Source organism: Arachis ipaensis, chromosome B3 (assembly GCF_059453495.1).
Source record: "Arachis ipaensis isolate K30076 ecotype BB chromosome B3, ASM5945349v1, whole genome shotgun sequence".
Classification (NCBI taxonomy): Eukaryota; Viridiplantae; Streptophyta; class Magnoliopsida; order Fabales; family Fabaceae; genus Arachis; species Arachis ipaensis.
The window spans coordinates 147,737,554-147,808,462 of NC_142438.1; the positions used below are offsets into that span (position 1 = coordinate 147,737,554).

A 70,909-nucleotide genomic window follows, 5' to 3' on the forward strand; every position below is an offset into this window, starting at 1 on the left:
ATATAATATACTTATAGTTTATAAGGATTTCAATATTTTAGGATAAAAATGTGTGAGAATAAGATAGTGAAATAACTTAATACTGTTATACATGACATAATACTGTTATACATGACGGTATATATCACATGGCTAACTGTATAAAATTGAAGGCTATTGCTATTTGGAATATATGTTCAATTTTAAAATTTTGATATTTTTTCTTAATTAGGACAACCATGGTTAAAAGTTAAACTTTAAAACATTCAAAAGAATGCCATTTCCATTATTAGAAAAGTAAAACGATAAATACAACTCGAATAATGTTGTTATGATTTCACATTTTTCCGAGTAAGGAGTAAAACACAAGTAAGTTAATTTTTTTAATAATTATTATTTAAACAAAAAATAACATGTTAGTATTTAGTAGTATTATGTCTTTAAATAAAAAATCAAATAATTTCTAAAAACTAAATTATCATTTGAAAACATATTAATATTTATGAATAAATTTTATTTAACTATTATAAAAAAATTTGATTTTTCTTTGATATTTATTTGATTGTAAAAAATAAATTTTTATCATTAATTATTTTATTAAATATATAATACAACAATTTGTGTACACATTGCATTTTTTTTAATAAGTTGTTGTCTTTAAAAACTAATATAAATACATCACAAATTTTAAAAATTAATCAAAATTAGATTAACATAATTTTGATCATAACTGGGTGAGGTTCACCTTTTTTTTTCACTCCCAAAAATAAAAAATATTTTAATATTTAATATCATTTAATTTGTTTCTTAAATAAACTTTAAATTTATTTGAAAAAAAAGTGATATAACCAAATTAATATTAAAAAAATACAAACTAGACACTTGGTCTGAATAAATTTTTGTTATTTTAGAAATTTTAAAAAATTAAGATACATTAGTCCGAACATAAAAAAAAACTAGTGTATCTTATAATAATATTCTATTGACTCTCCATACTTTCTCTTTTTTAATTAAATATTTTATAATAAATTTATGATTTTGTTAGGAAAATAGTTATTTTAGACAATAATTAGCTAACAAAATGATAAGTAAACAGAGATTAAAGATTTGAGTTGTGATTATAAAAAAAAGAGAAAATTATTAACTGATTATTGGATGAAAAATATTAGTTTCTATTTTTTTAATTTATTAGGAACTTATTTTTCAACGTATATATTAAAAATTTTGTTAAAAAGAACGAAAGAATTAATCTATCTCAGAAGAAAAATTATCTAAATTTTTATAATAATAAAAATTTATTAAAAATAAAAGTATTCTACCTAAAAATTATAAATTTCAACATTTATTTAAAAAAAATAAAGACGGGGACAAATTTTTCTTTTAAGCAGAAAAAGAAAGACGCGTGATATTTAATTGAAAATTCTACAGTAGACGCAGCTGGTCAGCACTGACCACCTCCGATGTTTCTCGGCAGGAACCGCTACAAATATACAAATAGTCAAATACCATATCCATCCTAAAATTAACAAATAACCCAAATATAAAAAGAGAAAAAGAAAAACTTATTTTCCGAAGATCTGTCGGAGCTGCAGGAGAGAAATGAATTGAATTGAATGGAAAACAAAGCATGAGAGGTTAATATTATCCATTCGTCCTCTTTCCTTTTCCATCCTCACCTTCTGCCTGTTCTGGTACGGTTATTTGGATTCTGTTTGTTGTTGATGTTGCTACTGCTGCCGTAGTTTTTCCTTTATTTATTTATCTAAAAATCCAGCTACGTGTTTGAAAATGAATTGATCTCTGATTCGTATGGTTGTGATTGTGATTATTAGGATTTTGATCGTGACTCGTGAGCACAGCAGCTTAGCGCATAAGAGAAACTGATGAGAGATTGTTGGATGAGGAAACGGGCGTAATACAGAATCGTATTGTTTGATGGGCAACACATGCCGTGGATCTTTGAGAGGAAAATATTTTCAGGGCTTCAGCCAGCCCGAAGACCCCTCCAGGCGCAGCAATCCTTCTGACCCCTCCGACTCAGAGCACCTCCCCAAGCAGAATCCCAATTCAGCAGACAACAACAACAACAGCAACAACAACAACAACATCAACATCAACAACAACAAGAGAAATCTACCCTTCAAGAAGGACACCATCATGCGCAGAGGCCCCGACAACCAAGCTTATTATGTCCTGGGTCATAAGACTCACAACATTCGTGATCTCTACACTCTTGGCCGCAAACTGGGTCAGGGCCAATTTGGCACCACTTATTTATGCACCGAGAATTCCACCAACATCGAATACGCATGTAAATCCATCTCCAAGAGGAAGTTGATTTCCAAGGAGGACGTGGAAGACGTTAGGAGAGAAATTCAAATAATGCACCATTTAGCTGGTCACAAGAACATCGTCACCATCAAGGGTGCTTATGAGGATCCTCTCTACGTCCATATTGTCATGGAGCTTTGTTCTGGGGGTGAGTTGTTTGATCGCATCATCCAAAGGGGCCACTACACCGAGAGGAAGGCTGCTGAGTTGACCAAAATCATTGTTGGAGTTGTTGAGACTTGCCATTCCCTCGGGGTTATGCATAGAGATCTTAAGCCTGAAAACTTCTTGTTGGTTAATAAGGATGATGATTTCTCTCTTAAAGCAATTGACTTTGGCCTCTCTGTTTTCTTCAAACCAGGTAACAACCAGTCCTTTCTGTGCCTTTCACTTTATAATATCATCATACTGAAACGTTTTTCCATCTTTATGTATCCTTCTTATGTTTCTACTTATCTTTTTGCAACATTACTTTTGTTTTATTGCAAAGATTTGTACCTTAGGCAGGCACATTTAATATATCATAAATGCTTGTTTCTTTTCATGCTGCTGAGTGCTGACTATCCTCAAGTGTGCCCTGATGTATTTAAATACCAATTTGTTATTTACTCTTTTCTCCAACTTACCTTGCTCATAATTATTAGTAGGTTACTGACTGGGGAACACCATAACATAACATACCCTTCAATCTTAATGCCTCAGGTCAAGTATTCACTGACGTGGTTGGCAGTCCGTACTATGTTGCTCCTGAGGTTCTCCTCAAGCATTATGGCCCCGAAGCAGATGTGTGGACAGCGGGCGTCATTCTATACATACTACTTAGTGGAGTGCCGCCGTTTTGGGCAGGTATTTGGTGCTTCTGAGTGGTGACACCTTTGTTTATTTTATTTTTTATCTCCTCTCCCTCAGTTTATGATCTGTGACACCACTGAGTTTCTTCTTTTGGAATTCAGAAACCCAGCAGGGTATATTTGATGCTGTTTTGAAGGGGCATATAGATTTCGACTCTGATCCATGGCCTTTAATTTCTGATAGTGCTAAAGATCTGATTAGAAAGATGCTGTGTTCTCGGCCTTCAGAACGGTTGACAGCTCATGAAGTGTTATGTATGTTCACGTATTGTTCTGCTAAAGTACTATAAATTATAGACAAGGTTCACCATGATACGCATACAATAGATATTGTTTCTTTTTAGTAGATGCTCGGTGAGTGTTATTTCTTAGTAGATAAAGTGGAGGCTAAGCACAAAAAATTGGTTTTTCCCCATTATTCATACTTCCAAAATTGTTTCCAAACCTTATTTGTGTTATTTTAGAGTTACCTATGAAGAACTACACCTTTTTAAAATATTTGATACTTGGAAGTTTTTTGTTTCTTTGAAACCAAACTTCAATTTTACACGAGCCTAATATTTTTGTCAGGTATATAAAACAAAGGAGAGGAATAAATTTGCAAATAATGAGAATATAATGGCTTTTATTGTTTCCATGCACTTATCTACATGATTAAAACTGGCTGTTGATTTGCTTTTTAATACTTTTAGAATAAAATATATGATATTTAAGTTTAAAAAGTTATTATAAAAAATAGATATCTGGTTAGATTTTGTAGATATAAATAGATTTGAATCGTAAAAACATTATTATGGAGAAGATAAAGCGAAGGACATTTTTGAAAAAGAAAAATTGGATTTGAAACCTCCCAATCCCCTTAATGTAATAGATAATAGATGATTTGATATAACATGTAGATGAGATGATGTTAATGTTACTTGTTTAGGTCATCCATGGATATGTGAAAATGGAGTTGCCCCTGACAGAGCATTGGACCCTGCTGTTCTTTCCCGCCTTAAACAGTTCTCTGCAATGAACAAACTAAAGAAGATGGCTTTGCGGGTAAGTGAAGCTAATGGATGCTTGAGTATTTGCTTAGTTATGAATGTATGCTTGTATTTCCTTGTGAAGTAGATAGAAAAGCACATTCTGGTATATAATGTAATTTTGGTTCTTCGCTCATGTAGTCAACAAAAATTTTATGCACTTCTTCAATAATGAACCTCACGTTATACTTCTCTACTCACTCTTCTTTTTCTATGGTCTTTCATCTGTTATCATTTTGTTTTATTAAAGCTACATAATTTCACTTATCATTTTAAATACTCCTCTTTCAGTTTTTATATCTTGGTTCTGAGATACAAAGTTGTCTTTGAGCATTACATGCTGCGTCACTAATGAAGTAATGATTAATGAGCAAAATCCAAAAGGAACTAGAATTTTTGGCGCAACTGAATACATTTTTTTATCAGAAGATAAGTATTTTGGATAAACTGTTACAATTGCTTGTTATGCTGTCTTCATAGGTAATTGCTGAAAGTTTGTCCGAAGAGGAGATTGCTGGTTTGAGAGAGATGTTTCAAGCTATGGATACTGATAACAGTGGTGCAATTACTTTTGATGAGCTTAAAGCTGGTCTAAGAAGATATGGGTCAACCCTTAAGGATACAGAAATACGTGATCTTATGGAGGCGGTAGGGCATAGTTCTATGAAAATTATCCCTCTGTATTTTGTGTACCTACCCCCTTCTTTATTTTCTCCCTTTTGTTCACATTGTGTTCCATCCAGCTGAAACATTTGTTATTTCAGGCTGATGTGGACAATAGTGGGACTATAGATTATGGAGAGTTTATCGCTGCAACAATTCATCTCAACAAGCTAGAGCGCGAGGAACATCTCATTGCAGCATTTCGATATTTTGACAAGGATGGGAGTGGCTATATTACAGTTGACGAACTTCAACAAGCTTGTATAGAACATAACATGACTGATGTTTTTCTTGAAGATATTATTAGGGAAGTTGATCAAGATAATGTAAGTCATTTTGACTTGTAGTATATACTGGCTTAGGGAATCGTTGGCTTTTTACTCTTCATTCTTGACCAATCCTTGTTTTTTATTTTTGAAATCTATTTTGGATGTTCTGCGGAGTAAAGATGCTTGCTTGTTATAATCAATACAAATATCTTTTTATGCTACATTTCTGGACTTTCATATGAGAATTTAGTATATCAAAAAGAAGAATGTTATCTGAAGTCTTAATACAATATTTTAGTTTAGATTCCTAAGTTTTGATGAAGCAATACAAGTTTGTATTATATTACATCTAAAAATTTTTTGGTAATTAAATAAATATTACATTTCAATTTCTTACACTTGCAAAAGTAGTTGATTCATTACTTCTTTCATGCGTTTAATACATTTGAAGTATCATACCTGAATTCTGTGGATTTGGCAAGCATGATTCTTTTTTGCATCTAATTATTTAATTTTTAAGTTGCTTCACTCTCTTTTGGGGCAATATTTAATGGCTTTGTCTGCCCGCCCTCCTTTTCACTTTTTAGGATGGAAGGATTGATTATGGTGAATTTGCTGCCATGATGCAAGGCAATGCTGGAATTGGAAGGAGGACTATGCGCAACAGCCTGAATTTAAGCATGAGAGATGCACCAGGTGTCTGATTCTCATCGGTGCAGGTACTTTTGGCTTTGATTAAAGCAGAACTTAGTCTCCAAGCTTATATGCCTTCCTTTATATACTTCTTCATATGTCTTTTAATAATCAACAAACTTCTGTATTTGTGAATCAATGCCTTAGATGGATAACATAGTTCCCCTCATTGTTTGCTACATCCCATTGCTCTGATTTCTCAGTGGTAATTTGGCACTTGATGTTTTAAATTAATATTCATACATTGTTGTCATTATGAGTGCATTTTACGATTGATGTGTTTAAATATCTTGATAAGTGTTAATGATGTTATCAATATAAATGGAAATAACAACTTCAGATTTGCAGCAAAGAAAGAAAATCAGGGGGAGGTACAAGATAGGATTTGAAATTTACTATATTATGGGTTAAATTATTTATAAAATAGTGTTAGAATTGGTAATCAGAGATGATAGAAGCATGTTGAGAAAACAAAATATTATTCCCAGATCGATGTAAACAGAACACAAGTAGGAACCCCTAATTCAAGAGAAGGTCTCCGATTGTCCTAATTCATCTTAACAAAAGATAAAAGAGTCCCTTCTCTCTACCCTTCTCCTTCTGATTAAGACTAACAAACTAAGTGGTTTAACCTTAACAGATTTAACCAGAGAGTGAAACATTAATAATTGTTCAGTCTCTGGAAGGTGGTTCACATAAAATTGGTGATGTCAAGCAGAAGTTCGGCATAAACTTAGGGTGTATATGAGTCAAGTTGCTAATAAACCTTTTTGCAATTTGTTATATGGTAGAAACAAGTATATAAAAGGGCTTATATCTTAATGACCAAACTTTGGGTGCGTGTGACTCACTTATCCTCCGATTTTGTTAAATATAGGCAATTGGTTCTGCACCTTGTGGAAAGTTCCAAAATCAGTTTCTCTTCAGAACAATGTATTAGAGCATGTCTTGATGGAGAAGCAATTTGAACAAGAGACTATGTCGCACTTTAGTTTGTATGCTGACAGTTAGCCCAAATAAGTGTTAGCTTTGTATTGCTGATAGAAATGAGTAATACAGGATAATGTTTTAGGAGAAAATAGAAATTCTTTCATGCTTCTGGTACACATTTGATGTGAGCTCCAAGAGAAACCACCACTACGTACTTTTATTTATAATAGTTGGAAATCACATAAAAAAAAAAAGTCAAGAATGACTGCTTATAGTTGTTCCTACTAGAACATGCATTAAATGGTTCTTGTATTTTAGAGAGATGATGTGAATATTCTTCAATATTTTAGAGGGAAGTTTTTAGTTATAGTAACACTGGGAACTCCCTCCATAAATTTATGGATATGAACAAAGTACCAAAGTGACGTTGCTTGTGATTTCACTCACATGTTCCATGCTTGTGCCTCATGTATTATTATTACATGCAATTTTGACAGGTTGTACAGCAAAATCCAGAAAGAGAAAAATAGAGCATGAATCTTTTATAAAGAAAAAGATTTGTTGCTATCCTGCACAGGGATCCACTCGCATGCAAGAAGAATGGGGGATCATAGATGCTGTCCCATGAACACTCCTCAATTGTTTGCATTTATGTGCTGTATGAATGATTGCAAAAGTTATTTTGATCTTTGTAAACTCCAGTTTCAACGTAACAGCTGTTTCAAGTTAGTCGTTATTTTTCTGTACTTTCATGTAGGGGAATTCTGTTAATAGTCGAAGTAGAAGGATTTGAAAGGTTTTGATTTTACGGATGTAGAGTTTTACACGAGTGAAGTTGATGGTTTGGGCGAACTATGAAGCCTATTTGGATGTGTTGACTGTTGAAGTGAAAGTAGACACATAATATATCTCAGCTGGCTTGTTTTACAATTAAATTTATGCTTTTATTAATAATAGTTAATTTTCCATACGTAATTTTGAAATAGTCATCTAATCTATATTACGAACTACTGTACGGTGTTAAACTGGACTTAAAAATTTATAATTTTTTATAAAAATTTGTATGGAGTAATGTGTATGCTACTATGGTCTACGCGACTAAGCAACGAGACAACGAGTAATGAGGAGAAACATCAATTTACTAGAAATAATACAAATCTGTGATGCAATGGGATGAGTTTATTTAAATTTAAATTTGACTCATTTAATTTATGAACTTAATTTCAGGTTCAAGTTTGGCTTATCAGTTCACGAGTTTAGCTTATCGAACTATTAACAAATCAAATTCGAGCTAGTTTATGAGCTGATTTGACTCACTTCCAGTCCTAGCGGTAGCACTGGAGGAGCTTGGAGGCGAGTATGTGAGATGCTACTGATGAAAGGGAAGGGGATTAGGGTTCAGGAGTTCACCGTTTTCGTTTTTTATTATTAATAAACAAAACGACGATGTTTGATGAAAAAATCTGAAAACAGTCTCAATTCGGTTTGACTGGGCAATTCTCGATAGGTTCGGCGGTCTAATAATAATTTTTAGAAAGGGCGGTTATAGTTTTTGACCGAATTAAAATCCTTACTGATTCACAGTTCGATCAGTTCAACCGACCAATTCAAACCGGTTTTTAGAACATTGCAAAATACATATAGTATGAAAAATTTGGTGCACAGCACACAACACAAAAATTTTTTATGAACAACATAGAAAATTTGGAAAGACCACAATTGATTCACCCAACCAACAAAATATATTTGCAGCAAAAATTTATGTGCTATGTTAATAAGTTCCTGTGCTTTCCAACAAAATTTTCTATGTTAAAAAAGCGTGAAGACGGAAAAGCGGTGACACGTACATGCTTTTTTGGTTGTTGAACTTATGCTAACTTGGTTACAAAAATGCTTATATGTGTAAAAATGTCATAATCAATTAATACTAAATAAAATAATATTGGGTTATTTGGACTGATTTTTTATTATCTCTAAATTTTTATTGTAATTATGATGGGAGGACTAAATCCCCAAATTCACTATATTGGTCTCTGAGATCCAACTTCGAGCACCATATTAATCTCTGGACCTTTTCTAGCGCTGAATTAGCAAGTGCAGTGTTAAATATTCTCTGACTTGCCCCTTTACATAGAGGACTAAACAATGTTGTTTTATTTTGGCGCTTAAACAAGACAAAAATGAGAAGACGAAGAAAAGTTTATATAATGTGCAAATCATTTTATCTACTTTCATTTTTCAAAAAAACTTTGTTTTTGCCTTGTTTAAGCGTCAAAATGAAATAACATCGTTTAACCATGTGTCTATCATGACAAGTTAGAGTTAACTCAGTACTTTATTCGCTGACTCAGCCTTAAAAAATTTCTAGGGACTAATATGGTACTTGAAACTGGATCTCGAGAACCAATATATTAAATTTTGGATTTAAAAAACTAAAATCGTGAATCTCAAAGAGTATTATGAAAACTTAATCTAATCGGAAGACAATGACATAAATTATTTTGTTTAACTTAATCTTAAAATTTATAATTTTATGTATGTAATGTTTATTACAACTAATATTACTCAATTATTTTAGTAATAGTTAAAAATATAAAATAAAATAAACGATAATTCAACAATGCAAAATAAATTAACTTTGTACTGCTTGAGGCCAATTTTTTTTCCAAATATTTTTATTTTACCACATGCTTAATACTTTAATTGGGATTAAATTACCATCATTAAATATTAATTGAGAGAAGGGCAAGGTCCCTAAAATTTTATTGCGGGAATAATTAGCACTATTGAGAAAAATGAGGCATATAGGTTTTTTTTAGAGATATAACTGTAAGTTTTTAATAATCAAATTTAATTTTGATACACTTTTATTTTATAAAGTTGTGTAATTATAATTATTTTTTTGGATAAAATACATCGTTAAACCAAACTATCTCTAATATTTTATAAATGTCTCAAAACAAAATCGTTATATATATCAAAGTCTCATACATATATCTATATAAATCGAATTAACCTAATTCGAATTAAAAATCACGTGTATATATTAGTTCAAGTTTTGCATAAGAGCCTCAAATTAATTATTTTATTGGACGCGTCATATGTTATCATGCAACAAACAAAAAAAAAAGTAATTTAACTCAAAATTATATTTTTGGAAATATTTGAAGGTCAAAGTTTAGAGTAAAAAATAGTTATAATTTATCATTTTTATTTTTGTTTATATTTATTATTTATTACTGAAATATATGTATAATATTATATTTAATAAAATTGTAATTATAAATGTTATATATATAATTATAGACGTTAAGTTAAATAATATAACTTTAAATTATTATCTTTTTAACGTTTATCTATAGTTTTCCAAAACTAATTTAAAATGTTTGATATTTTGATAATCAAATTAATATGTATAAGTGATCTTTCAAAAATCATTTTAACTATGAACTTTATACGTATATGTTCTTAAATTCTTACTATATCATTGTTTTCTTTTTTATAATTAATAACACTTGCTTTTAAAAAGAATAAGTTAAAGTTATATTCTCCTCAACAATATAATGTTGAATCATATTGCTAAGTTGTTGTTGTTATAAAGTTATTGTTTACAAGAAATAAGTACTTTCTTTTTGTTTATTTTTTTGTTCAATATACAATTGTATCCACGGTTATGTAATTTATCCATATCCTCATCAATGTATGATTAAAAGAAATTTAATTATCATTTGACATTTACAGAAATGCATTTGTACAGAACTTCAAACTGTTGGATTCTAGGCGCCGACAGAAACGATAAAGTAAACAAATAAATTAAAAGACATGAGAGGACGTGGGTGGACTTCAATCATCGGAAACGCGGTCCCATATTTAGGGGAAACGGAAATAGAAAACCATTAATCTAAAGTCTAAACCCTTTACCCTTTCCAGCCAGTAATATTTTTAGAACTAGATAACAACTAGCTAGGTTACACCAAAAAGAAAAGAAAAAGGAGAGAAAGACGAAACCAAACCGGCAAGCTAAGGTTGAATGATAGAAACGAGTTTGCAATGAAAAATCCTGTAACTGCAGTTTTGTTCAACAACTCCATTATACAACAGATAAATATAATGCATATAATCTGGTACAGAGCTTTGTGTGAGCCAGATATTGGCCGGACAAGAATGAAGAAACAGAGAATTATTATACATAGATGAAGCGAATGATAAAAGAAAGAAGAATTAATAACATACAGCAAGAAGAATAGGAAATAAAGGAATCGCACAAGCTAGGCAAACAAAAAGTAATTCGAATTATGGAGGGATCTTCAAAGACTAATTTATTGGAAGGATAGAAGGCATATATGGTTATAGGTATATGTGGACCAGGCAGGAGTGATTCCGGTTGCGGATGGAAGATAAAGGTAACTACGAAGATTGAGTTGTGGGGCTTGCAGTTGCAACAGAATGACGATGATGGGACCTGTCAGATTGAGGAAGGCCTACGGGATCAGAAACAGAAGCGACGAGCCTTCGGATCTCAGAGCGGAGCTTATAGAGAACGTGCCTCCAAGTGCCCCTATCGTGGGAGCCAAGGATCTGGGTTTCTTGCTTGTTCATCTCAAGATCTCTGGCGAAGACGGGCTTCCTGGATAGGATCCAAGCCCATCCCCACTCCCACCATTTCCTGATGGAGGTGCCTGCATAGTCACCCACCGACAAGAGCGACTTGGATCTGGGGAGTGACCAAGACGATGCAACAGCTGGGCCGCTGGGTTGGATCCTCAGTGACATGGATGAGAGGCGTCTGCGAATTGATCCTGATCCTTCATGGAAGAGTTTACACTTTGTCTGCGACACTGGAAGCGACGCTTTGAAGCTCATGATCTCTCTCTGTATGTGTGCCTCTCTACTACGTAATGCTGAAGCCACCCCCACCACCACCACCTACGCCTATTCCGCTGAATTGAACCAGATTCCTCTAATGAGAAAGCACAAAGCAGCTAGCTAGGATATCATGTGGCAAGGAGAAAATAAATCATTAAACATACATAACAACTCTTGAGCGGTGAAATGTAACCTTCACAGCTCCATCACAGCCTGTTTTATTCTGTTTGTGGGGTCAATGACGTTTACGCCCGTCTCCCCCTCTCTTCGTTAGTTGCTTTGGTTTGGTTTATGCGAAATGTTATATTTACAATTACAATTTTGGTAAGGAAAAGTATAGGTAACAAACAAGATTTTTTAACAATGGGCAAATAATGTGAATTAATAGGGTTAAAAGAGTAAATTTAATTAATAACATTAAATTAGGATGTAGTGTATTTTCATTTAATTGGTAGTTGTTTATATTGTTCAAAATTTTCATTATCCCCCTAGCACTCCCCGGTAAAGGAAACGTTCTTCTTTTGTTTTTAAAAATAATTAATAAGTGAGATAAGATAAATATTGTAAAAAAAATATTCACAAAAAGTGATGTAATATAATTTTTGTTATTTATTTGTTTTTGTATTTTTAAAGAGGTAATGAACAAATCAGTACCCGAAAGATTAAAACGCTGACATATGGTTATTGATGTACTATACAAATCATACTATGATAGGTTTTAGATTTACAATGAGCCAATGACCTTTTATTTAGGGGTGTAAGTTATCGAACTGAATCGAAAATTACTGTAAAACCAAACTGAAAATTATAACAATGGACTTGAAAAAAAAGTTAGGGTCTTTTTGTTTTTTTTTTTCCGATAAAACCAATCGGTTCAGTTCGATTTTCGATTGGCTCGATAGAAACCAAACCAAAAATATGCATACATTTCAATGCTTTAACCATTTTAACATTTAGCCTAACAACAAAAATCCCCAACCCCCCAGCCCCACATCACTCAGCGTCGCTCTCAGTGCCTCCCCTAACCCTAACCCTAACCCCTCATTTTTTGCTTCTGAATTCTCCATTTTCTGTTCCCCTGCTTGGCTCCTCCATCCATATCGCCTCGCCGCCTCCCTCCGACAGTCCGACCCTCCTTCATCCGCAGCACCTCCCTCATTCGCCGCCTCCTTCTCAATTCTCACACAATCCAAGAAGCGGTTCCCCTGCATCGTTCTTCGTCGCGAGGCCCAACCGCAACAGTCTTTTCCGTCGTGGACGTCGCAGTCACCAAGTCCGGGAAGTCCTTTCCGTCGCCAAGTCTCTGTCGCAACAGACTATCCTCGCCAAGCAATAGCAGAACTTCAGAAGTGGAAGCTTTCTCCTGCAACTCAACAATGTCTTCTTCGGAGGTTAGTACATTCTCCACTTTTTGCAGTCAAATTTGTGATTGTTGATGGTTCTATTGATGGTCACAGTAAAATTTATTGTTCAGTAAAATTTGTGGCTGCATGTTGTTGCTGGTTAGTACATTATTGGTTGTTGTTGCTGATTCTTTGATCTAATTTGTTGTTCAATAAAATTTGTTGTAATTCTCGTTGTTGCTGGTTAGTACATTCTTGGTTGTTGTTGCTGTTTTTTTTTATTTAATTTATTGTAATTCTTATTGTTGCTGGTTAGTTAGTATATTCTTGGTTGTTGTTGCTGACTATTTGATCTAATTTATTATAATTCTTATTATTGCTGGTTAGTACATTTTTGGTTGTCATACCATGAAATTATGGGAAAGGGTGATAGAACGGAGGTTGAGAAAAGAGACACAAGTAACAAAAAACCAATTTAGATTTATGTCAGGCAGGTCTACCACTGAAACGATATACCTATTAAGAAGGATGATGGAAAGGTATCGTAGTAATAAAAGGGATCTACATATGGTGTTTATTGATTTGGAAAAAGCGTATGATAGAGTACTAAGGGAGGTCTTATATAAGGTTTTAGAAAAGAGGAGAGTAAGGATTGCATATATTCGTGAAATTAAAGACATGTATGATAGGGCCACAACTAGTGTGAAGACTCAAGGTAGTGTGACAGAGGAATTTCCTATTGGTATAGGATTACACCAGGGATCATCCTTAAGTCCATACCTTTTCACATTAGTCTTGGAAGTACTCACAGAGCACATCTAAGAGCCTGTACCATGGTGCATGCTTTTTGCCGATGATATCGTCCTTATGGGAGAGTCAAGGGAAGACCTAAATAAGAAGTTGGAGTTATGGAGAGAAGCTCTAGAAGTGTATGGTCTACGCATAAGCCGTAGCAAGACGGAATATATAGAATGTAAGTTCAGTTTAAGAAGGGAAAACCCTAATATAGAGGTGAAGATTGGAGAAAACATCTTACGAAAAGTTAAAAATTTTAAGTATCTTGGGTGCATCATACAGGATAATGGAGAGATTGAACATGATGTAAATCATAGGATCCAAGCAGGTTGGTCAAAATGGCAGAGTGTATCTGATTTTATATGTGACAAAAAAGTGCCTTTAAAACTTAAAGGTAAATTCTATCGCACCATTATAAGATCGGCTATGCTTTATGGTACGGAGTGTTGGGCGGCTAAAGGAGAGCACGAACATAAGCTGAGTGTGACAGAGATGAAGATGTTGAGATGGATGAGTGGTCATACGCGATTGGATCTCTAAGTTCCAATACTCTCTAAAACCTGCTAAAATCATTTGCTAACTTAGACATCGGAGTGTCTTTGCAGGTACCACCCCCATTCTTTCACATACACAACTCGGACGATAGCTCCCAGATGCAAGTCTAGTCGGAGACTACCTCCACTCAACGTGTGGGCCAGTTTCACAAGCCCAACCTACTAACTTCTGGTTACCCACGTAACATTACTCAAATACAATAAATGGAGAATAGTTATATTCAAGTTTTATTTGTATTCTATATAAACCATTACAGGGCGTAAAATTTTTTGAAAATACACATAAATAAATATAGGCTATCATGGTTTATGTGTATCGTGGTTTATGTGAAGAACGAAACAAATAATAAATTGCTACAAAATATAGCGGTTTACGAACAAAACACTAAAGACAAAAACCGCTACATGATATCGCGGATCATGAAGAAAACTAGGGCCAAAATCCACAAGCATCAATTGCGGTTTATGGAAAAAAAATAACCGTGAAGAAACTACGACGGATTGTAGTGAATTACTTGAAAGATGCTATATAAATCGTCATAGTTGGCCACAAACTATTCATTTGGGCCATTTTCAAAGTTTGAATTTGAAAATTTTTTAGAAAACATCAAGAATCAAACACGAGTGAGTAGCCAAAGTAGCAATGATTCACCATTGGTACCATTTCAGAATCAGCTATAGAGAGAGAGTGAAAGAATTTGGGGAGTGAGCGTAGTTGATGCGGGAAGCACATATTGAAAATTGAATGGAATTGAGCATAGTTGTACGGGGGCACAATTTAAAAATGATCGAAGCTAATAGGGAGACATAATTTCTTTTAGGGAGAGCGGATTTGGGTGGGTATTAGGTTTGGTTCCTCTTCGGTGTGGTCGGATTGCCAGGTTCTCACCAAGTCCAAAAAAAAAAAAAAACACGAGTGAGGTCATAAAGAAGAAGATCGTGTCTATTGATTAGACGGCATTATCTATGTTGTGGAAAATATCAATGAAGAGGTTAACGTAAAAACTTGTTCATTGTTAGATTTAAAGAGAAGTAGTGCTATTATTGATTAGAAGTAGATTTGATTGTACAATTGATGGTAGTATGTTATTGTTTGTTAGACATGCAAGTTTTATTGTCTATTAGTTTGATTCATACAATTTGAAGTTGAATAGTGAGCTTATTGATATTGCATTTGGATATTTTACTGAAGATTAAATGGTATTTACCAACTTAAAAAAAATTTAAATTTATTAGTTGATTAATGTTATTAGAATTTTCATTAAAATATGATTAATGTCAACTTTTTATTTTGTGATGCAGTTGACTAGGTGCATATATAATGTTAGGAGGCAACATAATATACTTCTACATGACTGGATTATCTCATATTTGGAGTCTGTCGGGTTGTACTACCTGGTGAGGATGAACAATCAGGTTCAGGTTGGATGAGCTGTTGGTCAGTACATTCATTGAGAGGTGGCGCTTGTTCTATGGGTTACCTGAAACCGGATGATTGGGCTTGAAGGAAAGGCCCAAATTCTGAAGGATGGTGGTCTCCGACTTGTTTGCGTCCGGAAGCCGCCGTCTAAGTTATATGAATACGTTTGAATAGGTGGGGGTACCTGCAAGACACTCCGATGTCTAAGTCAGCAAAGGGTTAAGCAGATTTAAGTGTATTGGAACTTAGATGTACCTGAGTGTGTCAGGGTATTTATAGGAGATGAGCCAATAAACACTGTTGAAGTAGTTCCACTTCTGATGGTGGATAACCGTCCCTCTATCTTAGGATTTGTTGAGATCCCTCTTCTAGAAGTGAGTGAGAGAATTTAGGAGGCGATTATTACTCGTTTGGATAGGTATTAGTTGCTTGCTTACGTCGAACCCGACCTCTTGGAGGAGGTCGGACAAACGGTGAAAGCCAATATTTTAGATTGGGCCTTTTAACTTGGTTGGGCCTGGCTTGTGTCTTAAGTCAGGGTATGAACAGCGCCCTAAAATGCGGGAGTGAATACTCTCCAATGGAAAAAAACTGGATGGTGTCCAGTGTTTAATCTCACCCTTCATTGCTCTCTCTTTCCTATTTATTTTTTATCCCACTTATAGAATTAAAGGTGAGAGAGATCACACTTTATTCTCTCAAGTGTTAAAAGATATGGAGAGGATCCATTTTCCTAAAACGCACACTTTGCATATGCCATTTGGAGAATACATAATTATGCTACAAGACATGACGTATTAGTTGAGGTTGTCTACTGATGGCGAGCTGGTTAGCGAGTGCCTTACTCATTTTGTACTATTTATTCCTGACAAAAAATTATCATAAGAGCAGTTTAAGGATTAGGTTTTGTGCATAAACCTCGAGAAATCATATCACGGTTAACTAGTTAATTTTTTTGGTTAATAAACCGCTACCCCCTAATGACCCTATAATGATTTATATAGAATAAAAACAAACTCATATATATTTTTTATTTGATGTATTTGGGTAATATTGGCTTGTGTTTATTTAACTATGTAAATTTATCCTAAAAAAAACTATTTTTTATCTATAAAAATTTAAAAACTATAATCTTTCAATAATCCAAAAACTAATTTCAACGGTATAAAATTACTCTACAAAATTGACTAAAAATATATAAAAATTTAATGTTTTCTAATTTTTACACACATTAAAATTACTGAGTTAATGAGTTTAAATAAAAAAATCCCGCTATATAACACTATAATTTTGAATGATATGTGTGTGTTTTTCTTAAGTAATGAAATTTTTTTTGGATCAATTTGGTAAAATTTATTCTTTTTAAAATAATTATATTAAAGTTGGCTTTTGAAAAGACAATTTTTATAAATTATAACACCTATATTAATAAATCAATTTAAAAATAAATTTCAATAAATCCAAAGCAATAATAATTATATTTAGTAAAATAATTTTTAAAATTAAAAAATTATAATAAATATAAAAATATAAATAACTATAAATATTTATTAATATATAAAATTATATTATGCATTTTAATTTTACTAAACATAAATTAATTTTAAAAATTACACATTTCAATACTTTTAAAATTAATCTTTTAATTTATTATTTTTTTAATTTATTAGAAGATAACCAAAATTTATTATTTTTAACCGTTAGTTAGTTATCAATGTTTAAAAATATGAGATAATAATATGTTGTTGAATTATTAAACTAAGGTAGCGTTTGTTTAAAAGTATGGGGTAAAAGTATGTTGTTGAATTACTAAACTAAGTAGGGATGACAACGGGGTAGGGCGGGGGCGGGTATGCCTCCCTGCTCCCCGTCTCCGCCCATAGATTTGCTTCCCATTCTTGCTTCGATTTTCGCTGTGGGTGAATAGTACCCTATCTCCATTCCCTCTGAGGATCCCATTTTTCATCTTTTTATATTAATAATTTATATAAAAATTTTAATAAAAAATAAAAGTTAAAAAAACCACAAAATATTATTACAACAAAAAAATAAAGTATTGTCCAAAATTACAAGTCCAAAAAATATAAAATAACATACCATAGTTATGGAGAGAAGATTAGGTTTTTCAATATATATATATATATATATTATTACGTGAAATTACTAAAAAATATATATTAAAAATAAATTATTAAGGATATTTAAACAAATTTAGTAATTTGGGGATTATGGGGATCTTTGCTGTGAATTCCCATGCCCGCTTCAGAAAAATTTAACCCCATCTCTATTTTTGCAGATTTTTTTTTTGTCTTTGGGTTCCTATTTAGAGCGGTCCCTGCGGAGATCCCCATATTTCGAAGAGTTTTGCCATCCCTAAAACTAAGATAGCGTTTGGTAACTAAGACTGTGATTGAGACTGGAGGACTGACATGGAGACACTGAGGTAGCGTTTATTTTGAGGTATTGAGACAGAGACTGGGAGACTGAGACTCAATATCTTGTTTGTTGGTTCAGAGACTGGTACTAAAATTTCTGTCTCTGTCCCTAAAATTTCAGTACCTCCAAAAAGTAGGGACACAGGGGACTAAAAATTTTAGAGATGGAGACTGAAACTTTAATAACATTTTATACCTAAAATATCCTCATTTCAATTAATTAATTCCAATTTTACCCTTTATACAAATTAAATTAGAGTTTCATTCTTGTTTCAATTTCTGTCTCCCACTTTGCACCAAACAGAATATTGAGATTTATTTCAATCTCTGTCTCTTAATCTCTGTCTTTCAGTCTCAATCTTTCTGTCTATGTCTCTTCACCAAACGCTACCTGAGAGACTTGAGGGATTGAGACTCAATATTATATGGTGATTTGGAACTAAAATTTCAAACACAAAACACAAAATTTCAGTTCTTTCGTACTTTCAAAAAGTGGGGACACAAGCCGTGTCGCCTCTGTTCAAGTCGTACTGCCATTTTCGAGTTCGTCGTGCCACCTTAGTTTCAGTTTCATGTCATCTCCATTATTCTCTTTTCTATTCATTTTAAAATCTTCTTGTGTTATGAGATTGTTGAAGTTATGATATTGTTATTTTTAGTATTATTGTTGTTGTTGGTATGAAATTCCATATGTTGTTATGAGATTGTTGTTATTGAATATGATCTATGCGGCACTAATTATGTTGGTAGAGTGAGAGGTGGGGTGGGATTGGAGATGAAGGATAGAATTGAAATATGAAATTTTGAAGGAGGGTATTTTAGAAATAAAATGTTACAAAATTTTAGTTTACGTCTGGTGCAGAATTAGAAAGGTGTGAAACTAGTACGATACGGTCTTAACAGAAGCGGCATGGCATGATGATGATAAATATTGTCGTCGTTGCCGAGAAAAGAAGAGAACAAAGATGAGAGGAGAGGCAAAGAGAGCGCAAAAGAAAGAAAAAGTGAACATAGGGATAGAGGAAGGAGAAAGGAAAAAGGAGAAAAAGAAAAATAAAAATACAATAAGATTTTATTTAATTTTTTTAATTAATAAAGATGTTTTAGTTATTTTATTTATTTAAGTTTTATTTTTTTAAATTAAATAAAATATTAAGACGTAAATTTTATTTTATACAAAAATATAATATAGAGATTTATAAGCCTTTATTTCTAGTTTCTGTCTTTTTTTTCTAGATGCTACTTCTTAAAAAATTAAATTAATGACTAAAAATTATAACAAAAAATAATAAAGTTTGGAGCATTTTTGTTATATTACATGACTGACATGTCAATTATGGTAGCGCGGCGTCGCGTGGGACGAAGCTGCAATATCGAGCGTCAGAAATGGTAGGCTCAGGATGCGCAACGGGGGTTACTCCATATCATCTGATCCTCGCTTCTCTGTGTGTTAAATCTAAGCAGGCACAGGCAGTTACAGTAAGTCGCTCATTGATCCCCCTTTCTTCCGCCTTTCCATGTACGGATAAGAGTCGTCGGTGGCAGTACTTCACGAATGCCGGAAGGGGTCCCAGGCCTCTGCTTTGTGTGCCAAAACCTGAAAATAGCAAAAAAACACAAGTTGAAGGTGCAGGTGAAGGTGAAGGAGCTTCTGCTTCCCAAGAAGTGGAACTAGAGCGAAATCTCCTCTTCCTCCCCAGAAGGATTCAAAATTCAGGAATAATATCTTCATGCTTGGTTGGTCTCCTCACCGGCCTCGCTGTCGTGTTTTTCAATAACGCTGTGAGTACGCTAGCCAGCTATGAGCTAACTGACTATACTCCCAATTTTATCATTATTATATGCGAATGCAAATGCTATTTATTATTTAATACCCTAAACAAACCAAAGCAAACGAAACCATAAATAATGAATGCATAGGACTAAAATTTGACGAAGGTCCATGAAATTCGTGATTTGTGCTGGGATGGGATTCCCTCTCGAGGCGCCTCGTGGTTGAGAGAAGAGCCTATTGAGGCAACATGGACAAGAGTGATACTGGTTCCAGCTTTCGGAGGCGTGCTTGTGGCCGTGTTGAACCTCCTTCGTGATTCTGCGGTCGAGCAAGAGCAAAACCAAGACCCATTCGTGTCTGCTTCCCGCCCTTTCTTAAAGGCCTTGGCGGCTTCTATTACCTTAGGCACTGGTAATTCCCTTGGTCCTGAGGGTCCCAGCGTCGAGATTGGTACTTCCATTGCCAAAGGTGTTGGTTCTTTCTTTGACAAGAATTCTGCCAGAATGCTCTCGCTTCTGGCTGCCGGATCTGCTGCAGGTCTCTCCTCTGGTATGTATGTGAGCTTGGTACCTGTTAGTGACTGACTATTATGAATTTGTGAGCTTGAGTTATTCTCTTTACTTATCGTTTCATTTGTCCAGGTTTCAATGCTGCTGTTGCTGGTTGTTTTTTTGCGGTTGAGTCTGTCTTGTGGCCATCATCTGCTGATGCAACTTTGCCTCTTACAAATACTACTTCTATGGTGATACTAAGCGCTGTAATAGCTTCCGTAGTTTCGGAGATTGGCCTTGGCTCTGAACCAGCCTTTAAAGTTCCAGAATATGATTTCCGTTCTCCTGGTGGTAAGCCATCGAAAGCATTGTTTTTGTTTTGAGATCTTACACAGTCTGATACATTCAGTGCTTGTTGCCACTGTCAAATATCAAAGGAAGCATATAAATGCATGAAGAACGATTAAGAATCAAAGAATTATATTGGTGAAGTATGCTCATTTATGTAAAAAGTTCTTGTTTTACTATTTTGGTTTGAATATGTTTTACTGATCTCTATGACTAAGCTTGTAACTGCCCAACCTAGGACAAACAAGTCAGAATTGCTCTACCTGGATATTGGCTAGCAAATTTTGTTAAATCTAGTAACTCTAATAATACCTCAACATCCCTATCCGGCTAGTCCCTTTTCCACTCTCCTGACACAAAATGCACGCAAGCTATAGTATTCGGATGCCTTATAGAACCAATGAGCTGCCTGAGCATAAGTTTTTCATCATACTATAGCAGTTCATACTATGTGGTTGGATTTTTATCAAAACAAATTGATAGCGATTCTAACTATGCTTATCCTGCCATACTGCCACTACTGTTATCATCTTTGATATCTTCTATTGCTGGGCATGTTAGGTTGTTAATACTACAACTAAAGCTTCTTCATAGCTCCTCTTTGACCTTTTATGACTCCTGAACATCCTTTATTGCCAACATAGCTCTACTTTGATACTTTGTTCTAAGTGCTTCAAGAATTTTCAGTACTGGTGGCAAACAAACAATTTGACTGCTTTTAAATCTACAATACATGGATACACAGCATCCCTACTGTAGATTGAAGAACCTCCTGATTGACCATCGGAAACAGATTAGTAAATAATGGCATTATCATATTGTTTGCAAGGTTTTGAATTTCTAAATCTTTTCTGTCAAATATGGCTAAAGTTATTCTGATTTGACATTATATGGCAAAGTATCTGTAGGCTTGTCTTTGTTAAACAGCAACCTGGTATTATATTCTGTTGAGGTGGTGATTCAAATTTCAAGAACAAAAAATTATTCCTTTGGGACAAATTCTTGCCTTTTTTCAATCTGATCAGTAAGTTTTACTGTGCTAGTATTCAATTGATTTTCAGAGCTCCCGCTGTATCTACTGCTGGGTATTTTATGTGGTCTTGTGTCGTTGGCTCTGTCTTGGTGTACATCATATATGTTGAATAATGTTGACAATATTCACAAGGCTACTGGCATCCCACGAGCTTCATTCCCTGTGTTAGGAGGTTTATCAGTGGGGTTGATAGCATTGGTATATCCTGAAATCCTCTACTGGGGTTTTGAGAATGTTGACATCTTGTTGGAATCTCGGCCATTTGTGAAAGGTCTTTCCACTGACCTTCTGCTTCAGCTAGTAGCCATTAAGATAATTGCAACTTCTTTGTGCCGGGCGTCTGGACTAGTGGGAGGGTATTATGCTCCATCTCTCTTTATTGGTGCAGCTACTGGGATGGCTTATGGGAAATTCATTGGTTTGGCTGTTGCTGAGTTCTATCCTACGATTAATCTCTCTGTATTGGAAGTGGCATCACCACAAGCTTATGGCCTGGTACCATTCTTTATTATGTGGCTGTATAAATTTTGACTTCAGGTATTTTACATTTGACATAATCATTTTTGCTTCTCTTTGATTGGTGAGGTTAATTTGACCTTTCCGGGATGACTTCCATTCATGGATGGACAAATAAGCCTTTTCCAAGAGAAACTATGCAAATAATCATGGTTCAAAATTTTAGATCTTGATATGTAGCATACTGTTTACCAATTTGATGTTTAAGGCCTTTCTCTTTAGTCCTTTTCATCTTATCACAGTAGAATCTGACTTAATGAATTGTAACAAAAAGTTGGAAGCATATTGTGCAATAAACTTACTGTGCAATTTCACTTTCAAAGCTTGGGCTGTATTTTGATTGAGGAAAATAAAGAAGAGTGATTGGAAATGAAAGGTTACTCTTTGTTTAAACTTTAAACTGCAGTAAATGATAACATGTAGGTTCCCCTTTAAATATTTAATTCTTTATTGCTGACTAGTTTTGTTTGTTGTTTCCATTCTTTGCCTCTGTTTTTTCTCCTTTTTATATTTTTCTATAGAATAAGTAACAAAATTTAAGTTTCCAATGCATTTGTTGTGCATTTATTAAACTAAAAGATTTAAAAACTTTTGTTAATAACGGCACATGTTAGCTAAACCCTTGTACTTTTATATCCTTTTGTACTTGTGCTCTATTCCATTCCAGCCTTTTTTACCTGTGTGTCGTTCTGTAATGAAGTTTCTTTTCATATATATATATCACATAGAACTTCCTTTGCAGGTTGGAATGGCTGCGACTCTTGCTGGAGTTTGTCAAGTGCCTCTTACTGCAGTTTTACTTCTGTTTGAATTGACACAGGACTATCGGATTGTTTTACCTCTACTTGGAGCAGTGGGCTTGTCTTCATGGATATCATCTGTACAGACAAAGAGGGGAGATGGCAGTCAAGAATCATCTACCGGTAATAACTTTGGGGGAGTTGTGCCATTTTCAAGCAATTTGTGTCAGGTGGAAAGCTCACTTTGTTTAGACAATGATGATGTTAAAACAACATATTCCATGAGAACACTTGTTTCAGAAGCCATGAATACGAAATATCTGAAGGTCTCGATGTGCACCCTGCTTACTGATGTAATAGACCTCATGCTTGCTGAGAAAGAGTCCTGTGCTGTAATTATTGACACTGATGATACTTTGATTGGTTTTTTGACACTTAAAGACATTCAAGAGTACGGAAAATTTGCATCAGCCAGAAGCAAAAGGCCTAAGGTACAAGACTTTGAACCTCGAGTGGATGTGGAGACTTAATATATTTTATTTGATGATGACATAATATATAGCCACTTTATGGTGAAGTAAAAATCAGTTGGGGAAACTCTTGCTCTTGCAAAAATATCATCAATTGCATTACCTTGTCACTTCCGATTATACATAACAGGGGAAATACTGCACATTTTTACGCATTTATCTACACAATGATTTGAATGCTAACATGTTCTTAGGTGGAGAAATAACAAATGATTGTTCTCTATACATGTAATGTAAATGCATAAGTTAGCCGATTAGGAAATATGTCTTTTTCTCTTTTCTTTTCTTTTCTTTCTATCCTTTTTGTGTTTGACATATTCATTAGTAAAAGATATGGTATTGGTTAGAGTCTCACATTATCTAAGGATATAGTTAAGGTAACCTATATAAGCATCTTGGCAATTCTCGTCCAGAAACTAGTTTTGGGATGAAGTTAGGCTCACTCATTTTTCAAGGTGGTACAAATCCTATTTGTGGTTATTGTTGGACCATCTACAGATGTCCGATCATACAAACTTCACACTCAGAAGTCTAGTGTTGGACATGAAGTTGTGTTAGATTCAAGTGCTTAAGCAGAGGCTACAGTAAGGTTTGAAATCTTAAAGAGTAACAAATGTGCAAGTGTTGAATTAAGTTACTTTTATTTTTCTTTTTTCTTTTCGATGGGAGGGGGGTAGCTACCTAAATAAAGATACTGCTAAAACTAGTGTTGAACTAAATTGCTTTGTTCCATCATGAATTTGACTGATTGGTTCTTCCTCTTACAGGAGCTTTTAGTTTCTGAATTATGCCTATTAAATGGCGGAGTATGTAGTATACCATGGACAGCTACTCCAGACATGGAACTTAGTTATGCTCAAATGACTATGAACAAATATGGAGTCAACCAAGTTCCTGTAGTGAGCAATATCCATGGAAGAGCATACCCAGTTGGCATATTGGATCCTGACAGTATCAGTCTAACATACAGGTTTGTTACTCTGCCATCATACTCAAAGGTCAAAACTCATTGGAAATCACAAAATCTAATTTAGAAAAATTAAATGAAACAAAAGCATTATTGAGCAAAGTTTCAAGGATGACATCCAATTTCATTGCATTTGATGCTTCCTGGCATTAATTGCTTCAAAATGTAGATTTCAGATACAAATGCAGATATGCACCCCTTAAAGAGGAAAGATGAAACAGACTAAAGTCGGTAAATCCAATTGAAAATCTAGGATGGTATGGATAGAACTGAAAGGGACAGTAATAGGTGTGGAAGCTTCTTTGGGAGACTTTATTATTCAACATCAAGTATTTAAGTAGAAAAATTTATAAGAAATATGAGGGGTAACTCTTAATTTCAACCTTTTTGGGGGTGAAGGAGGGGATTACCAATTTTCTCTGTCCTGTTGTGTCTGTGTTATGTTTCTAAGTAATTATTTGTTCTTGTTAATTGCAGTGCTTTGGCCACCAGGCGTGCGCTCAGCTAATATTTTAAAGTAAGTCATGACTTTTCTTGAGGTCGCACACATAAGTCATTTGGCCTTTGAAATTGTGAATAACTTTTTAGTTTATAAAGTTGCAAAATAGATGTTAACTTTCTACTCCATCGTGTTTTATATGACATATCATGTTAAGTGACATATTAGTTTTTCATGTGATTTTTAAGGTGGCATCAATGAATAATAAAGTAAAATCATATTGGGATTTATATTTGATTCTTTGGGGATTATAGCACTAATGAACAATGATCTTGGAGATTTTGATTGTGCATATTTTGCATCCGACACTAACAGTATTTACTCACTCTTTTTCCAATTTTTTGCTTTGCCTCTTTTTTCTGTTTGTTATAAGAGACTATGTTTGTGTGAAGTGTCACAATTTGTCTAGAGTGTGATTGGCGCAGAAAATGTGTTAAACTAGTGTATTTGTCCGTAATAACATTATGGGATTATAAATCTTTTGTAATTACTTTTACATAAAAGTCGTAGGAGGCAAAAGTCCTTGTCGGTTAAGAAGTCTATAGTCTCCGTAGATTAAAAAAAATAAAATAATAAGTTTTTTAGTTATTCTATTCATGTGAAAGAGTTTAATTTTTACTAATAATTAATTTTAACATTCATTATCTAAAACTTGAAAGAATTTAATGTATATATTTTTAAATTTGATCAGTGTTAAATTAGATGGACAAATAAAAATAATTAATTTTCATGTTTGTTATTTAAAAATAATATTTTTTCTCTCTCTATATATATATATATATAATTAGATATTAGTATAAAATAAAAATAGTTATAAAAAGAACTCAATTAATTTTTTTTAAAACAATTGAATTTCGACTCTAATTACTAATCATAACATTATTATTCTTTTCAAATTATGTGTAATAAATATTTGAAGGAAGAGAAGTGAAATATGAAATAAAAAGATACGCGGTGAAAATTTGAAACTAAATAGAAAAATAAAAAATATGTATAATAATAATATTTTTATTATGATTTTTAAATTATATTTAATTATAAATTTAATATATTCTTTATATTTGTATGAATTTATTTGAATTATATTATTTTATTAATTTTATTTTTTGTAGAATAAAATTGTAGAGAGATAAAGAATGAGAGAGAAATTAAAAGAGAGAGAAAAACAAAGAAGAAAATGGAGAGGGAGAGAGTTTGTTAATTTTGGAAAAAAATGTTTTATTTTAATTGTAATAAAAGAATAATTCGTGATATATTTTAGTTTGTCAAATTAAAAATATAAAATATAAATTATTGTTGTGATAAGAATGAAGGATGTGAATGCCCATTTCTAAGAGAATCACATTAAATGAAGGTTGAAAAATAAATACTTCATGCATGTATAAATAGGGCGTGATCTGACGTCATATATATATGAACAATCAATAAAATTTTCTCTCTCTCTTATACTGACTAACTGACACACTCTTTTCTCTCTCTTTATATTTTTTTATTTTATATTTGTTACCTCTTATTTATTTATTTATTTAGTTATTTCATAACATGTTATCTCTAACCAAATTTTAGAAAACTCCAGGTAACAAATTTTTATTATGTCGAAACTCTCTCATCTTGAATCTAATGCTCTTGATATATCTGGAAACAATTATTTATCATGGGTATTTGATGCTAAAATCCATCTTAATTCAATGGATTTTGAAGATACTATAAAGCCAAAGTCATGATTTTCCTTCGATGTCATCTTTGACGTATGATTGAAAAATGAATATTTCACATTAAAAGATCCTGTAGATCTGTAGAAAGACCTTGAAGAAAGGTACAATCATCAAAAGACGGTGATACTTCTTCAAGCCTAATATGTTAAGTATTCATGTGAATAAATAATATAAGAAACTTCTTGTTAAGTTTTATGCATTTGAATTTTAAAATTACTGAGTGTGCTAATAATAATAAAATTTTTAGTATATACTATATTGTTTAGAAAAATATTTTCAATCAAGGAAATAATTTTACTGAGCAAACATTTCTACTCATTCTATTATTATTTGTCTTTGAAGAGAAGGACAAGGACATATAGTGAAGATGTTTGCCTTGCGGATAGTGCAAGTTCGCACACCATTTTCAAAAGTAATATATATTTTACTCATCTTGTGCCAAAAGAAGAATATGTTAATACTATAGGTTTCGGAAGAGCTATAATTTTGTTTCCTAGAGGAACTTAATTTATAATAAATAATGTACTATTATCTACCAAGTCTCTGAGAAACTTGTCGAGTTTCAAAGATATTCGCGGAAATGGATATCATATTGAAACAATGAATGAGAGAAATTATGAGTATTTATCTATCACAACTCATGATTTAAATAAAAAGGTTATATTAGAAAAGTTACCATCACTTTCATCTGGGTTGTATTATACCAAGATTAGTGCAATTGAATCACATGCCATTGTAAACCAGAAGTTTACTAGCCCAAATGAATTCATAACTTAGCATGACCGATTGGGTCATTCCGGAACAATCATGATGCGGAGAATTATTGAAAACTCACATGGACATTCACTAAAGAATCAGAAAATTCTTAAAATTAGTGAATTTTGTTGTGCTGCATGTTCTTAAGGAAAGTTAATTTAAAGGCCATTACTAGTAAAGATTGGATTTGAGCCCCCTGAATTCTTAGAAAGGATTCAAGGCGATATATGTAGACCTATTCATCCACCATGTGCATCTTTTAGATATTTTATGGTCCTAATAGACGCATCTTCGAGATGGTCACATGCGTGCTTATTTAATTGCCTGATGCATTTTCCGATACAAAGAGGATAACCAAATCTTATATACCAGCGGAAAATGCCCCAATTCGAATTGATGTCCCAGTACGACAAGTAGCCACTGAAGCAAATTCACGCCAGAAGCGTGGTAAGCCTGTCGGTTCCAAAGACAAAAATTCTCGAAAAAGAAGACGTAAATACGATTCTTGTTGAAAAAGACATAGTAGAGACACCTGTAGTTGTCCAAAATTCTGATATAGTTTTAATGACAGAAGATGTTCAGGTACCTGAAAATTGTAAAATTGACGAGATCTCAATAAATTATGTCTTTACAGGAGAGAAATAGGACCAAAATAAGACAAATGTCAATGAAATATTTGCATATAATGTGGCATTAAATATCATGCATGAAAGTAAGGATCTTGAGCCAAAATCAGTCGAAGAATGTCGAGTCCTTACACCAGAAGATGTAAAACTGTTGGATACCGATGGGTATTTGTGAGCAAACGAAATGAGAAAAATGAAGTTGTACGCCACAAAGCTCGGCTCGTGGCACAAGATTTTTCACAAAGGTCCGGTATAGATTATGAAGAAATGTATTCCCCTGTAGTGGATGCGATAATATTGTGTTATTTGGTCAGTTTATCCGCATATCATAAACTACATATGCATTTAATGGATGTGGTAACATCTTACTTATACGGCTCATTAGATCGTGATATCTATATGAAAGTCCCTGAAGGATTGAAGATATCTAAACCATTCAATGAATATTCGCAGGGATTATACTCAGTTAAATTGCAAAGATCTTTATATGGTCTAAAGCAATCTAGACGAATGTGGTATAATCGTCTTATTGAGTATCTGACCAAAAACGGATTTAAGAATGATAATATCTGCCCATGTGTTTTCATAAAAAAATCTACATCTGGATTCATTATAATTGCTGTGTACGTTGATGATTTAAATATCATTAGAACTCCTGAAGAGATTCCAACAACTATAAAAGCTCTAAAAGAAGAGTTTGAGATGAAAGATCTTGGAAAAACTAAATTCTGTCTCGACCTGCAGATCGAGCACACAACAAATGGAATATTCATTCATCAAACAACATACACAGAAAAGATCTTGAAGAGATTTTATATGGATATGTCACATCCATTAAGTACCCTAATGATCGTAAGATCTTTGGATGTGAATAAGGATCAATTCTATCATAAGGAAGAAAATGAAGATATCCTTGGTCTTGAAGTACCATATCTTAGTGTCATTGGAGCACTAATGTATCTTGCTAATAATACACGTCCCGATATATCATTTGTTGTTAATTTACTAGTAAGATATAGTTCCTATCCAACCAGAAGACATTGGTATGAAATTAAACAAATCTTTCGATATCTTCGAGGAACGGTAGACATGGGATTGTATTATCCATATGAATCCAAGTCACAATTAGTTGGCTATGCAGATGCTGGATACTTGTCTGATCCACATAAAGGGAGATCTCAAACATGATATCTTTTCACATATGGTGATACAGCTATATCATGGAGGTTCACGAAACAAATGATAGCAGCAACCTCCTCTAATCATGCTGAAATACTCGCGATACATGAAGCTAGTCGCGAGTGTTTTTGGCTCAGGAATTTGATTCAATATATTATGTCATCATGTGAATTGATTGATTAGAAGATAACTCCAACTATCCTATTTAAAGATAATACAGCATGCATTACTCAACTTAAGGGCGGATATATCAAAGGCGATAGAACAAAGCATATTTCTCCCAAATTCTTCTTCACTCATGATCTTCAAAATCAAGGGACAATTGATGTCTAACAGATCCGCTCAAGTGATAATCTGACAGATTTATTTACAAAGTCAATCCCAAAATCCTCTTTTGAAAGATTGGTACATCAGATTGGGATGCACCGATTTCGAGACATTAAATGATGTCGACAAGAGGGGGAGACTGTACTCTTTTTTCCTTGGTCAGGTTTTTTTCCATTGGATTTTTCTTAACAAGGTTTTTAATGAGGCAGTCCCATCACAAAAGATATTGTACTCTTTTTCCTTCACTAAAGTTTTTTTCCATTGGGTTTTTCTTTAGTAAGGTTTTAACGAGGCATAATCCTAAATGGTCATCCAATGGGGAGTGTTGTGATAAGAATGAAGGATGTAGATGCCCATTTCCAAGAGAATCACATTAAATGAAGGTTGAAAAATAAACACTTTATGCATATATAAATAGGACATGATCTGAAGCCATATATACACGAATAATCAATAAAAATTCTCTCTCTCTCTCTCTTATTGACATACTCTTCTCTCTCTTTATATTTCTTTATTTTATATTTGTTACCTATTTCTTATTTATTTATTTAGTTATTTCATAACAATTATGAGTTATATAGAGTGAGAAGGGAAGAGAGAAATAGAGAAGGGAGAGAGGTAGATAAGAAGATAAAAGAAGAGAGTTTATTTTTTGAGAAAAATATTTTATTTCAATTTTAATGAGAGAATGTCATGTGACACATTATAGTTGTTAAATATATATATATATATATATATATATTTCAAGTTTAATATTTTAATTTTAGTTTTAATTTCATTTTAATTACAATTAGAAAATATCATGTTGTATATTTTGATTGTCAAATTTGTAATTAATCATTGATAATGATATATAAGAGAGATAGATTAGGTGAAAGAATGAAAGGGAGAGAGAAAGAGAGAGGGGAGGAAATAACTCTTTAATTTTGGTGGAAAAAATTTGATTTTAATTGCAATGAAAAAGTGACATGTGACACATTTTGGTTGTAAAATTAATAATATATTTTAGATGTTAAATTTATAATTAATCGATGATAATGATATATAAGAGAGATAGAGTAGATGAAGAAATGAAAGGAGGAGAGAGAGAAAGAGGAGGAAATAAATAACTTTTTAATTTTAGAAGGAAAAATTTGATTTCAATTATAATAAAAAAGTGACATGCGATATATTTTAGCTATAAAATGAATAATATATAATAAATAAATAATAGATAATAGATATCATATAATAGTTTTAAATATTTAATACAACCGAACACAAGGCTAATTATAGGGGTAAACGCGAATCGGATTGGATATGGTCAAAATTTCTATCTGATCCGCACTAAAATAATCGGATCAGATCAGATCCAATATTTGCAGTTTTTAAGCTTGGATCCGATCCCATCCGCACATTTGCAGATCGGATCAGATATCAGATATATCCGCATAATACAAAAATATTTTTAAAAGCTTATTTTTATTAAAAAAATATCAATAAAATTCGTTTTTTTCTATTCTTTTAAATATGTTTACTCTTAAAATAATATTAAACATAATTTTCTTAAATAATAAATTGAAATAATACAACATATATTATAATTATTAGTTGAAATAAAATATAAAAAGAATATTTACTTATTTATTTCTTTATTTTTGCAGATACGCGGATATGCGGATACATACACAAAATCCGCAATCCGATCCTATTAGTTTACGGATCCAATCCGATCCAATTCGATAGCCTTACGGATCGGGTCCATATTCGCAATTTTTGGATCGAATTCGAATAAACAACACGAATATGCGGATCAAATCTAGGGGTGGCAACGGGGCGGGTAGGGGCGGGTTTTTGCTCTACCCGACCCCGCTCCGCCGTACAACAAGCCGCATAGAACCCGCTCCACTTCTACCCACGGATAGTAAAACGTTGAACCCTAACCCGCCCCCTGCGGGTACCCGCCCCGCCCCTATAATTATTAAAATCCAATAAATAAAATTAAATTTCAAAATTTATATAACCATCATCACATACATAACATAAATTAAAGTAAAAATTTAAATATAATATATATTATATATATAGCGGGGCGGCTAGGGGCGAGTATTACCTCCGACCCCGCCCCGCCCCTCCCAAGAACCCGCCCCGGTCCCCGAGCGAATAGGGGCGGAGTGAGTACCCACGGATTCGGGTGGTATTGCCATCCCTAATCAAATCCGATCCATAAACACCCCTGGACAATTATATCCTAAAAATTTCAACGTTTTGTTATAAAATCGCAAACAAATTTGAATCTTAAACTCATGCAGTCATGTTCGCTATTAGAAGCTGCTGCTCATTTCGAAATTTAAGGCGATTTTTTTACAAGGATAATTAAAAAAATAAGGCATTTTATCGTTAGAATTTTAATTTGGTAATTTTACGTTAAATAATTTTTTTTAAAAATTTTTGTGAATAACAAAAAAATTATTTTAAAGAATGAAAAGAGATTTCTAGAAATAGTATTTTTTTTAATTTTCTATACACTTTTTAAGTAGTTATCAAAATGTTATCACAAAATCTTACATCTAATACCCATGTTGTTTATTAAATACAAACATTATTTTTCACTTACAAAAAAATTATCTTTTTTATTATTGTCATATTTTTTAAAATAATAAAAAGTTATGGCAAGACGTATTGTAATTTATAAGTTTCTATCTAGCCCATCAAAATTTTCTCAAAAACAATTCCCATTAGGTAAGGTTTGAATCAATATATCAACATCTTTTTTTTAACCCAAGTATCTATAGTAGAATACTTAATTCGAAATTCTGAACTCTATTTAAGAATTTAGTGTTGGCTAATAGATTATTACATATACAAGGTAATATTCGAACTTCCGATCTTTACTTAAACGACGAGTGAACTAATCACTCAACCAATTTTCTTCCATATTACTTATAAATTATAACGTATTAAGCAATTTTTGTTTTCTTGGGACGTTCTGTTTTAGGGCATGGGGTTCTTTTTGGGACATGTAGGGGATAGGCCCAACAACAAAGACCTAATCTTTCCTAGGTTGGACTTCATTGAGCCCAAAAGTATACATTGAAAAGCAGGGGATAAAAAAAAGAGGAACATGGCAACTCCCTACTTACGCGAACGTAGGTTCAGGAGTCAGAGGCTCTCAGCCAGGAAATGACGAAGTTATGCTTATATTGTGCTTCATGCAGGATTGTAATTCTTAAATCTCCAGCCGCAGGAGAGAATGGATCCTTGAACGGACTTAAGCAAAATTCAGCTCCGTTCCTTATTCACACAGATCAGTAAATGCGTGCGAGCGAGCAAATTCTATGATCGAATATTTCCTGTTGTATATATTTCATCACTGAAAAAAATGTCGGCATCGCAATCCCTCGGAGGTCCTTCACGGTGCGGCCGAGTGCTCGGTCCATCACTCGACAAGATCATAAAGAACGCCGCGTGGCGCAAGCATTCTCACCTTGTCGCGGCCTGCAAATCAACCCTTGACAAGCTCGAATCGGTGTCTGAGTCCGAATCCGAATCGACCACTTCAGGCACCAATCAATCCCAATCTCCTCTTTCAGGCCTTCCCTCCACAGATGCCGAACATGTCCTTCAACCTCTCATTCTTGCGCTTGACTCCGCCTACCCCAAGGTTGTGGACCCTGCTCTTGAATGCACCTTTAAGCTGTTCTCTCTCGGCCTCCTCCACGGTGAGATTGATAGTTCAGCTGCTTCACAGTCCGGCGTGGTCTTCAACATCATTGATGCCATCTGCAAGTCCGGCGGCCTTGGTGAGGAGGCCATTGAGCTTGGGGTGCTCAGAGTCTTGCTTTCGGCCGTTCGATCCCCTTGCACTTTGATCCGGGCCGATTGCCTGATTCAGATTGTGAGAACTTGCTATAACGTGTACCTCGGGGGTGTCAACGGCACCAATCAGATCTGTGCTAAGTCAGTTCTTGCCCAGATCATGACCATTGTCTTTGCAAGAGTCGAGGAAGACTGCATGGATATCCCCCTCAAAAAGGTATCTGTTAGTGACTTGTTGGAATTTACTGATAAGAATCTGAACGAGGGCAACTCCATTCAATTCTGCCAAAATTTTATAACCGAGGTAATGGAGGCTGGTGAAGGTGCTACTCTCAAGCCATGTTCTATGCCACCTCCACACGAATCGTCCAAAGCTGCCGATGAAACAAGCACCAACAATTCCCATATCGAAGCAGGACCTGGGGAAAGTAAAATAAGGGAGGATGGTTTTCTTCTTTTCAAAAATTTGTGCAAACTGTCCATGAAATTCTCATCTCAGCAGCACCCTGACGATCGTATCCTCTTGAGAGGGAAAATTTTGTCCTTGGAACTCCTTAAGGTAGTCATGGATAATGGCAGCTCAATGTGGCGCGAGAATGAGAGGCAAGTGGTATCATAGTTGCTACTTACTCATTTAGTCATTTATAATTGCTCCTTCATTAGCACAATCATGTTATTTCTATACTTTGCATAATTCAAACCATATGAAGTTCAATTCTTGTCTGGGGACTTTTTCAAATTGCGACTTTCACTTTTGTAGAGATTTGATGATCTTGAAACTACTGAATTACAACCACTTCTGCTATTACATGACTATTAACTTCGAATTCTAAACTGGCATGCTTTCCTGTATCTGTCAGACTCATCTTTGCTTTTCATGGTGCAGGTTTCTAAATGCTATCAAGCAGTATCTTTGCCTGTCATTATTAAAGAACAGTGCCCTCTCAGCTATGGCCATTTTCCAGCTTCAGTGTGCAATTTTCATGAACTTGTTATCTAAATTCAGATCAGGATTGAAAAAGGAAATTGGCATGTTTTTTCCGATGCTTATTCTCCGGGTTCTTGAGAATGTCCTTCAGCCCAGTTTTTTGCAGAAAATGACTGTCCTCAACTTGTTGGACAAAATCTCCCAAGATCCTCAAATTATAATTGACATTTTTGTCAATTATGATTGTGACGTGGATGCTTCAAACATATTTGAAAGGTATCATGCTTATGTAATATTTTGCTGCTGTTAAACCTTAACAGTTGTCATTATTCAATTAAAGACATTTGCTAACATGCTTAAGTATTTTGTTTGGGTTTGGCTGTGGTAAATTGAGGTTAGTTGAAATAGCTTTTCTCCCCTCCCCCCCCCCCCCTCTCTTTCCTCTTCAAGGATTAGAAAGAGGCGGATGCCTTGGTTTGGAGCCGTAGCGTGGTTTTAGGGTTCAAATGCATTCTTATTAAGAAGTTTGCTTACGTATTATATTCTTATTAAGAAGTTTGCTTACATGTTATATTTGGAGTACTCTCTTTCTTAAGCTAGAGCCTTTTTTGGGATTCACATTATGAATCTAGAAAACATTCATGTATATTCTTGTAATTTCTGCATCTTTATTTAGTATTTAAACTCTTATAATTCAATCAGATATTTGCAGGATTGTCAATGGCCTTCTTAAAACTGCATTGGGGCCACCCACAGGCTCAACCACAGCTTTGTCTCCAGCGCAGGATATAACTTTCCGACATGAATCTGTGAAATGCTTGGTCAGCATCACTAAGTCAATGGGGGCTTGGATGGACCAGCAAACAAGGATAGGAGATTTATATCTACCAAAAATCTCTGAGTGCAATGGAACACCAGAGCATCATCTACCACTAAATGGTGAAGAAGGGAATGCTTCTGACCATGAGCTACATCCTGATGTAAATTCCGAATTTTCAGATGCTGCTGCACTAGAGCAGCGCCGGGCATATAAAATTGAACTTCAGGTTGGCTCATAGGATGACAAGTACTCTTGCGAAAATTTAATGGTTATGATTGAATAGTGTTAAGTTCTCCATGCTTGATTTGATACATAAAATTTACTATTTTCTGCGCTGATGCTTTTTCTGGGTTAATGCAGAAAGGTATATCACTTTTTAATAGAAAACCTTCCAAGGGTATTGAATTTTTGACAAGCAACAAAAAGATTGGTCGCTCACCTGAAGAAGTGGCTTTTTTCCTGAAGAATACTGCTGGCCTTGATGAGACCAAGATTGGGGACTATTTGGGAGAAAGAGAGGAGTTTTGTCTAAAAGTAATGCATGCTTATGTAGATTCTTTTAACTTCAATGGGATGGATTTTGGTGAAGCTATACGGTTTTTCCTTAGGGGCTTCAGACTTCCCGGTGAGGCACAGAAAATTGATCGCATCATGGAGAAGTTTGCCGAGCGCTATTGTAAATGCAGCCCTAGTTCGTTTAGCAGTGCAGATACTGCTTACGTTCTTGCTTACTCTGTGATAATGCTTAACACAGATGCTCATAATAATATGGTGAAAGATAAGGTTTGGCCTTGCTGAATCTTTTATTTTGTCTTGGCTCAACAGAGAGTCACAGAGAACCAAATTTGTTACATATCTTGTGTCCATTGTGGGTTTGATAATTTAATCCCAAACCATCCTTTTTAAAATTATTTTACTGATGAATATTGAATTTAATAAGTTTTCCATGGAACATTATCCTCTGAATGCAATGAGATGTATATGTATTAATTCTGAATACAACTTTGAAAACACAACGGTTTCTTGCCATTTCTTTTCCATTCTTATTTAGGTGGGTGGTAATTATGGTGAATTCTGGCGTTTATGTTCAGGAATTCATGGAACATGATGAGTTGAGCAATTATATGTAGCTTCAATTTATGAATAACTCTTGACTAAATTTGATTGCTTATAATTCTTCTACACAATTTACATTGTATGATCTGTTGCCTAGTTTGTGATCCTACAATGGTGAGTATGATTTTGACGTTGATTTTTTGTTATTATGTATTGATTACCTTCCAGATGACAAAGGCTGATTTTATCCGAAATAATCGAGGAATAGATGATGGAAAAGATTTACCAGAAGAATATCTTGGTTCCCTTTACGAACAAATTGTTAAGAACGAAATCAAAATGAATGCTGATTCCTCTGCACCTCAGAGTAAACAGGCAAATAGCTTCAATAGATTGTTGGGACTGGATGGTATTCTCAATCTTGTAAACTGGAAACAGAATGAGGAAAAAGCAGTGGGTGCAAATGGGCTTCTCATTCGGCACATACAAGAGCAGTTTAAATCAAATTCAGGAAAATCAGAGTAAGCTAAGACATACCGATGTTCAGACTTTGTAATTTCTTTTTCCTTCCGGTTTTGGTCCAAGTGTAAAGCTAGCTCTACTAGACACACACTGTCTTGAATGTGTTCTGTTTTTGTCTATGCTAACTTTGGTTTTTTTCCCTGTAGAAACATATGGAATAAGTGATGTGATGTGTATTCCATGCATTTCCATTGTTAGTCATTTATATTTACTGTTTATTTGCAGATCAGCTTATCATGTTGTCACGGATGTTGCCATCTTGAGGTTTATGGTGGAAGTCTGTTGGGGGCCTATGCTGGCTGCATTTAGTGTAACACTTGACCAGAGTGATGACAAGCTAGCTACTACTCAATGCTTACAGGGATTCCGACATGCTGTGCATATTACTGCCATGATGGGAATGCAGACTCAAAGAGATGCCTTTGTTACATCAGTTGCTAAATTTACTTATCTGCACTGTGCTGCAGATATGAAACAGAAAAATGTTGATGCTGTCAAGGTAATTGCTTTTAATTTGGCCATCACTTTATTTGTATTCTCCTTCCTCATGTATAACAACAATATCTTTTTTTGGACATCATATTTTAGCATCTTCCTGATGATATTCTGCATCTATGAGGAAAATGGTGATGGTTGGGTCCCTTTGATTTGACTAATCTTTTTATGGAAAATAGAATGTGAGAGATACTTCATCTTTTGGATTTACCATGTGTAACTTTAATATCTTCTGCATCTTAATGTTCTGCAGGCAATAATATCAATTGCCATTGAAGATGGGGATTATCTGCATGAAGCATGGGAACACATATTAACTTGCCTCTCCCGAGTTGAGCATTTGCAATTGTTAGGTGAGGGTGCCCATAGTGATGCAACCTTCTTCACTTCATCTAATTTTGAAACAGAAGAAAAAGCTCCGAAGACATTAGGTTTCTCTTCTTTTAAGAAAGGAACTCTCCAGAATCCGGCCATGGTTGCTGTTGTTCGTGGTAGTTCATATGACAGCACAAGTGTTGGAGTCAGTGCTTCTGCACTGGTAACACCAGAACAGATTCAAAATTTCATTTCAAACTTGAATCTGCTGGACCAGATTGGCAACTTTGAATTGAATCATGTGTTTGCTCATAGTCAACGGTTGAATGGTGAAGCAATAGTGGCCTTTGTGAAAGCTCTTTGTAAAGTTTCCTTATCAGAACTACAGTCTCCAACAGATCCCCGTGTTTTTGGCCTCACTAAAATAGTAGAAATTGCGTAAGTTTCTTTCATAAAATGGTGGAAATTGCTACATTTGATGTGGGAATATAAATCATATAATGTATACACTGTGAATCGTTTTGCTTTTTTGAATTGGTATTAATAATATAGAAGCAATACTTTCAAGGGAAAACACTGCTCACTAGATAAAAAACAGAAGGAATGTAGAAATACATAAAGAGAAAACAAGCAGAGCTGATACACAACTCTGTCTTTCTTAGTTGAAGCCAGCAATTCATGCCAAAACACCCCTTCCCCCTTAATCATTTTAATGCCTTCATTTCTCTTAAAACATGATAGCCAAATTTTTTTAGCATGGTAGGTTCTTGAGGTCCTATTCTGTATTTTGTCGGTGGGAATAATCTTTGCCCATGGTATGCTGGGTAGGATTGTGTTCATGGCTGTTCTCTGTTGCTCTGCTCATGTATGCTAATTTTCATATGCAGATAAACTGGATGGATTTGTTGCCTTCATTTTATTTCCTTTGTTTTGTAGGTTGTCTTATATGACAGATTGCATAGACTGTCCTGTATGCTCTTATTGATTACCTTGTCAATTGTCATACACAACGATTCTTTCAGTTAACCTCTAGTTTAATAATCTAAAATAAATAAACAACTGACAAGAAGAGAGCGAGGCGAGATACAGACAATGTACAGCCTGCTTTTCTACAATAATAGGGGGTGACCAGGACTAAACTCTTGACTTTATGTCTTGGCAATTTCTTGTTGGATTTCGGCTTAATTGTGTTTTAGGTGAGGCAAGATTGACAAATTTAAAACTCAAACCCATTGGCCACAATTCACATCCATGGGTGCAACCAACTACTTTTGGCTGAATTTTAACAACACATTTATGTTCTTTGTTAAATCTGTTCTTGTGAAAATGAGGGAAATCATTTTCCAGAAAGGGGACTCTTTTGTTGGTTTCGTTAGACCTCAAACAAGGGGTTTGCTATTTACTCCAGTTCATGTTATAAACTTGTATCTTTCTTTTTCCGTAGCTTTCAATTGTATTTCTTAAGTTGATCATTAGCACAACTGTGGCTGAAATTCTGATGAGGATTTAACTTAATTTTGATGTCATGACTAGAACATGGTTACATTGGCAGGCACTATAATATGAACCGCATCAGATTAGTGTGGTCTCGCATTTGGAATGTGCTCTCAGATTTCTTTGTCTCAGTTGGATTGTCTGACAACTTATCAGTTGCAATATTTGCGATGGACTCGCTGCGACAACTAGCAATGAAATTTTTGGAGCGCGAGGAACTGGCTAATTATAACTTCCAGAATGAATTTCTGAGACCTTTTGTGATTGTCATGCAGAAAAGCAATTCTGCAGAAATTAGAGAATTGATAGTTAGATGTATTTCACAGATGGTCCTTAGTCGTGTCAGTAACGTGAAATCTGGCTGGAAAAGTGTTTTTATGGTATGTTTATGTTGTCTTCTTCTCCCTGCCTCTCTCTCTCTCTCTCTCTCTCTCTCTCTCTCTCATTATTTTTGAGTGAAAGATATAAAACTCTTTATCTCCCCTATCAAACAATATAAGCCTTAGGAGAAAAAATCCATGAATTATAACAGGGCCTTTTGCAAAGAAGTGATTTGCTTTGGTTCAATCCTTGTTACTCCCGTTTTATCTGAATAAAAATTAAATTTCAACATGAAGATATGTTGGCGTGTGGATTGTAAACACTTCAGGTCCAACAATGGGCTTCTTCTGATGGTTGGGAAAATCGTTCATGATATATAGAAAATTGAAGCCTGAAATTGTCAGGTATTTCAAATAAGAAATTGTTTTTGTTTATTGACCAAAGGAAGGCGTAGTTTCTTATTCTTTCAGGAGAAAAAGAACAATTCACTGCTAAAAGGGTGACTTTTTTTCTTTTTCTTTTTTTTTTTTTAATTTCCTCTTCTATACTTTTGTTTTCTTTCTTCTTCCTTTTTCTTTTTGGGTGAAAAAAAAGGAGGAAAAACATAGATGAGTTTATTCATAATTTCTTGTTGGCTATGTCCTGTGCTAATTGCAACATCTCATATTCCTTTTTGTCTTGGCAAGTTAGAAGGTGAAAGTCCCATATCTATGATCTTCTTGGTGTGAATCTTAATGCTCAACTTTTGAATTTGTTCCATTGAAAAAATTAGTTAAAAACAGAATGAACACACAATAAATGCCATTCTATTAACAATTTGATGGGATACTAAGATTGTGTGTTCATTCTGTTTTTAACTAGTTTTTATCATCTTATTATCTTTAAAGAATCTGAAAATTGAAACCTTGAACAATAGTTTACTTCTAATGCAGTGTGTTTGATTCTCAGGTTTTTACAGCTGCTGCAGCAGATGAGCAGAAGAATATTGTATTGTTAGCATTTGAGACAATGGAGAAAATAGTGCGAGAATTTTTCCCTTATATCACTGAGACAGAAACAACGACTTTCACCGATTGTGTACGATGCCTTTTGACATTTACAAATAGCCGATTCAATAGTGATGTTAGCCTCAATGCAATTGCTTTTCTTCGTTTCTGTGCCGTCAGACTTGCTGATGGAGGACTTGTTTGCAATAAGACGGGGAGTGTTGATGGCACGGTAGTTGTAGTTGCAAATTGTGTTTCAGATGTGCAAGGTTTAACTGATAAAGATGATCATGCATCTTTTTGGAATCCTTTGCTATCAGGTAATATGTCTTTAGATGCTAAGATATTTAGTATAATGGTTAGACTGCCATGCCTAATGGACAGTAAAGAAAATATCTTAGGTTTCAGTCAGTGTAAAAAATACAAACATGATTGTCATTTCAGCATGATATGCGACTCAATGTGATAAACCATGTTTATGAATTAGGATAAGAGAGGGTTTTTCCCTCCCTAAATCTTGTCTATCTTATCCAGTTTGAGGTTAATACTTTATTCACAGGGCTGTCAAAACTAACATCGGATCCAAGATCAGCTATCAGAAAGAGTTCATTGGAGGTGCTTTTTAACATTCTGAAGGATCATGGTCATTTATTCTCACGCACATTTTGGAATAGCATTTTCTACTCTGTTATTTTCCCTGTATATAATTCAGCATCAGGAAAGAGAGATGTAAGTCTACAAGAGAGTAGTTGTTCAGATTCTTCAGCGTCTATACATCCTGAAGGAAGCACATGGGATTCTGAGACTTCTTCAGTAGCTGCAGAATGTTTAATAGATTTATTTGTCACCTTTTTCGATATTGTGAGGTCTCAGCTACCAGGTGTGGTTTCAGTACTTACTGGGTTCATTAGAAGTCCTGTTCAGGGTCCAGCTAGTACTGGAGTTGCTGGACTAATGCGCCTCACTAGTGACCTGGGTAGCAGATTTTCGGAAGAAGAGTGGAAAGAGATATTTTTATGTTTGAAAGATGCAGCTATATCAGCAGTGCCTGGATTCATGAAGGTCTTGAGAACCATGGATAATATTGGGGTGCCCAATATTTCACGAACCTATGCTGACATGGAGTGGTCTTCTGATCATGAACTGACAAATGATGAGTTTGGTGATGACAATCTGCAAACAGCCACCTATGTCGTGTCAAGAATGAAGAATCATATTGCTATGCAGCTACTTATTTTACAGGTTTATTTCTTTCCTTTCTTGTACTTAACCTAAAAGTGTCAAAGCATTTAAAGCATAACCATGGGACATCTAAACTGTAAGCACCAAATTTCCTCCAAGATTATATTCATTTACATCCAGAGATTAGGTCCTCTTCCTTTTATGTTTTCTCCCATATTTTTCATGTTCCTTTTCTCTTTTTTCTTAGGCTTTGTCATGAAAGCTGCTTATCACGTGAACTAGGTTGAATTTTATCTATCCCACTGATTCGTTCTTTCACTTTCTGTTCTTCAGCAAGTCTCTGTGATTATGTGCTAACCAATATTTTATGCTAAGTAGTGTGATTATGTGCTAACTAGTATTCAATTTTTCCCCGTAAAATTGAATTTACGACCCTTACAATACAGTGTTCAGTGATTTGTATATGTCCCTTAATTGAAGAGAAGAAAAAAAAAAGAGGGGGGGGGGGGGTGTTGATTCTTAATTCTCTTACCTCCTTTCAAGTCTTTATTAAGTGGGTAATCACCCAATCTTATCCCAAATCACATTGTCTTTTAGCCTCTTATGAAGTTTTGTTTTAAATATGGGATTGGTTAGTGTGCCTCAGTGAAGTTTTCTTTGTTTTTAATTATTTTTATCTTCTTTGGCTCGAGACACCCTCATGAAGGAAGAGAGACAAGAACCTTCACTCCTTTAGTCCATTGTCCATCTCCATCCGTCAACTTAGATGTAAGAAGTTGGACTGATGATTCTTTTGATGTTTTTCTCGTGCAATTTGGTGACAAATTAATCAATAAAATATCTTTTGTTAACACTAAAGCAGTCCACTAAAGTAGTGACAAAGTAATCACTTAGGTACCAAACTAGTAAAACATCTTTTTAGTTTTTAAGGACTAATTTGTTAATAGATTAATTTTAAGGGTCAAAATGGTAGTTAAGTCTTCTGACACTTGAATTTCTGGCAAAAATGTTTAGGTTTCACCTCTAAACTGAGTGTCTTTTCATGCTCTGATCACAGGTTGCAACTGATCTCTATAAGATGCACCACCAGTCCTTATCAGCAGCCAGCATTGAAGTCCTCATTGCATTGTATTCTTCTGTCGCTTTGCATGCACGCCAGTTGAACAGTGAGTCGATCCTGCTGAAGAAGTTGCAAAAAGCTTGCTCCATCCTGGAACTCTCTGGACCCCCCATGGTTCATTTTGAAAATGAGTCCTTCCTGAATCACCTAACCTTTCTTCAAAACGTACTAGTTGATGATTATTTTACGCATGCTGAGATAGACATAGAAACGGAGCTTGTTGCAGTGTGTGAGAATGTATTGGGCATATACCTAAAGTGTGCTGAGTCAGTTACCCATCCAGGGACAGTGCCAGTGCCACATCGAAAACTTCCTCTGAGCTCAGCAAAGAAGGAGGAAATAGCTGCTAGGACATCCCTAGTCGTCTCCGCATTGCAAGGGTTGGAGGGTCTGAAAAAGGATTCATTCAGGAGATATATTCCCCGGTTCTTTCACTTATTGGTAGATCTTGTGAGGAGTGAGCACTCCTCTGGAGAAGTTCAGTTTGCCCTCAGTAATATATTCCGTTCGTCTGTGGGTCCATTTATAATGGAATGAGTTTATAGTATGTAGTCTTGCAATATATTGTATTAGAGACACCACTTCATATCAGTCAGCATTTTCCCATAGCTGAAGCACGAGCTATTGCATAGCCATATATATTTTAATTTACTTGGCGTGCTGTCATACTCCTTTTTTGTGATTGTATGTGCCATAATGTAAATGATAAATTTATTTTGCAGTTTTCGAATCCCCAATGCCGAACTTCCTATTGCGATGAAGAACTTGATGATGCACTCGTCTATGCGGAGTTTTGTATCATTATGCGTTAACGTGAGTTAGTAGAGTAGATAACTACACAATAATTATACGTATAGAAATAAACAGATCATAATACATAATCATAATGTCACTAAGGCTTCATATAAATATATAGAGTAGTATCAGTCATACAAATCATACAATCTCAGTAAATATTTATTATAGTATATAATATAATAAAAATAAAAATATTTATTTTTATCAAAAGTAAAATTAAAAAATTTTTATTATAAAAAAATATTAGAATTTTATATATTTATTTAATAATAATCAAATAAATTTTTATTATAAAAAAATATTAGAATTTTATATATTTATTTAATAATAATCAAATTATAATTTATTAATTATAATTTATTGAAATTTAATTATTTTTGAAATAATAATACAGTTATGCTACACATCCATATAATTTTGTATCCATCCCAACACAAAATAAAAAAACTAATACCATTAAATGACCGTGTATTACACGCGTCCAATCCCCCGAAACGTTAATATTCATTCGCACTTCATTATGAAAAAACGTTCCTTTTTCAACTTTGAAACCGCTATTGGAAAACTTCGAATCACTCTCAAAATCTCTCAAACTTCACTCGTATTTTATGTGAAAACCACTACTGGAGAAGAAAACAAAAACAGAGACTGCGAAAGGTATGATAAAAACTACTGTTCATTTAACATCTCGTAATCTCGCGTTTCTCCTAGTTGCATTTTAGGTTTACTGGATTGAGTTCCTTCGTTTAGTAGATCGACTTATTCTGAATCAATTTTTTTTTGCGTAACTAGGGCATAGGAATGAAAATTTCTTCTTATTTTCATTTAGTTCAATGGAGTTGGTAATTTTGATTCACTTGATTGTTAGTCTGTTCAATTGAGTCCTTTTACATGCAGAAATGTTTTTTTTTTTGCTGATTGAATGTTTATCACGTTTTATTCACAACATGAATGGTGTTCTGTTCAATGGGCTTGGTGATTTTCGTTCACTTGATTGTTAGTGTCTTCAGTTATGTCCTTTTGCATGCAGAAATATTTTTCTTGATGATTGAATGTGTATCACGTTTTATTCAGCACATTAATTGCGTTTGGTTCAGTGGAGTTGGTCATTTTCGTTCACTTGAATGTTAGTGTGTTTAGTTGAGTTTTTTTCTTGATGATTAAATGTTTATCACATTTTATTCAGAACATGAATGGTGTTCAGTTCAGTGCAGTTGGCCTTTTTCATTCACTTGATTGTTAGTGTGTTCAGTTGAGTCATTTTATTACTGATTGAATGTTTATCACATTTTATTCAAAACATGAATTGTATTCAGTTTAGTGGAGTTGCTAAAATTGATTCACTTGATTGTTAGTGTGTTCTATTAGGTTCTTTTGCATGCAGAAATATTTTTCTAGCTGTTTCATTATTTATCACATTTTATCAGTACATCAAGTTCGGTTCAATGGGCTTGGACATTTTTATTCACTTGATTAATATATGCATGCTTGTGCTTGTCGGTATATTGAGTGAAGTAGTGACCAAATTTTTTTGTCCTTACAGCAAAAATGAAGAAGACAATGGTAACAAAGAAGGAGAAGCCGCACTATAACGTAAGCATATGTACACATTAAATATATTTATCGCTTTTCATTCGAATAAACTCTATTTTGTATTTTATATATATATATATATATATATATATATATATATATATATATATATATATATATATATATATCTTGACATACTGTTTCGAAACCTTGCAAAAAACTCACAATCTCAGATGTCAGACTAAGGCAATAGCGACAATGTTCAAGAATTTGAATCAGGAAAAGAAAGATATAGTTGAAGAAATGGGATTCATTGCGCTGGCACATGTCCCGGAAATGAATGTCTCTCACGCCCTCTTGAGAGAGTTGATAGCTTGCTATGATGACTATTATGGATGCCTGAACACTTTTCATGGGAAAATATACATAACACCTGACAAGGTAGCAGCTGCGCTGGGCGGTAATACACTTTATATCTAGTGCTTATTTCGGTTCATTCCTTGCTATATATGTTTTCCTGAAAAAGTTAACTACGGCAGACTGAATGAGGCAGACAAGCATATTATTGATGGCTTCAAATGTGTTATGTTGGCTTCTCTGATAAAATATGTCCTCGAAATGAGTGTTGATGGGTGATAAACCACTATTTTATGATTTATCTTGTACTAAATTGAGTGATTTTTATCAATTCTTCGCACACTTATTCATACAAACTGCATGGTTTTACAAATCCTTCCTAATTTTGTTCCATGATTGAAAACTTGCTTCCTAAGACTTTAAATTGTCTATTTTTAATTTTCCTTTATACCATTCGATGCCGTGATCTGTGTGTTAAGTGTTTTCAGGCTATATAGGGCAGGAATAGCTTAGAGGATGGAGAGGAAGCTTGCAAGAGTGGAAGGAACACAAGAAACTAAGGAGCTGAGCAGCGAGGATCGATGCGCACGCATGGCTGACGCGTGCGCGTGCATTGGCGCATCGTACAGCGACACGTACGCGTGACTAACGCGTACGTGTGACGTGTGTCATGTGCTGCAATTACAGAAGACGCTAGGGGCGATTTTTGGGCTTTTTTGGACCCAGTTTTCGGCCAAAAAATACAGACTAGAGCCAGGGAGCAAGTAGAGACTCAAGATATTCACTTTCACTTAGTTTTAGTTTTTTGTTTTGAATCTGAGAGAGAAAACACTACTTCTCCTAGGGTTCTTAGATTTTAGTTTTATACTTTTGTATTGGATATTGAGAGAGCTACTTCTACCTTTGATTGAAGTCTTCATCGTTATAGTTTGCTTTTCTATTACTCTACTCTTTTGTTTTCCATTTAATTTGCTTGTGGTCATATATGGATATTGTTAATTTTGGAATTTATTAATGCAATGAACAATTTTTACATTTAGTTTCATTTCTTGTTTGATTTTCTTCAATTAATTATCAGCTTCAAAATTTTCTTTTATTAATTTATTTTAATTACCATGTCTCTTATTTATTCTTATTCCATGTTGTTGAAAAATGGCATTCATGTTATGATTTAAAACTCTCAATTTGGTTTGGGAGTTGATTAATTGGAACCCCTTGAGTTGGAAAACTCAAGTATTAATTTGTAATTGGAGATTGCTGGGTAACTCACTTTTCACTAACTCTAATCCCTTCCCTAGGAAGGGATTAGAACTTGTGAATCAGTTAGTGTTACCCACTTGACCTTCCTTCACAACTGCAAGAGGATAACTGAGTGAAAGCAACAACCTTTTACTATTATACTTGGGAAAGTCAACAAGGATAGAAACTCCAATTAATCTTCTCTCAGCCAAGGCTTTTTAATTCAAATACATAACACATCTTGCTATCATTCATTGCTTTGATTTTTAGTTATTTATTTTTCCGTTCTCAAACTTCAAAAGTTTCTCAGAAAATTCCTGACCAATAATTTACACTGTTGTGTCAACTCTTTAGGAAACGACTTGAAAATTCTACTCCCAGTTAATTGTTCTTAATTGTGATATCTTTTAAATTGATAGTGGAAATTTCGTCGGTTAAGACCGTACTCACAACGCTACTTTTATTAAAATTTCTTAACCGGCAATGGGGAGGAGAATCGGCAGAAATTTCTGAGGACTTTTGTTGTCTTCGTTCAGGAGTGCTTCCTGCTGCCGACAACGGTAAGCATGGCCTCCCCAATCGTGCCCTTCGTGTGGACAACATCCGATAGTGGGATTGGGCTAATCATGTCCTGAGCTTCTTGAGAAAGGGGATTGAAAACAGGAAAAAGGGGAAGAAACAGTCCATTGACGGCTGTGTATTTGTTTTGATGCTGATTTATTTTCATGAAGCTAAGTTCCCTCGCTTGGATGCAGTTGATACTCCAGGGTCACCGTGGGTGGCCCACTGGATACGGAAGATGATGCTCGACTGGATTTCTTAGGAAGAAACCGATACAATGGTAAATTAAGCAAAATTTTCTCCTAAAATTTTCGTTCAAATGCTTCTAAAATACTCTGCTAACTGAATCAGCTTGTATTTCATGGATTTCTGTGCAGAGCACAATCAAGGGAGAAAAAGAAAAAAAAAAAGGAAAGAAGGTGGAGAAGAAACAAGTTTTTCTGAAGGGGAAAGAAAAGAAAAAGCGGAAGAAAGAAGAAAAGAAAATTGTTTTTCTGGGTTCTTCTTCGGAAGAAGACAATTTTTCCGATTCTGAATCCGAATCAGAATCCGAGAAAACACTGCCAGCCAAGAGAACAAGACAACAGAGGCTGGTTAAAAAATAAAACATTGTTCCAACGGATTCGGAATCAACAAGTGAAACTGAAAGCAGTTCCACGGATTCAGAAAGCAGAAGTGAATCCGAAAACCAGTAAGCTTGATGTTCATATTGGTTTCGTTTTGCTTGTATTTGGTTAAAATTATTCTTATGTATTGCAGAAAAGAAGAAGAAATTGAAAAAAAAAGCAACAAAGAAAAGAAAACAATCATAGAAAGTGGTTAAAAAAGAAAGCAAAAAAGGAAGCCTGTGCCGACAGATTCAGAGAGCACAAGCAAATCTGAAAGCCAGTAAGTATTGGATGATGTTCATTTATGTGATTGTATGATGTTTGTCTGGTTTAGTTTTGCTTTTCTTTGCTGAAAATTGTTTATGTATGCTTGTTAAGTAAATTACAAATGTGATATTGTTCAGTGGAGTTGGTCAAGTTGATTCATTTGATTGTCAAGTGTTCAGTTGAGTCCTTTTACATACAGAAATATTTTTCTTGATGATTGAATGTGTATCACGTTTTATTCAGCATGTGAATTGCGTTCGGTTCAGTGGAGTTGGTTATTTTCGTTCACTTGATTGTTAGTGTCTTCAGTTATGTCCTTTTGCATGCAAAAATATTTTTCTTGATGATTCAATGTGTATCACATTTTATTCAGCACATTAATTGCATTCGGTTCAGTGGAGTTGGTCATTTTTGTTCACTTGATTGTAGTGTCTTCAGTTGGGTCCTTTGGCATGAAGAAATATTTTTCTTGCTGATATTGTTTGCCGGTATAAATTTGATGTGTTTATATGTGTTGCAGAGAAAAAAAATCGAAAAAACTCCAACAGTGAAGAGAAAACAACTGGAGAGGGGTGCAAAAAAACAAACCAAATCAAGGAAGCTTGTTATGACAGATTCAGAGAGCAAAACTGAATCTGAAAGCGAGTAAGTTTCTGAAATCATATCTTGGGTTATTTGATACATTTATTTTAACTTCATTGATACTTATTTTATGTATTTTCAGAAGTGAACGAGTAAGGGTCAGTGCTGCCGAAAGAAGAAGAGAGGCGTTGTAGCTGTTAAGAGAAAAGATAGCAAAGAGAAGAAATGATGGAGTTCAGAAAACAAACGTTGCTCCAGATCACTTTGACTCGACAGAGATGTGAAATGATTTATCTGAGACGTAAGATTCGGTTTCTTATATCGAGTTCTTTTTCGTTGTTTGCTAACTTTTCCTAAAACCTCTTCTAATTCCTCTGGATTCACTAAGTAATATGTATTTATTTTGCTTCGATTGCCGACTGTAAATTTGGGCAGCGAACCTCTCTTACAGACTCAGACTAGCTGCACACCGTCTATAAATGCCCCAACCAATACTAGGTAAATTCGTTCATTGCAAGCTTTATTTTCAGTTTAGTGGATTGTAAAAATTAATTTGATGTGTTTCTAGACCTCTGCTTTTAATCTTGGTTGCTAATTTTAATTTGGTATCCTTTTTATTGGGAAAAATACCCCAGAAACTCTGGTAAAAGTTTTTAGAAGAAAGAAAATCCATCAAAAACAGAGTTTAAAAACTCCACCTGTGTAAGTTGAAAATATTTATATTGATCTTTTAGATTTAGGTAATAATTTTTGTTTAATTAATCACACGGAATTCGTGTTTAAATGTCAGTAGCACTACACCTGATCCTGACCTACAAATCATTGAGGTTTGAGAAGAAACTTGTTCTCAACCTTTGGAAATGTGAGTTTTTCAATGTGAAAATTTTGGTTTCTCAGTATCTATTCTAATCGTTCAACATTGACTTCTTGCTTGTTTACATTCCTTAGATTTCCTATTGCGGTGTCTCTTCTGAGTTCTCTTAAGGAAGAGTTAATAAAAGATGACTTTACCTTTGTCCCTTCGAAAAGTCAAACATAAGAAACTTCTGTTAATGAGTAAGTTGCACATAAAATTCTTTTTATTAATTTTAATGGCATAGAATAATAATTTAGGGTCATTGTTAAACTGTTTTCTGTTTAATGCAGCAACCCTCCAGAATCGATACAGCAGCCCTGCAAAGAAGCACCAGCACGACAATCGGAACAAGAAGCATCTGTCGATGTATAAGTTTTACTGCTTGTTTAAAACTGGTAAATTTTGGTTCATTACATGCTTTACTTGTGGATCATTTGAATCCACAAATCAATTCAACATGTTCTTATATTGGACTCTCTTTTGTTTGTTATAGCTGCCCTCCGAAACTCGAAAAGCAGGCTGCGAGGAATCTTCCCCGATGAAGACAGAGCCAAAACTTCCGTTGAATGTGTAAGTTTTAATTAATATCATTTTTTATAATCTTTCGTGTTATATGATATTGCTTTTCCATTGTTCCTTTAAGTTGTAATTAGAATTCTTTTTATTAGTTTTAATGGTACATGATAATAATTATGGATCGTTATTGAACTCTTTTCTGTTTAATGCAGCAGCCCTCCCGAAGGAAAACAGCAAGCGTGCCAAGAAGCTTCGGCGGCACGGCAATTGGAAGAAGAAGCACAGCCTGATTTGTAAGTTTTTTTATTGTTCAAATCTGGATAATTTTGGTTCATTACATGGTTTAATTGTGGTTCAATTGAATCCAGAAATCAATTGCTCTCTTCTGCTTGTTACAACTGCCCTCTAAAATCGGAAAAACAGGTCGCCGAGGGATCTTGCCCAAGGAAGATTGAGCCAGAACCTCCGTTGAATGTGTAAGTTTTAATTAATATCATTTATTTGTTAGCTTTCGTGTTATATGATATTACTTTTTCATTATTGCCTAATCCTCCGTCGTCTTACAGTGCTGCTCATCCTTATTTGTGGAAACATGATGCACCTTCATTCTACCTTGGCATAAGTCCCCGACATCTCAACCAACTCCCCCGACCTCTCAGCCGACGGTGTCACAACTTGAAATCCTGGCAGAGGTGGTGGTAGATGCTAGGGTAACGGCGGCAATGAAATTTGCTGAAGCAACAAGTGCCGAGCCGAGTTTCACAGCCGCTGAAGTGTACAAAACTCCGGAGAAAGAGAAAGAAATCACGGAGGAGCCGAAGAAAAAGTGTTATCATTGGATGACACATGTGAAATAAACCAAAGATAGTACCAATGAATATGACCCCATACTCATCTTGAAGCATCAAGCGAATTTTGAGGGGGTTAGACATCATTTCATGTCTCTAATGCCCAAACATCATGTAAAAATCACGGTAAATTCTTTGCCTATTGCGTTAACATTAATGATTTTTCTAAAGACTCTTATACCGCATATCTCGTAAACTTTCTTCCTGTAGGCGGTTAATGCACATTGCATGATTTTCAACGACATAAAATGTCCTTGGTTTCAGAAAGATATATACTGTGTGCCAATGAATATTGTGGTAAGCCAAATTTTTTTATTCCCTGCTGATTGAATGTTTATCACGTTTTATCCAAAACATGAATGGAGTTCTGTTCAGTGGAGTTGGTCAAGTTGATTCATTTGATTGTCAAGTGTTCAGTTGAGTCCTTTTGCATGTAGAAATATTTTTCTTGATGATTGAATGTGTATCACGTTCTATTCAGCACATGAATGGTGTTTGGTTCATTGGAATTGGTCATTTTGATTCACTTGATTGTTAGTGTCTTGAGTTGGGTCCTTTAGCATGCAAACAAGTTTTTTTTTATCGTTAAATTTTTATCACGTATTATTCAAAATATGAATGGTGTTTTACTGGTTCTGATAAATAATTTGGTTTATTTGTGATTTAACTGAGATTCATTTTGCAGATGTTTATGTTGGGAACCCATGGCGAGAAATACATTGATCCAAAGACCAACAAGGCCTACCGGATGGATGTCGATCTATATGCACACTACCGCCAATTTCTTGACAAAAGAAAACTCGCATCGCATCCATTTGTAAGTTGTGATTTTTAAAACTTCTTTGATAATTCTCTCGTTTGCTATCGTTTGGACTGAGATATTCTATTGTTTTTCCAAACTTTAGCTGTTTGTGCCGATTTGCAATGGACAGCACTGGTGGTTGTGGATTGTCGATGTCCGGAAAAAGGCATTCTATGTGCTTGACCCTGTGAACAAGAACAAAGATGAAATACCTGATTTGAGAATTAAATTGAACAAATTTGTTGTAAATTATTAAATATTTCCCTTGCTTATTGAATGTTTATCATGCTTTATTCAAATCATGATTGGTGTTCGGTTCAGCGGAGTTGCTGATTTTGATTCACCTGATTGCCATGTGTTCACTTGGGTTCTTTTGCATGCACAAAATGTTTTTCTTGCTGATTGAATGTTTATCACGTTTTATTCAGAACTTGAACAAGGTTCAGTTCATTATAGCTGCTAATTTTCATTCACTTTTTGTATCCCTTTCAGGGATTGATAATCTCCCAGATGAGGGTTTACGTTGGGGCGGAACCCTTAATGGAGGATGAAGAGGGAGAAGAACCAGAGTATATCAGATTGAATGGTCAATGTACAAGGTAAAAATCTTTCTCTTCTATAGTGCTATTTTTAGTGTGTTTTATTTTGTATACTATTAATCGTATTTTACTTAATTCTTGCCTAGCTATGGTTATGCAATATACGTCATGAAATAGCTTGAAACAATTGATCTTCGAAAGATCAAAAGAGGGAAGATGTATCAATATAAAGCTTGGACACAAGTAAGTAGTTTCTAAATTAATGAAATTCTTTGATTTCTTATTTCAGTTGGGTTCATTTCTTATGTAACTAATTCCTTCAATTGAATTGTAGTAAGAGATTGATGCCTTCAGGCTTGAATATGGTCCAAATATTCTGTTGCACAAACTGAACAAAATCAGAGACCAAGTGATAAGGGGATCTGAAGCAATAAGACTCCCGAAGCCATCTGCTGCTCTCTCCAACCCTTAATGTAAATTCACGTCTGGGGATATATATAGTAAATAGGATATACTTTGTTTCACTGGTTGTAATTAACATTATTTTATTTAATTTATTTAAAAAAGCAAACACTGCTTCTTTCAATCTATATATGTGAATATTAATGTAAATGTTAATGTATATATCTAATGTTAATGTTAATGTATATATCTAATGTATATATCTGATTCAAGATGGATTAGTTCTTATCGTATCGGTCTGAGATGTTAATGTATATTTCTGTTAGAATTGTCTGGCTGCTGTTTTGTTCCAAGTTTACAGTGAATGGAATCAGGGTATTTATCAAATATTAAGACCCCCCCCCCCCAAAACACAAATAAATCGAAAAAATTCATATATCAATATAGCAGAGAGAAAATTTGAAAAAAATGTATATATCAGTATTTAGTTTCAGAAACACCTGAACTCTTTGACATAACAGAATAAATTAACTATTAAATAAACAAAAAAGTAACTATTCAATAAAGAATTTCAAAAGCTAATATCAAACACATAAAAGTGACTATTTAATAAAGACTAACACTAGTAAAAAATTAACCCTCCTATAAATTTAGTGAACCGAAATTTGCTCATACATGAATGAAAATTTATGTTAATAAAAACTAAAACTCCTGTAACCCTCTTCGGGATAATTCATATCCGGTGCATTGTAAAGGCTGGAGCTTGACTGAATTGTTGATCCGCCGTCTAAAAGGTTCAGCTGCAAGAGAGAAAATATATATTGTATATTAGCAAAATGCACAAATGAATTTTTTCCTAATCGAAAGAAAATCAGTTTTACCTCACTTGGAGATGACTTTTCTTTTTCTTCGTGGCGTTTGAGATCTTTTTTTCCAGGTTTGATCCCAGTTTGTTCTTGGGCCGGCCTCTTGTTTTGACACGTAGCGGGCTTTGAAGGTCGTTCACATCGCTCAACATTGCTTCTTCATGGGAAAATGAACTTTTTCCTTTGCTTCTCTCTTGATATTTTTGCATCTCAGTCACGACATTGTCAAAGTGTCAATGCATAATTTCTGTCAGCTCCTTGGACTCTGATGCAAATTCGCAGATATTGTGCAAGCGAAACACCAAATTGTCGAATCTCTTACTTCTCGGCTCCAGTAGAGGCTCGTCTTAGCTGCTCTTGATGTGTGTATGCCTCCTCTTTATGTTCTTGCTCCAGCGTTCCAGTATGTATTTCGGTGCCACGTTATCTACTCGCTCGAAGCTTAGTATACTCAGGGAATGGCGGCACAGTATGCCTTTGACTTGAATAGCAGGCACTGGCACTTTACCTCTCGTGATACTACATCGTAGGTGATGAAAAACTTGTTGAATGTAGAGTTAGAAACCTGCTCTACAACTTCGTATGTTGTGAAACCTAGGGTGGAATTCACTGATCTTGTGATGCAGTTCACCTTTCCTCTGAATTATCCTTGAACTTTCCTGAACTTCTCGTTGGTATACACGTGTTGAAACTGGGCCTCTATTGTTGATTTTGTTGCACACGGTATCACGGTGTGAAAATTTGTAGCGTTGAATTCTCTCTCTCTTTGCTCTCTGCTTGCTAGGCAATTATCGTATTGCTTCACGAATTGACTCAGGGAGCTGTTGCGTGTGATGAACTTGTTGAAAAATGCATGCATGCTCTCGCTCCTTTGTGTACTTCTCATCCCGACCCAGAAGTGGTGATCCAGGTAAACTAGAATCCATATATGGTGATCTTCGTATAGCTCTGCAGAATGAACCAAAAACATGAGCCGGCATGAACTGAAATATGTGCACGTTTTAACTGAAAAAGTAACGGCATGAAAATAATTCGAATTAAAATATCGGTTACCTGAGAGTCACTTGTTGCCTCCGAGGCCGTACTTTGTGAGAAAATCGTTCCAGTTTCAGTCGAATGCGTCTTTTGTGAACGAGTTCCAAATGATGTGGCTCATCTCTTGTTTGATTTTTTCGTGTCGCTTGTAGCCATTTAGTTTGCTTGGAATTTTCTTCAGAATGTGCCAGATGCACCACTGGTGAATTGTTGTTGGCATGCACATCTCGATGGCCCTTTGCATTGATGTGCATTGATCAGTGAGAATGTCTTTTGGTGCCTCCCCTCCCATGCAACGGAGCCAACACTCGAATAGCCATTTGAATGATTGGATGTCCTCGTTTTTCATAAGGGCGCATCCGATAAGTGTCGATTGACCATGGTGATTCACGCCCACAAAGGAACCAAAAACTAGATTGTACCTGCATAAATGGACACTCTCACAAAGTGATGAACTGAAATGTGTGGATTTGGTGAATGTAAAGACTCGATTTGGGTGAACCGAATACCTGTTTGAGTTGTAGGTGGTGTCGAATGAAACCACGTCTCCGAAATACTCGCATGCAACCCTACTTCTTGCGTCGGCCCAGAATGCATTTTTGATGGAGTGATCGCCTTCGAGGTTGAGCTCGAAAAAGAAATTTTGGTACTTCCCGAATTCTTTGGCATCGTCTTGTTCGGAAACATTCTGTACTTCCCTTGTGATGTAATTCCTCGCGTCTTTTTCTAAAACTTAGTTCTCGGTGACTGCCGGCTGCTGCTATGAATGATTGGTAAGTTTTGCTCGGTCTGATTCTGGCTTCCTCATTGGTTTCGATGGTGCGACGCACGAACATGCTTAGCTCTCTGTGTTGTTTAAGCATCTCTGTCCGGTCTGAACAGTAGGGGCGTGAGTGATTCAGAACGACTTTGGAAATTGTCCAGAGACCGACGTCCTTCAATATGTGTACATAGATCGCTAGACAATTTATGCCGGCTGAGGAATTTGTCTTCAGAGTAGGAGATATCTTGGATTTCCACCCCCTCTCTGCTGCATACGATTAGTTGATTCTTAATCTCGTCTCCCTTCCGAGTCGTGTTCCTTGTTTTGGTAGAAAAACAGGCAAGTTTAGAATAATTTTTGTAGAACTTTCTGGCATCTTCTAGTGTCTTGAAAATCATCCCGACCTTTGGGACAAATTGTTTATCCATAACACACCTGGTCTGCAGAATGAATCGAACATGTTATTATGGTGAAGTAATGGTATAGAACTAAATGAATGGAACATTATCCATTATATAAATTCAAATTCAAACAGCTTTCTACATAATGAACCGAACACATTATTATGGTGAAACAATTGTATAGTACTGAATGAATGCAACATTATACATTATATAAAATTAAATTCAAACAGTTTTTTACAGAATGAACCAAATATGTTATTATGGTGAAACAATTATATAGTACTGAATGAATGCAACATTATCCATTATATAAAATCAAATTCAAAACACACGTGTCTACCATTTAGAGATTATCAATTCGATTCAATTCAATTCAATTCAGAACGCTTGCATCCATTAAATTCAATTCAATTTAAATTAGCTATTGCATTCCATTCAATTCGATTCAAAATTGAATAATCCAAACCTCGTCCGCTTGATTCCTTTCAGAAGAATAATTCAAATAGCTCTCATTCAACTGATTTGAAGTTGAATCATTCATTGTTTCGATTGAGAAGTGCAGATCAAAGAAGAAAACGAAGAAGATGAGCGCGACCAGAGAAGAACGACAAAGCTTATTACATTCAATGCAATGCAGATCAATAAAGAAGAATGCGAGCAGAGAAGAACTAGGAGAGCAGAAGGTTTAGGTTGTAGCAGAAAATTTACGTTAAACAAAAGGTTCAGGTTGCAACAGAGAAAGTTTACGCTATAAGTTATATATAGCATGTATATCACAAACGAATAAGGGAGTGGAAGAGACGTGTCTGACAAAAAAATACTTAGATAATTTGAATACATTTTTTATATGAATGTGAAAGATTATTGTTAACTAATAAACCAAACCTGACCAGACCGATTCAGTGCAGACAACTTGTACAAAAAGATTTTAGTACACACAGACGCCACTCTCATAACCATTTTGGGGTTTAACTACTAATCACTAGTAAAATTATAATAATCAGTTGTTTTCTTGAACAAAAGTTCGGTGCTAAGTACAGAAGGAGCGTCTTGTATGGTTGTTGGGATTCAATCCAAGATTTACACGATTTGAATCGCCTGATTTCTGGAAAGCATATTCTAGTCGCACACCCCCTCTAGTATCCGATGGTGCTCTTGAATAAACCTGACACGATGCAATTACTGTCGGTCGACGGTCAGGTTTTCCCCACAGTATTTCTTTTCTTTTAGAAATTGTTTAGTTCCTCTCGTCTCCTTGTATTTTCTATATGATGTCGTATGATATGAATTCGTCCATATACGTTTATTGCCTATTCTGATATTGCAAGTAGTATTTGCGATGGATAACGAGGTGTTAGAATTTGATATTGGGCTGGAAGGAGGGGAGGGAGAATGCGAGGATGATGAGGGCGACATTGAGCACCCTATGGCTATGGCCATGGCTATCGAAGAGGATGAACTGGCTGATGCTGACAGAGGCAGAGGCACTGCCACTAGTGGTAGCGGTGGAGAAATTTACGTTCCTGAGGGTTTTGGTGCGGGTGACCTCTTAGATCTTGAACCTTACGAGGGCATGGAATTTGAGTCTGAGGAGGCTGCCAAGGCCTTCTACAATTCTTATGCCCGTCGTGTCGGGTTCAGTACTCGGGTTAGCTCATCCCGGCGTTCCAGGCGCGATGGAGCCATCATACAGAGGCAATTTGTTTGTGCAAAGGAGGGTTTCCGCAACTTGAATGAGAAACGCACCAAGGATAGGGAGATCAAGCGTCCTCGAACCATTACCAGAGTCGGATGCAAAGCGGCTTTGTCGGTCAAAATGCACGACTCTGGCAAGTGGATCGTCTCTGGGTTTGTTAGGGAACACAACCACGAGCTTGTTCCACCGGATCAGGTGCACTGCCTTCGCTCTCACAGACAAATATCTGGAGCTGCCAAGACGCTAATTGATACTTTACAGGCTGCTGGAATGGGTCCTCGGAGAATTATGTCAGCACTGATCAAGGAGTGTGGTGGGATTAGCAAAGTTGGTTTTACAGAGGTTGACTGTAGGAATTACATGAGGAATAATAGGCAGAGAAGTCTAGAAGGCGACATTCAGCTTGTTCTGGATTATTTGAGACAAATGCATGCCGAAAACCCTTGTTTCTTCTATGCTGTGCAAAGTGATGAGGACCAGTCCATGAGCAATGTTTTCTGGGCCGATCCCAAGGCAAGGTTGAATTACACTTTTTTTGGTGATACCGTAACCTTTGACACTACTTACCGATCCAATAGGTATCGACTACCGTTTGCTCCCTTTACTGGTGTAAACCATCATGGACAACCTGTTCTCTTTGGTTGTGCTTTCCTAATAAATGAATCTGAAGCATCATTTGTATGGCTTTTCAAGACGTGGCTTATGGCTATGTCTGGACGCCCACCATTGTCAATAACAACCGATCATGATTCTGTAATTCGGTCAGCTGTACTACAAGTATTCCCTGAGACCCGCCACCGATTCTGCAAATGGCACATTTTTAAAAAATGCCAGGAGAAGTTATCTCACATTTTCCTCAAATATCCAAATTTCGAAGTCGAATTTCACAGATGTGTTAACTTGACGGAGTCAATTGAGGAATTTGAATCTTGCTGGTCAACACTCATCGATAGGTATGATCTGCGGGACCATGAATGGCTTCAAGCAATATATTCTGCTTGTAAGCAGTGGGTACCTGTATATTTGCGAGACACATTCTTTGCAGAAATGTCTATCACACAGCGAAGCGATGGCATGAACTCATACTTTGATGGGTATGTAAATGCTTCAACCAACTTAAATCAGTTCTTCAAGTTGTATGAGAAAGCACTGGATAGTCGCAATGAGAAAGAAGTCAGAGCAGATTATGACACAATGAATAGTTCACCAGTTTTGAAGACCCCATCTCCAATGGAGAAGCAAGCATCTGAGCTTTACACACGAAAGATTTTCATGAGGTTCCAAGAGGAGCTAGTTGGGACGCTAACATTCATGGCATCCAAAACCGAGGATGATGGGGAGGTCGTTACATATCATGTAGCTAAATTTGGAGAGGATCATAAGGCATACTATGTTAAATTCAATGTTTTAGAGATGAAAGCGAGTTGTAGTTGCCAAATGTTTGAATTTTCTGGCCTTGTTTGTAGACATGTTTTGGCAGTGTTTAGAGTAACCAATGTACTTACTCTACCCGCTCATTATATATTGAAACGTTGGACGAGAAATGCCAAAAGCAGTGTAACATTAGAAGAACATTCTTGTGATATATATTCTTACTATTTGGAATCTCATACAGTTAGATATAATACCCTCAGACACGTGGCCTTTAAGTTTGTTGATGAAGGAGCAAAGTCTCCTGAGACTTATGATGTTGCAATGGGTGCTTTACAAGAGGCCACAAAAAGAGTTGTTCAAGTAATGCAAAGTGAGGGACGAATTCTCATCAACAATGGCAAAGTTAGGAGTCACTTGCAAATTGATGAAAGTCATACTAATTCCAGAAGTGGACACGAGGAAGGAAACTTGGGCCAGCATATGTCCGAGGTCAGAGTTCCATTTCCCTTTTGTTCTTTTGCTGCTGTGTTTTACTCTTCCACTCACCCAGTTAACATGAATCTTCTAGCTTCTTGTAACAACTTAAGCTTCGTTTAATATAGTTTTTCTTCCATTTGGACTTTGTATAATATATTCTTGAGTCGATTTCAATAATATTCTGAAGATTAAACTGTTTAAACTCCTCCCTTAAGCAATACACATGTAATTTAATTTACAGAATTGATTAATTGAACAAAGTGAACCATGCCACCAGTTCCTTTATCATTCTGATTTTATCCCTTATCTGACTAAGCACTTTTATTTGGTTATTTCACCTTATAATATGAACATATCTAGTCATTAGTTTTCCATTTGCCTTGGGGATTGGTATTTTTCCTGTCTGATTACTGCAGCTAGTTGCCTGATGTGCACTCTTTTACTCCTAATTATTTGTTTAAGCGAATTTGTTTATTTGTGGCCTTTAAATACCCCCACCTTGTATTCATATTGTGTTGAATCTTGATTTATCTGTAATTTTTTTTTCTTCATTTTGGGAAAATAAAAGAAAACAAGCCTAGCAACTAGCATCGTAATATTTCTGGAGTTTGTTCTTGGTTGAGAATATATTTGAAGGCATATTTCTTGTCTTATTTTTGGGTTTTGAAGCAGTCAGTGTTGATTGCAGTGCCTTTTGGATGTTGTCTGCTGTGGATTCTTATTATTTGTTTGTTTACAGCATACAAATGCACCGGGATTGGATTTAGTGGTAGACGTTTTATTTTAGGTTTCATATGGGGGCAGGGAAAAAAAAAGAGATTATGTGCGTGCTCAACATACATCATTCTACATAACCAAGTTATGTGGACTAATATCTAATTTAGCTCGAAATACTGTAAATTGCCGTTTCTACCTTCTGCCAATTTTTGGGGCAGAAACATGAATTGATTTAGTTACCTGTTAAAGGTGTCGAATGGGGCATTGAGGTCCATCTTTTATTTCTTTGAAAATGTGCATGTCATTATACTTATTTTTTTTTAACTTCATTGCGTCATATCTTGCAGGATGACATGGACAAGAGCATTAGAGAACTTATGAATGAGCTTGAGTTTGCAAATCGAAAGTGTGAAATTTACCGGTCCAACCTGCTCTCAGTTTTGAAAGCTGTTGAGGATCATAAGTTAGAGTTGTCGATTAAGGTGGAAAACATCAAGATAAGCATTAAAGATGGCCTCTAAGGACTTCGGAGGAAAACATAGTAACAGATAGGAACAAATGAAAAAGCTACTTCTGGAATAAAAAGAACGGAAAGTCACTGTTGCTTGGGAAGTACAGCCGCACCTCTTTTAACAGGCATTTAGTTTTTGATAAATTTGTTAGTATTTGCCGACCCCGTTATAAAGAATAAGTAAGTATTGTCTACGGTGTTCATTATACCAAAGCTAAACATTCGTGGTTGAAGTTTATAAGTACGTTTAGATTTGTATATTATCTATAACAATATATATAAAGAGCATCACTGGGAACATTTCTTTTCGAGTAAACTAAGCTATATGCCCGTGCATTGCACCGAATACAATGTAGAGGGATGGTGTAAAATTAAGATATTATCACCATTAAATTTGTGAAAAAAATATAAAATTATTATTATTATTATTATTTAGAAATATAAGCCGTTAATAATACAAGGAGAAAGGAGTCCCATTTTTGTTTATAATACCGCTCATTTTGGTTGCGTTTGTTTACAGAGAGACAGGACACTGAGGTAGGGACACTAAGACACAAAATTATGTTTGATAGAGGAGACATAAACAGAAACAATGTATCCAGCGATACTGAATTAATATATTTTGTGTCCATCGGAGATACTAACAAGGGACACAATTTATTTTTTATTTTTTTTTTCATTATTCTTGTTAATTTTTCATAATTATATTTTTATTATTATATTATTCGTCTCAAATTTTTTGAATGAAAAAAAAAATTAGAATAAATTAGATTTTCATAATTTGTTCTAGTTTATTACCAAATAAGATACAAGAACACAAAATTTTATGTTTCTGTCTTTTATGTCTTGTTCTTAGTATCTTGTATTTGTCCTGATCTCAGAAACAAACGCAACCTTTAAGAACGATTTTTTTAACAAGTTCCATTTTTGTTATAATACCACCCACTTTACGAATATGTTTTAGTATATATTTACATGAATTTAAAAAGAAAAAATGTCACTTGCATTTAAATAATATCACCTATTTTTTTTCTGTATTCAATTATATTTTAGTTTTATATACTTGCGTTGAAACATCATTTTTTCTCTCATCGCATGATTATTTATTTGTGTGATAGTCAATTATTATTTTATATATGTTCTGTTCATACCGTAACCCAAAACATAAAGCCAGGCCCAATACAGATAAAGGACCCAACCTTAGAAGGTGGTCTCTAACCCCTACCCGGCCTCTTTGAGAGATTGGACACCGACAGAAGGGTTCAGCTCTACTTGTCCAAGCAAGTAACTGCCTCCGGATATCCCTCCGCTACATCCAGAAGGGAGATCTTAACAGATTTTCAAGATAAAGGGAACAGTTATCCATCAATAAAGATGGAACTACTCTAACAAATGTGGTAATCTACTCTACTATAAATATATTGACACCCTCATGTATATTCACGCTCTAATCTACTAAAAACCTGCCTAAAACCCTTACTAACTTAAGCATCAAAGTCTCTTGCAGGTACCACCCCCCAACCTCCTCACGAGGAACTCGAACAGGCAGCACCTCGGCATCAACAAGTCGGACGCTGCCATACTAAGGGATCTGGACCTTATGTTCAGGCCCAAATCAATGTTTCAGGTAACCCTCGGAACATTGGCGTCGTCGCTGGGGACCTGGGATTCACTTCTCGACAATGGCAGACCACCAGTATGAAGACGGTAAAACTACATCGGAATCTGAACTTGAGGCCCAACAGAAAGGTCAAGCCATTGTGCTTCCTCCACTGCCACCACCTGCTCAAGGGCCTTACGGGAAAGGGACGTCTGAAAATCCCCACCCAAGGAGGATCCATTCTGAAATCTACCATCTTGAAGATGAGGAGCCCCCTCATACAACCGAAATCCTGGACCTAATTCATGGCCAGGGAGATCGACTGGAACTGCTCGAACATGAGGCTGACGACAACGGGAAGCATAACAAGAGTTGCGGAGAGAAGTAAAGTGACGAATGGAGCTAAAAAAAAGCTCAGGAAGCTAGAAGCTGATCTTCGAAACTGGAATAATAGGTCGGATCGAGAAGAAAGCCCCTTAGAAGGAGAAGATCCGTTCACAGAAGAGATCATGAGGGCTAAGGTTCCCAGGAATTTTAAAACACTTGATATGGATCTCTATGACGGGATGATCGACCTAAGCCACCACCTCCGCAACTTCAAAAGCAGAATGTACCTGGCCGACGCCATCCGTTGTAAAGCCTTCCCGACTACTTTAACAAAGGCGGCCATGAAATGGTTCGATAACTTGCCATCCAGATCAATAACTAGCTTCAATGACCTGGCTAGAAAATTTTTAACCAGATTTTTTATCCAAAAGGATAAAACCGAAAATTTTTTAAGGTTTTCTATAGTTTTCAAGGGTTTTTCTAGGATTTTCTAGGGTTTTCTATGGTTTTTCTAGGATTTTCATGGGTTTTCCAGGAATTTCAAGGGTTTTCTTGGGTTTTTTAGGGTTTTCTAGGGATTTCTGAGGGTTTTCTAGAGATTTTCTAGGGATTTATATGGTTTCCTAGAATTTTCTACGATTTTCTTAGGGTTTTCTAGGGTTTCTAGGAATTTCTGAGGGTTTTCTAGAGATTTATTAGAGTTTTCTACGATTTTCTAGGGTTTTTTAAGGTTTTGTTAGGGTTTTCTAGGGTTTTTGAGGGTTTTTTAGGGTTTTCTACGATTTTTAGGGGTTTTTCTAGAATTTTCTAGGATTTTCTACGATTTTCTAGGGTTTTTCTAGGATTTTCTAGAGTTTTCTTGGGTTTTCTAGGATTGTCTAGGTTTTTCAAGGGATTTTCAGGGATTTTCTGGGATTTTCTAAGATTTTCTAGGGATTTTCTAGGTTTTCTAGGGATTTCTAGAGTTTTCCTAGGGTTTTCTAGGGTTTTCGATAGTTTTTTAGGGTTTTCTATAATTTTCGAGGGTTTTTCTATAATTTTCTAGGGTTTTCTAGGATTTCTGTAATTTTTCTAGGATTTTCTAGGATTTTCTAGCGTTTTCTTGGGTTTTCAAGATTTTCTAGGATTTTCTTGGGTTTTCTAAAGTTTTCTAGGGGTTTCTAAGGGTTTTTTAGGGTTTTCTAAGTTTTTTTAGGATTTTTCTAAGATTTTCTAGAGTTTTCTAGGGATTTTTTGAGATTTTCTAGGGATTTCTAAGTTTTTCTAGGCTTTTTCTAGGATTTTCTAGAGTTTTCATGGGATTTTTGAGGTTTTTCTAGGGTTTTCTATGGTTTTCTACGAATTTTTAGGATTTTCTAGGGTTTTTCTAGGATTTTCTATGGATTTTTAGGGTTTTCTAGTGTTTTCTAGGGTTTTCTTAGGATTTTCTAGGGTTTTCGAGAGTTTTTCTAGGATTTTTTAGGGTTTTCTGGGGTTTTCTTGGGTTTTCAAGGATTTTCTAGGGTTTTCAGGGGTTTTTCTAGGATTTTCTAGAGTTTTCTTGGGTTTTTTAGGGTTTTCTAGAGATTTCTAAGGATTTTCTAAGTTTTTCTAGGGATTTCCCGGGGTTTTCTGGGATTTTCTTGGATTTTCTACGATTTTCTCGGGATTTTCTAGGTTTTCTAAGAATTTCTAGGGTTTTCTTAGGATTTTCTAGGGTTTTCGTGAGTTTTTTAGGGTTTTCTATGATTTTCGAGGGTTTTTCTACAATTTTCTAGGATTTTCTTGGGTTTTCTATGATTTTTCTAGGATTTTCTTGGATTTTCTAGGATTTTCTTGGGTTTTCAAGGGTTTTCTAGAGTTTTCTTGGATTTTCTAGTGTTTTCTAGAGATTTATAAGGGTTTTCTAAGTTTTCTAAGATTTTTCTAGGATTTTCTAGGGTTTTCTAGGGATTTTTAAGGTTTTGTTAGGGTTTTCTCGGGTTTTTGAGGGTTTTTTTAGAGTTTTCTACAGTTTTCAAGGTTTTTTTAGGATTTTCTAGGGTTTTTTGGGGTTTTTCTAGGATTTTCTTGAGTTTTCTAGTGTTTTCTAGGGGATTTCTAAGGGTTTTCTGAGTTTTCTAGGGATTTCCAGGGGTTTTCGGGGATTTTCTAGGATTTTCTAGGATTTTCTAGGGATTTTCTAGGTTTTTTAGGGATTTCTAGGGTTTTCTTTGGGTTTTCTAGGGTTTTCGAGAGTTTTTTAGGGTTTTCTATTATTTTCGAGGGTTTTTCTATAATTATCTAGGATTTTCTAGGGTTTTCTAGGGTTTTCAGTGGTTTTTTCTAGGGTTTTCTAGGGTTTTCTTGGATTTTCAAGGGTTTTCTAGGGTTTTCTAAGATTTTCTAGGGATTTCTAAGGGTTTTCTAGGGTTTTCTAAATTGTTCTAGGGTTTTTCTAGGATTTTCAAGGATTTTCTAGGAATTTTTTAGGTTTTTCTAGGATTTTTTAGGAATTTCTATGGATTTTTAGGGTTTTCTATAGTTTTCTTAGGATTTTCTAGGGTTTTCGAGAGTTTTTTAAGGTTTTCTAGGGTTTTCGAGGGTTTTTCTAGAATTTTCATAGGATTTCTAGAATTTTTAAGGGTTTTCTATGATTTTCTTGGGTTTTTTAGGGTTTTTTAGGGATTTCTGAGGGTTTTCTAGAGATTTTCTAGCGTTTTCTATTATTTTTTTCAGTTTTCTAGGGTTTTCTTAGGGTTTTCTAGGGTTTTTGAGGATTTTCTAGGGTTTTCAAGGGTTTTTCAAGGATTTTCCAGGGTTTTCTAGGATTTTCTTGGGTTTTCTAGGATTTTCTTGGGTTTTCTAAGGATTTTTAGGGATTTTTGAGGGTTTTCTAGAGATTTTTTAGGGTTTTCTACGGTTTTCTAGAGTTTTTAAAGATTTTGTTAGAGTTTTCTAGGGTTTTTAAAGTTTTTTAGAGTTTTCTACGGTTTTCAAGGGTTTTTCTAGGATTTTCTAGGGTTTTCTAGGGTTTTTCTAGTATTTTCTAGAGTTTTCTTATATTTTCTAGGGATTTCTAAGGGTTTTCTAGGTTTTTCTAGGGATTTCCAGGGGTTTTCTGGGATTTTCTGGGATTTTCTAGAATTTTTTAAGATTTTCTAGGGATTTTCTAGGTTTTCGAGGGATTTCTAGGGTTTTCTTAGGGTTTTCTAGGGTTTTCGAGAGTTTTTTAGGGTTTTCTATGATTTTCGAGGGTTTTTCTATAATTTTCTAGGGTTTTCTGTGGGTTTTCTAGGATTTCATTTTTCTAGGGTTTTCTTGGGTTTTCAAGGGTTTTCTAGAGTTTTCTTAGGTTTTCTAGTGTTTTCTAGGGATTTTTAAGGGTTTTCTAGGGTTTTCTAAATTTTTCTAGGGTTTTTCTAGAATTTTCTAGGGTTTTCTAGGTTTTTCTAAGTTTTTCTAGGAGTTTTCTAGGATTTTCTAGGGTTTTCTATGGTTTTCTATAATTTTTAGAATTTTCTAGGGTTTTTCTAGGATTTTCTAGGGTTTTCTATGGATTTTTAGGGTTTTCTATCGTTTTGTTAGAATTTTCTAGGGTTTTCTAGGGTTTTTCTAAGATTTTCATGGGTTTTCTAGGATTTTCAAGGGTTTTCTAGGATTTTCTTAGGTTTTCTAGGAATTACTGAGGGTTTTCTAGAGATTTTCTAGGGTTTTTGAGAGTTTTATACGATTTTCAAGGGTTTTTCTAGGATTTTCTAGGGTTTTCTATGATTTTCTTGGGTTTTCTAGGATTTTTTAGTGATTTCTGAGGGTTTTCTATGTTTTTCTAGGAGTTTTCTAGGGTTTTTAGGGATTTCTGAGGGTTTTCTAGAGATTTTCTAGGAATTTTCGAGGGTTTTTCTAGGATTTTCTAGCGTTTTTTTAGGATTCTCATGGGTTTTCTAGGGTTTTCTGGGGTTTTCTTGGGTTTTCAAGAGTTTTCTAAGTTTTCTTGGGTTTTCTAGGGTTTTCTAGGGATTTCTAAGGGTTTTCTAAGTTTTTCTAGGGATTTTCCCGAGTTTTCTGGGATTTTCTTGGGTTTTCTAGGATTTTCTAGGAATTTTCTAGGTTTTCTAGGGATTTCTAGGATTTTCTTCGGATTTTCTAGGGTTTTCGAGAGTTTTTTAGGGTTTTCTATGATTTTCAAGGGTTTTTCTATAATTTTCTAGGATTTTCTTGGGTTTTCAAGGGTTTTCTTGGGTTTTCTAGTATTTTTTAGAGATTTCTAAGGATTTTCTAAGTTTTTCTAAGATTTTTCTAGGATTTTCTAGTGTTTTCTAGAAATTTTTAAGGTTTTGTTAGGGTTTTCTCGGGTTTTTGAGGGTTTTTTAGAGTTTTCAAGAATTTTCCAAGATTTTCTAGAGTTTTCTGGGGTTTTTCTAGGATTTTCTTGGGTTTTCTAGGGTTTTCTAGGGATTTCTAAGTTTTCTAAGTTTTCTAGGGATTTCCAGGGGGTTTTCGGGGATTTTCTAGGATTTTCTATGGATTTTTTAAGTTTTCCAGGGATTTCTAGGGTTTTCTTTGGATTTTCTTGGGTTTTCGAGAGTTTTTTAGGATTTTCTATTATTTTCGAGGGTTTTTCTATAATTATCTAGGATTTTCTAGGGTTTTCTGTGGTTTTTTCTAGGATTTTCTAGGGTTTTCTTGGATTTTCAAGGATTTTCTAGGGTTTTCTTGGGTTTTCTAGGATTTTCTAGGGATTTCTAAGGGTTTTCTAGGGTTTTCTAAATTGTTCTAAGGTTTTTCTAGGATTTTCTAGGGTTTTCTAGGGATTTTTTAGGTTTTTCTAGGGTTTTCTAGGTTTTTCTAAAAGTTTTCTAGGGTTTTCTATGGTTTTCTATGATTTTCTTGGATTTTCTAGGTTTTTTCTAGGATTTTTTAGGATTTTCTATGGATTTTTAGGGTTTTCTATGGTTTTCTTCGGATTTTCTAGGGTTTTCGAGAGTTTTTTATGGTTTTCCAGGATTTTCGAGGGCTTTTCTATGATTTTCTAGGGTTTTCTAGGGTTTTTCTAGAATTTTCATAGGATTTCTAGGATTTTCGAGGGTTTTCTATGATTTACTTGGGTTTTTTAGGGTTTTCTAGGGATTTCTGAGGGTTTTCTAGAGATTTTCTAGAGTTTTCTATTATTTGTTGAGTTTTCTAGGATTTTCTAGCGTTTTTGAGGGTTTTATACGGTTTTCAAGGGTTTTTCAAGGATTTTCTAGGGTTTTCTAGGATTTTCTTGGGTTTTCTAGGATTTTCTAGGGATTTCTGAGGGTTTTCTAGGTTTTTCTAGGAGTTTTCTAGGGTTTTCTAGGGATTTCTAAGGGTTTTCTAGAGATTTTCTAGGGTTTTCTACAGTTTTCTAGAGTTTTTTAAGGTTTTGTTAGGGTTTTCTAGGGATTTTAGAGTTTTTTAGGATTTTCTACGGTTTTCAAGAGTTTTTCTAGGATTTTCTAGGATTTTCTAGGGTTTTCTGGGGTTTTTCTAGTATTTTCTAGAGTTTTCTTATATTTTCTAGGATTTTCTAGGGATTTCTAAGGGTTTTCTAGATTTTTCTAGGGATTTCGAGGGGTTTTCTGGGATTTTCTAGAACTTTTTAGAATTTTCTATAGATTTTCTAGGTTTTCTAGGGATTTCTAGGGTTTTCTTAGGGTTTTCTAGGGTTTTCGAGAGTTTTTTAGGGTTTTCTATGATTTTCGAGGGTTTTTCTATAATTTTCTAGGGTTTTCTATTTTTTTCTAGGATTTTCTAGGGTTTTTTAGGATTTTCAAGGATTTTCTAGGATTTTCTTGGGTTTTCTTGGACTTTCTAAGGTTTTCTAGGAATTTCTAAGGGTTTTCTCTGGTTTTCTAAGTTTTTCTAGGCTTTTCTAGGATTTTCTAGAGTTTTCTAGGAATTTTTGAGGTTTTTCTAGGGTTTTCTAGGTTTTTCTAGGAGTTTTCTAGGGTTTTCTAGGGGTTTTCTATGGTTTTCTTCAATTTCTTAGGATTTTCTAGGGTTTTTCTAGGGTTTTCTATAGATTTTTAGGGTTTTCTAGGGTTTTCGAGAGTTTTTTAAGATTTTCTATAGTTTTCTAGGGTTTTTCTAGGATTTTCAAGGATTTTCTAGGGATTTTTTTGGTTTTTCTAGGATTTTTTTAGGAATTTCTATGAATTTTTAGGGTTTTCTATAATTTTCTTAGGATTTTCTAGGGTTTTCGAGAGTTTTTTAAGGTTTTTTATGGTTTTCGAGGGTTTTTCTAGGAATTTCTAGGGTTTTCTAGGGTTTTTCTAGGATTTTCATGGGTTTCTAGGATTTTCAAGGGTTTTCTAGGATTTTCTTAGGCTTTTTAGGGATTTTTTAGGGTTTTCTAGAGATTTTCTATGGATTTCTACGGTTTCCTAGAATTTTCTAGGGTTTTCTTAGGGTTTTCTAGGGTTTTTTAGGGTTTTCTAGAGATTTTCTAGGGTTTTCTACAATTTTCTAGAGTTTTTTAAGATTTTGTTAGGGTTTTCTAGGATTTTTTAGGGTTTTTTAGGGTTTTTACGATTTTCAAGGGTTTTTCTATAATTTTCTAGGATTTTCTAGGGTTTTCTAGGGTTTCTCTAGGATTTTCTAGAGTTTTCTTGGGTTTTCTAGGATTTTCTAGATTTTTCTAGGGATTTCCAAGGGTTTTCTGGGATTTACTAACATTTTCTAAGATTTTCTAGGAATTTTCTAGGATTTCTAGGGTTTTCTTAGGGTTTTCTAGGATTTTCGATAGTTTTTTAGGGTTTTCTATGATTTTCGAGGGTTTTTCTATAATTTTCTAGGGTTTTCTAGGGTTTTCTGTTATTTTTCTAAGATTTTCTAGGGTTTTCTAGGGGTTTCTAAGGGTTTTCTAGGGTTTTCAAAGTTTTTCTAGGGTTTTTCTAAGATTTTCTAGGATTTTCTAGGAATTTTTGAGGTTTTTTTAGGGTTTTCTAGGTTTTTCTAAAAGTTTTCTAGGGTTTTCTATGGTTTTCTACAATTTTTTAGGATTTTCTAGGGTTTTTCTAGGGTTTTCTAGGGTTTTCGATGGTTTTCGAGGGTTTTTCTAGGATTTTCTAGGGTTTTCTAGGATTTTCAAGGGTTTTCTAGGATTTTCTAGGATTTTCTTGGATTTTTTAGGATTTTCTAGGGATTTCTGAGGGTTTTCTATGGTTTTTTAGATTTTTCTAGGAGTTTTCTAGGGTTTTCTAGGGATTTCTGAGGGTTTTCTAGAGATTTTCTAGAGTTTTCTACGGTTTTCTAGGATTTTTTAAGGTTTTGTTAGGATTTTCTAGAGTTTTTGAGAGTTTTTTGGGTTTTCTACGGTTTTCAAGGGTTTTTCAAGGATTTCTAGGTTTTTCTAGGGATTTCCAGAGGTTTTCTGGGATTTCTGGGATTTTCTAGAATTTTTTAGGATTTTCTAGGGATTTTCTAGGTTTTCTAGGGATTTCTAGGGTTTTCTTAGGGTTTTCTAGGGTTTTCGAAAGTTTTTTAGGGTTTTCTATGATTTTCGAGGGTTTTTCTATAATTTTCTAGGGTTTTCTAGGGTTTTCTGTGTTTTTTCTAGGATTTCAAGGTTTTCTAGGGTTTTCTTGGGTTTTCAAGGGGTTTCTAGAGTTTTTTTGTGGTTTCTAATGTTTTCTAGGGATTTTTAAGGGTTTTCTAGGATTTTCTAAATATTTCTAGAATTTTTCTAGGATTTTCTAGGGTTTTCTAGGTTTTTCTAGAGTTTTCTAGGGTTTTCTAAGTTTTTCTAGGAGTTTTCTAGGATTTTCTAGGGTTTTCTATAGTTTTCTACGAATTTTTAGAATTTTCTAGGATTTTTCTAGGGTTTTCTAGGGTTTTCTATGGATTTTTAGGGTTTTCTATCGTTTTCTTAGGATTTTCTAGGATTTTCGAGAGTTTTTTAAGGTTTTCTATGGTTTTCGAGGGTTTTTCTAGGATTTTCTAGGGTTCTCTAGGGTTTTTCTAGGATTTTCATGGGTTTTCTAGGATTTTCTTAGGTTTTCTAGAGATTTTCTAGGATTTTCTAGGATTTTCTAGGGTTTTCTTAGGATTTTCTAGGGTTTTTGAGAGTTTTCTACGGTTTTCAAGGGTTTTTCTAGGATTTTCTAGGATTTTCTATGATTTTCTTGGATTTTCTAGGATTTTCTAGGGATTTCTGAGGGTTTTCTATGTTTTTCTAGGAGTTTTCTAGGGTTTCTAGGGATTTCTGAGGGTTTTTTAGAGATTTTCTAGGAATTTTCGAGGGTTTTTCTAGGATTTTCTAGGGTTTTCTAGGGTTTTTCTAGGATTCTCATGGGTTTTCTGGGGTTTTCTTGGGTTTTCAAGGGTTTTCTAGGGTTTTCAGGGTTTTTCTAGGATTTTCTAGAGTTTTCTTGGGTTTTCCAGGATTTTCTAGGGATTTCTAAGGGTTTTCTAAGTTTTTCTACGGATTTTCCAGGGTTTTCTGGGATTTTCTGGGGTTTTCTAGGATTTTCTAGGGATTTCTATGGTTTTCTTAGGATTTTCTAGGGTTTTCGAGAGTTTTTAAGGGTTTTCCATGATTTTCGAGGATTTTTCT

General features: G+C 34.8%; 5 protein-coding genes across 10 annotated transcripts; 4 read left to right on the top strand and 1 right to left on the bottom strand.

Moving 5' to 3' along the window:
- Positions 1–1,361: 1,361 nt before the first annotated feature.
- Positions 1,362–7,679, top strand: LOC107631945 (calcium-dependent protein kinase 26). Of its 4 annotated transcripts, none has more exons than XM_016335545.3 (9): positions 1,362–1,670; positions 1,812–2,671; positions 3,013–3,156; positions 3,264–3,416; positions 4,090–4,205; positions 4,670–4,837; positions 4,954–5,178; positions 5,709–5,840; positions 7,242–7,679. In XM_016335545.3, exons 2-8 carry the CDS (start codon positions 1,915–1,917, stop codon positions 5,823–5,825), a joined length of 1,680 nt encoding a protein of 559 aa, XP_016191031.1. In that variant the 5' UTR covers positions 1,362–1,670; positions 1,812–1,914; the 3' UTR covers positions 5,826–5,840; positions 7,242–7,679. The 4 variants fall into 4 exon arrangements, with proteins under 4 accessions (XP_016191031.1, XP_088364395.1, XP_088364396.1 ...); XM_088508269.1 differs by having other exon boundaries at positions 1,391–1,613; XM_088508270.1 differs by having other exon boundaries at positions 1,415–1,670; positions 6,692–7,679.
- Positions 7,680–10,788: 3,109 nt separating this feature from the next.
- On the bottom strand, positions 10,789–11,831 carry LOC107631944 (uncharacterized). Its single transcript, XM_016335544.3, has one exon. The coding sequence runs from the start codon at positions 11,605–11,607 to the stop codon at positions 11,152–11,154; it is 456 nt and encodes a 151-aa protein (XP_016191030.1). The 5' UTR covers positions 11,608–11,831; the 3' UTR covers positions 10,789–11,151.
- A 7,633-nt stretch (positions 11,832–19,464) lies between these two features.
- On the top strand, positions 19,465–27,917 carry CLC-E (chloride channel E). Of its 3 annotated transcripts, none has more exons than XM_088508275.1 (8): positions 19,465–19,939; positions 20,096–20,480; positions 20,573–20,773; positions 21,832–22,298; positions 23,062–23,550; positions 24,357–24,559; positions 25,034–25,073; positions 27,899–27,917. In XM_088508275.1, the coding sequence occupies exons 1-7, from the start codon at positions 19,544–19,546 to the stop codon at positions 25,062–25,064; spliced, it is 2,172 nt and encodes a 723-aa protein (XP_088364401.1). In that variant the 5' UTR covers positions 19,465–19,543; the 3' UTR covers positions 25,065–25,073; positions 27,899–27,917. The 3 variants fall into 3 exon arrangements, with proteins under 3 accessions (XP_088364401.1, XP_088364399.1, XP_088364400.1); XM_088508273.1 differs by lacking the exon at positions 27,899–27,917 and adding an exon at positions 27,113–27,309; XM_088508274.1 differs by lacking the exon at positions 27,899–27,917 and adding an exon at positions 26,632–26,650.
- Positions 27,918–32,756: 4,839 nt separating this feature from the next.
- Positions 32,757–43,432, top strand: LOC107631941 (brefeldin A-inhibited guanine nucleotide-exchange protein 1). The gene is made up of 11 exons (XM_016335541.3): positions 32,757–34,059; positions 34,343–34,660; positions 35,097–35,430; positions 35,565–35,987; positions 36,489–36,781; positions 37,008–37,281; positions 37,531–38,030; positions 39,145–39,466; positions 40,356–40,713; positions 40,953–41,635; positions 42,633–43,432. Exons 1-11 carry the CDS (start codon positions 33,020–33,022, stop codon positions 43,230–43,232), a joined length of 5,145 nt encoding a protein of 1,714 aa, XP_016191027.2. The 5' UTR covers positions 32,757–33,019; the 3' UTR covers positions 43,233–43,432.
- A 13,139-nt stretch (positions 43,433–56,571) lies between these two features.
- On the top strand, positions 56,572–60,762 carry LOC107631940 (protein FAR1-RELATED SEQUENCE 5). Its single transcript, XM_016335539.3, has 2 exons — positions 56,572–59,230; positions 60,283–60,762. The coding sequence occupies exons 1-2, from the start codon at positions 57,011–57,013 to the stop codon at positions 60,454–60,456; spliced, it is 2,394 nt and encodes a 797-aa protein (XP_016191025.1). The 5' UTR covers positions 56,572–57,010; the 3' UTR covers positions 60,457–60,762.
- Positions 60,763–70,909: the final 10,147 nt, after the last annotated feature.

What these genes read in the sequence shown, in the direction of transcription:
- LOC107631945 (XM_016335545.3), top strand. Translation starts at nt 1,915, where the DNA reads ATGGGCAACACATGCCGTGGATCTTTGAGAGGAAAATATTTTCAGGGC. An exon ending in CTCTGTTTTCTTCAAACCAG is followed by an intron (nt 2,672 to 3,012) that starts GTAACAACCAGT and finishes TTAATGCCTCAG; the next exon opens with GTCAAGTATTCACTGACGTG. An exon ending in GACAGCTCATGAAGTGTTAT is followed by an intron (nt 3,417 to 4,089) that starts GTATGTTCACGT and finishes TTACTTGTTTAG; the next exon opens with GTCATCCATGGATATGTGAA.
- LOC107631944 (XM_016335544.3), bottom strand. Translation starts at nt 11,607, where the DNA reads ATGAGCTTCAAAGCGTCGCTTCCAGTGTCGCAGACAAAGTGTAAACTC.
- CLC-E (XM_088508275.1), top strand. Translation starts at nt 19,544, where the DNA reads ATGGTAGGCTCAGGATGCGCAACGGGGGTTACTCCATATCATCTGATC. An exon ending in TGATTTCCGTTCTCCTGGTG is followed by an intron (nt 20,774 to 21,831) that starts GTAAGCCATCGA and finishes ATTGATTTTCAG; the next exon opens with AGCTCCCGCTGTATCTACTG. An exon ending in AGTATCAGTCTAACATACAG is followed by an intron (nt 24,560 to 25,033) that starts GTTTGTTACTCT and finishes TGTTAATTGCAG; the next exon opens with TGCTTTGGCCACCAGGCGTG.
- LOC107631941 (XM_016335541.3), top strand. Translation starts at nt 33,020, where the DNA reads ATGTCGGCATCGCAATCCCTCGGAGGTCCTTCACGGTGCGGCCGAGTG. An exon ending in GCTTCAAACATATTTGAAAG is followed by an intron (nt 34,661 to 35,096) that starts GTATCATGCTTA and finishes AGATATTTGCAG; the next exon opens with GATTGTCAATGGCCTTCTTA. An exon ending in ATAATATGGTGAAAGATAAG is followed by an intron (nt 35,988 to 36,488) that starts GTTTGGCCTTGC and finishes ATTACCTTCCAG; the next exon opens with ATGACAAAGGCTGATTTTAT.
- LOC107631940 (XM_016335539.3), top strand. Translation starts at nt 57,011, where the DNA reads ATGGATAACGAGGTGTTAGAATTTGATATTGGGCTGGAAGGAGGGGAG. An exon ending in TGGGCCAGCATATGTCCGAG is followed by an intron (nt 59,231 to 60,282) that starts GTCAGAGTTCCA and finishes CATATCTTGCAG; the next exon opens with GATGACATGGACAAGAGCAT.